This window comes from Schistocerca piceifrons, chromosome 1, assembly GCF_021461385.2.
Source record: "Schistocerca piceifrons isolate TAMUIC-IGC-003096 chromosome 1, iqSchPice1.1, whole genome shotgun sequence".
Classification (NCBI taxonomy): domain Eukaryota; kingdom Metazoa; phylum Arthropoda; class Insecta; order Orthoptera; family Acrididae; genus Schistocerca; species Schistocerca piceifrons.
The window spans coordinates 25,683,504-25,755,592 of record NC_060138.1 but is presented as its reverse complement, the minus strand read 5'-3'; the positions used below and the strand labels follow the sequence as shown (position 1 = coordinate 25,755,592).

At 41.4% G+C, this 72,089-nt stretch overlaps 1 protein-coding gene across 1 annotated transcript; it reads right to left on the bottom strand.

Annotated features, from left to right (window-relative positions):
• Positions 1–16,152: 16,152 nt before the first annotated feature.
• LOC124790459 (solute carrier family 35 member G1-like) lies at positions 16,153–63,321 on the bottom strand. The gene is made up of 4 exons (XM_047257786.1): positions 63,218–63,321; positions 45,438–45,668; positions 22,599–22,814; positions 16,153–19,367 (listed from the first exon to the last, which is right to left on the bottom strand). The coding sequence occupies exons 1-4, from the start codon at positions 63,230–63,232 to the stop codon at positions 18,888–18,890; spliced, it is 942 nt and encodes a 313-aa protein (XP_047113742.1). The 5' UTR covers positions 63,233–63,321; the 3' UTR covers positions 16,153–18,887.
• Positions 63,322–72,089: the final 8,768 nt, after the last annotated feature.

Genomic DNA, 72,089 nt, shown 5'->3' with positions numbered 1-72,089 from the left:
TCTAAATGTTCCAGCTCCTTTGTAAGGCTGTCTCGATCAGAAACAACGTGAGCCCGGTGCACCAACGTTCTAAGGACGTCGGTAGTTTGTGCAGGATGATGACAACTCGACGCTTGCAGGTAAAGGTCCGTATCTGTTGGCTTACGGTAGACAGAATGCCCTAATGACCCATCCACTCTCTTGGTAACCAAGACGTCCAAAAACAGCAAGCAACCATCCTTGTCTACTTCCATCGTAAACTGTATGTTCTTGTGGACGGGATTCAGATGTTGCAAGAACTGTGACAGTTCTTCCCCCATGGGGCAACACTACAAAGGTGTCATCTACATATTGCCAGAAAACTTTCGGTTTAAGTTCTGCCTAGTCTTGTGCCCTTTCCTCAAACTGTTCCATAAAAAAGTTTGCTACCAAACGCGAGAGAGGACTACCCCTGGCAACACCGTCAGTCTGCTCAAAATATTCGTTATTAAATAAAAAGTAGGTTGAGGAAAGGACGTGATGGAAAAGCGCTGTTATGTCGGCCGTGAACTTATTGCTGATGAGTGATATAGAATCCATAAGAGGAACCTTAGTGAAAAGTGAGAGGACATCAAAGCTGACTAGTAAGTCAGTTTCACTGAGTTGAAGTGACTTCAGTCTATTGATAAAGTCAGCCGAGTTGCGAACATGATGCACGCACTTCCCCACAAACGGTCTCAGTAGAGAGGCGAGATGTATCGCCAAATCATACGTGGGGGCGTCAATATTACTGACGATCGGCCGTGACGGAACCTCTTTTTTATGGATCTTCAGAAGACCATATAACCTGGGTGGCACAGAACTATGAGGTCTTAGTCTTTTGGCCACTTCTTGCGGAATAGAAGAAGAATTCAGCAGGTCTGATGATTTCCTCTCCACTTTCGCTGTGGGGTCTTTGTCAATCTTCCGATACATTGGTTCACTCAGCAAGTTGTAAATCTTCCGATTATGAACCTCACGCGGCAACAACACTGTAGTGTTTCCCTTATCCGCTGGTAAGACCACCGTTTGAGGATCTTATCGTACCTTTCGTAGTGCGGCCCTTTCCATAGCAGAAATGTTGCTCTTCTGACGTGGAGCTATCGTGAGTACACGGCAAGTTTCACGTCTTATTTCTTCTGCAGCATCACTAGGAAGAGGCCTAACAGCTTCCCCAACAGCACCAATAAAATCAGAGACAGGGTTCTCGGCGTAGGGGCGAAGCTCAAGCCTTTCCCAAGCACAGACAGTGTTACCTTGTCTAAAACTTTATCCGTTAAATTGACCACGGAACGTCGAAAAGTATCTTCTTGCGGCAACCTTGCTGACAGCCGGGCCAACTTCGAAACCTGTCTTGATGTAGACTCTTTATGGACCCAGTCCGCTTTTGCCCAGGTCACGCCATCGACCCATTCCCAGGAAAATAATGGCAGGCTGGATGCAATCTCCATATGCAGATGACGTCCAGTACACGTCGAGTAAACCGGACATTTTATTCATAATGACACATCTGGCGACATCTGACGTCTGTTTTTAGCGACGCGGGCGCGCATTCTGACAGAGGGCGGTCATGTAGTTTCACCTTTACGCATTCGCCTGCGCGCCACAGATAGAACAGTAGCTCCAGGGGGCGCGGATTTCGATAGAGGACGCTCCTGTGACGGAGGCCAATGCGCATGCGTTTTCGCGCTAACTTTTTGCTATAAAGCTGACTCCGGGAACTTGCAGCCTCCACCTACCACCTCCCTGATGATATTACCCATGCCGCCTCCTTTCTCCAGCAGACCTTGTCTGAGGCCGTGGAGGCCCACGTCCCTTCCGTCGCCATCCACCCCCACCGTCCTACTTTACCCCCACAGGCCGTCCTCCTCCTCCATGAATCCCGCTGTCTCTACCGTGCATTCCTTCACACGCATGACCCGGACACACTACGACGCCACCGGCAACTACGACGACACATCAGAAACTTGCTCGCAGCTAAGAAACGCTGGGACTGGCGACAGACATGCCCCTGTTCTTAATGCTACACTTCCTATCAATTCGTCCAAGTACTGGTCAGCCTTCCACCGCCTTACCGGATCTAACCCCCCCCCCTACTACCCTCTCCTTCACGATAATCAACCCTTCCCTGACAACCTTAGTAAGGCCAATCACTTTACCTCCTACCTCTCCAATGTTTTTACCATCCCAGACGATCCACAGTTCAATTACTCCCACTTCCCGGATGTCCTTTGTCCCTCCCCTCGCTCCTGGTTCCCAGTACTTGGACAACATTGCACACACCGAACTCAATGCCCCCATCACTACTCAAGATATCATCGCTACACTGCGCATGAAACACAACACCAGTCCCGGTCATGATCGTGTCACCTATTGCCACCTCCGTGAAGCTCCTGCCTCCTTCCTCTCCACTCTGACCAGGCTCTACAATGTAGTCCTGTCCACCGGCTACTACCCTGACCTGTGGAAAAACTCCCGTATCCTGATGTTCCTTAAACCCGACAAACTGCCATCCGCTGTCTCCTCCTACCATCCCACCAGCCTTACCTCAGTCTTCAGCAAGGTCCTGGAATCCATCCTTACCCGACGCATCCAGCAGCATCTCCACCATCACTACCTCCTTCCCGTTACCCAGTGTGGCTTTCGGACATCCTTCTCTACCAATGACCTTCTCCTTCACTCATCTCCTCTCTGAACAGCTCAATTCCCGTCACTCTGCTATCTTCCTCTCCCTTGGCCTTGAATGCACCTATGACCGTTTTGCCCTTCCTATTAACTACGTCCATCTAATTGGGTCCTTTCTTTCCCAACGTCCTTCCTATGTCACCATCCATAACACGGATTCCTACACCTTTTTGCCCTCCGCCGGTGTGCCCCAAGGTTCCGTCCTCTCCCCTCTTCTGTACCTCTTGTATTTGTATACGGCGGACACCCCCCATCCACCTTCTCCAGTACACCGATGACACTGCCTTCCTTGCCCTCGCCCCAAGCCTGCAGTGCTCCCAACACTTTCTCCAATCCCATCTTGACCGGTTCACCACTTAGTGCACCCAGTGATTGCTCAAGGTAAATCCTTCCTAAGCCCAGGCGATCATTGTAGGCAAAACCATCCCTTCCTTCTGCCTCCTCGACTTCTATGTCACCATCTATGGCCGTCCTATCGCCCTCACCCAGGCCCTTAAGTACCTTGGCGTCACTCTTGACCGTTGCCTCTCCTGGACCCACCATCTCAGGACGATCCAAGCCAAGGCACTCTCCCTACTCCGTCTCCTCAAGCTCCTTTCTGGCCGTGCATGGGGGTCTGGACCCCTCCACCATCCTCCACACCTATAAATCCCTCATCCACCCTATCCTCTGCTACACCCACCCTGCCTGGATCTCCACCCCTCCTGCCTTTTACAAATCCCTTCAAATCCTAGAATGCCATGCTCTTTGCCTCGCCTATCGTATCCGTCTCCCTTCCCCACGCAGATCCTGTATGACCTCATTCCGTTCCCCGACCTCCTCCTTTTCCTCGAACGGATACAGATCCGCTATACCTCCCATAAACTAGATCCCCTTCACCCGCTTGTCTCTCACATCCTCTTCCACCCCCGTCCGCTGCCGCACCTGTATTCCCACGTCCCAGCTGCACTCCATCTCTCCACTCTCCTTACCCTCTCCCAAGGTGGCTTCCATCAGCTCCCCCTCCCTGATGATGCCCTCCTCCCCTCCATCTACCCATCCTATCAACTTTGATCCTCCCCTCCCACTTCCTGTGTTTTTTCCTCAGGGCACCCTCACTCTCTTCTCTCTCCCTTCCCTCCCTCCTCCCTTCTTCCCCCCTCCTCCCCCTGGGCTTCCCCTTCCCCCCATACCTTCATGTACTACAGTCTGGAACCGCACGACCGCTACAGTCGCAGGTTTGAATCCTGCCTCAGGCATGGATGTGTGTGATGTCCTTAGGTTAGTTAGGTTTAAGCAGTTCTAAGTTCTAGGGGACTTATGACCACAGCAGTTGAGTCCCATAGTGCTCAGAGCCATTTGAACCATTTGAGCCATACCTTCATAACTCCCCCATCCCCTCTGCCCTTGGCATCTCTGCTCTCCCCTCTCCCTCCCCAACCACCTTTTTCCCATCTTGGCAGGTCCCCGGACTGGCACATGTTAAGTGAACATTCGCGCACCAGAGATCATCGCCATCAGTTTTTCGTGTGTGTGCCATCGTGTTTGTGATTCAGTGTTTTTCACCGCCCACGCTCCTTTGTTCACGTGTGTCGTCTAAATCATCAGTGTTTGTCCACAGTTTTCTTGTTTTTCATCGAGTGTGAATGGCTTCATGTTTTTTCATTACTGTGTCTACTGTTTTTTAATCACCATTACGTTACTTTTGTGTCTTCATTGGTTTTTTTCTCTTATTGTACTGCTTGTTGCTGAAGAGCGGAGTAAAGTTGCCGCTGCCAGCCCACCTTGTATGAGGTGCAAACTGACAACAAAGAAAAAAAAAAAACTTGCAGAGTCCAGTGACGGACACTCACCTGGAGATGGCTGGACGATTGCCAGCCGAAATATCGTGGCAAGAAGTCAGCATGATCCGGCTGCAATCCCAAAATGTCATCGATCATTCAATACACTGGGGGAACTTCAAGAATCACATCAGATACCTCTTCGGTGAGGCGATGGCATTACAAATCCAGAGGTTGGACAAGCTACGCAATAAGCGAGCGAGACTGTTAAGTTCTCTGTGTTTTTTACTGAAGTGTCGGGACAGAGGCCTTATCACGAAGTTTGCCAGAATGATACATTTTATCCAGACCGCCGCTGCAAAATTTATTCTGTGTGGGTGTTTGAAGTTTTTGGAATCGATGACGGTAGCGGTGTCCGCGGCTCGTGGTTTCGCGGTAGCATTCTCGCTTCCCGCCCATGGAGTCCCGGGTTCGATTCCCGGTGGGGTTAGGGATTTTCTCTGCCTCAAGATGACTGGGTGTTGTGTGTCTTTCAACATCATTTCATTCTCATTCACTCGCAAGTCGCCGTAGTGGCGTTAAAGAACGGCGGCCGAACTGCCCCGCGAGGGGTCTCCCGGCCACCAATGGAATACGCTCATTATTATTATTACCATAGCAGTCTGGTCCCTTCAATAACACAAACTAACCAACCAATCCACTTTCTAATTTTATCTCCTGTATTTCGAAGAATGCAATGTTTTCTACATTTTGTTCACAAAAACATCCTTCCAGACCTCACCAGAAATGGCATTTCTCTCATGCCTCGCTCGAGTTGTAAAACAGACTCTGCTGGTCGCCCTGCACTGAGCAAGACTGTACTTGTGTTCTGACGTCTCTGCGAAGAATGGGAGGATGAGCAGCTGCCGGATAGCGCTTTCCAGAAACTCTTCCAGGACGGTGGTCCCCGCCCTTGACCTGATGCTTAATTATTCCGGTATGATTAGATTTTTGAACTCAGATTTTATATTAGTTATGGGACAGTTTTTGGAAACAACACTACCCAACACGTGGATTTTGCTAGCGTATAAGTCATCCTATTACCCATGAAATCACGATAAGCACACAAACAAAGGAGTAACACTCACATGTGTTTTAAATACAGATTTCCAAATAGGAAGAAAAAGAAATAAATATAGAATGGAAAATTTCGTTTTATTGCAGGAAGGTCAAGAATATCCAGAACATACAAATTACACAAGAATGTAAACCATGCCAGGATAGAAGTGATCGCACATTGATTTTGTATCAGAATGAAAAAGCATTTAACAAAAACGTTAGTTGTGATAATTCAAAAAGATTGTTAAAAATATTTGTTAGATGTCACAACAATGTTAAATAACAGCGCTGTATGTAAATTCAGGGAAAAGCTGTGTGGTTATCAAAACTACTGTTTTTGAAACAGAATTACGAGAGAGAATGTCCGGCTGAGAAACTCTTAATTGTGAGAAACATTGTAATTGTTATTTTGAAAATGGCTACTCGTATAGTGATGCTGTAGAAAAAACGTGATCTACAGTCTCCTCATGTTTGAGCGCCTGTAGTCGGCAACGTAAAAGAAACATACTTCACACATCAAAACGCAATGTCTGTCAGAGTCCCGGCACTTAATAAACGTTTCTCACAGCTGTTCGAACATTGAAGTTCTTATATTGTTTTCATAGATACGGGTACTAGTTTGTGACGAGAAGCACATTAGTACAATTACATCTACAGGCAAAAGTATGCGCGCAGTGTGAAAAACAGTTCTCCGTGCAAACCCTGTGCTCCACTCTCTGAACATTGTAGCTTTAAAATTACTTTGTAAGATGATAATCCATGACAAGCAATACTTCGACATATTTTCATTTTAAATTCAAATTTGGTGCTATGCAAGAAAACAAGCCCTCTCACAAGGGAACCTCCCCATCACACCCCCCTCAGATTTAGTTATAAGTTGGCACAGTGGATAGGCCTTGAAAAACTGAAGACAGATCAATTGAGAAAACAGGAAGAAGTTGTGTGGAACTATCAAAAAAATAAGCAAAATATACAAACTGAGTAGTCCATGGGTAAGATAAGCAACAAACTTAACTTGAGTCGCGCCGTGGTCTTGTGGTTAGCGTGAGCAACTGCAGAACGAGTGGTCCTTGGTTCAAATCTCTTCTCAAGTGGAAATTTTAATTTCTTTATTTTCGAAAGGTTATGATCTATCTGTTCATTCATTGACATCTCTGTTCACTGTAATAAGTTTAGTGTCTGTGTTTTGCGACCGCACCGCAAAACTGTGCGATTAGAAGATGGAAGGACGTGCCTCTCCAATGGGAACCGAAAACATTTGATCGCAAGGTCATAGGTCAATCGATTCATCCACAGGAAAACACGTCAGATATATTCTATATGACACTGGTGATGGCATGTGCATCACATGACAGGAATATGTTGTCGACCCACCTAACTTGTACACTTGGCCAATGGGTAAAAAGATTCTTCTACCTGGCCCGATTTAGGTTTTCTTGTGGATGTGATAATCACTCCCAAAAAAGTGATGAAAACATAAGAGTTTGTCACATAAACTGCAACAAATGAATGCAACAGTTTCACAGTCGCACAATTTTCCCTGTGCTCTGTCAAAACATATGTTTTTAACGTTTTCAAATTTTTCCGTGTGTAGACCGTCAAATCCTGCATATGTCGAAGCAAATATGATGCATGGACTACTCAGTTTCTATGTTTTGCTTATTTTTTTCATAGTTCCACACAACTTCTTCCTGTTTTCTCGATTGATCTGTGTTCAGTTTTTCAAGGCCTATCCATTCTGCCAACTTATAACTAAATCTGAGGGGGGTGCGATGGGGAGGTTCCCTTGTCAGCAAACATTCCCCTCCACTGATCCAGTGCCAAAATCCTCACATTATTTTCTAGAATAGTAGTTTATAATGAGAATCACATCAACACATGCGTCCATTAAGTTTACAGTTCGGACTGTACTCTGAAAATTGTCTTCCAAGCAAATCATTTTCCTCGACAGCCAGCAATGGTTTCTTAAATGATATTGTGATGCCTTCTGCTGGAATTTCCTTTCTGTAATGTCAGACTGTACAATTTCTCGTTTATGCCATTTTCAGGTACTAAAATGGAAGTATTATACATTGGGTTGATTAGTATCACTTATGAATTTAACCTAAGAACAAGGTCATTTCGTAAGATGTACTAGCAACATTGTTTGTTGTTGTGGTCTTCAGTCCTGATACTGGTCTGATGCAGCTCTCCATGCTACTCTATCCTGTGCAAGCTTCTTCATCTCCAAGTACCTACTGCAGCCTACAACCTTCTGAATCTGCTTAGTGTATTCGTCTCTTGGTCTCCCTCTACAACTTTTATGCTCCACGCTGCCCTCCAGTACTAAATTGGTGATCCCTTGATGCCTCAGAACATGGCATACCAACCGGTCCCTTCTTCCTGTCAAGTTGTGCCACAAACTCCTCTTCTCCCCAGTTCTATTCAATACCTTCTCATTAGTTATGTGATCTACCCAACGAATCTTCAACATTCTTCTGTAGCGTCACATTTCGAAAGCTACTATTCTCTTCTTGTCTAAACTATTTATCACCCATGTTTCACTTCCATACATAGCTACACTCCATACAAATACTTTCAGAAACAACTTCCTGACACTTAATTCTGTACCCGATGTTAACAAATTTCTCTTCTTCAGTAACGCTTTCCTTGCCATTGCCAGTCTACATTTTATATCCTCTCTACTTCGACCATCATCAGTTATTTTACTCCCCAAATAGCAAAACTCCTTTACTGCTTTAAGTGGCTCATTTCCTAATCTAATTCCCTCAGCATCACCCGACTTAATTCGACTACATTCCATTATTCTCGTTTTGCTTTTGTTGATGTTCATCTTATATCATCCTTTTAAGACACTGTCCATTCCGTTCAACTGCTCTTCCAAGTCCTTTGCTAGTCTCTGACAGAATTACAATGTCATCGGAGAACCTTAAAGTTTTTATTTCTTCTCCATGGAGTTTAATACCTACTCTGAATTTTTCTTTTGTTTCCTTTACTGCTTGCTCAATACACAGATTGAATAACATCGGGGAGAGGCTACAACCCTGTCTCACTCCCTTCCCAACCACTGCTTCCTTTTCATGTCCCTCGACTCTTATAACTGCCATCTGGTTTCTGTATAAATTGTAAATAGCCTTTCGCTCCCTGTATTTTACTCCTGCCTTCTTCAGAATTTGAAAGAGAGTATTCCAGTCAACATTGTCAAAAGCTTTCTCTAAGTCTAAAAATCATAGAAACGTAGGTTTGCCTTTTCTTAATCTAGCTTCTAAAATAAGTCGTAGGGTCAGTATTGCCTCACGTGTCCCCATATTTCTACGAATCCAAACTGATCTTCCCCAAGGTCGGCTTCTACCAGTTTTTCCATTCATCTGTAAAGAACTCGCATTAGTATTTTGCAGCCGTGACTATTTATGACAAATTAGAGACCATTTAAAATTTTTGAACCCGATTAGGGTCATTAAAAGAGTTAAAAAACAAACTGATAGTTCAGTAATTTTCACATCTGTCAACGCCTGCTTTCTTTGGGATTGGAATTATTATATCCTTCTTGAAGTCTGAGGGTATTTTGCCTGTCTCATACATCTTGCTCGTCAGATGGTAGAGTTTCGTCAGGACTGGCTCTCCCAAGGCCGTCAGTAGTTCTAATGGAATGTTGTCTATTCCTGGGGCCTTGTTTCGACTCAGATCTTTCAGTGCTCTGTCAAACTCTTCAAGCAGTGTCATATCTCCCATTTCATCTTCATCTACATCCTCTTCCATTTCCATAATATTGTCCTCAAGTACATCGCCCTTGTATAGACCCTCTATATACTCTTTCCACCTTTCTGCTTTCCCTTCTTTGCTTAGAACTGGGTTTCCATCTGAGCTCTTGATATTCATACAAGGCGTTCTCTTTTCTCCAAAGGTCTCATTAATTTTCCTGTAGGCAGTATCTATCTTACCTCCAGTGAGATAAGCCTCTATATCCTTACATTTGTCTTCTAGCCATGCCTGCTTAGCCATTTTGCACTTCCTGTCGATCTCATCTTTGAGACGTTCGTATTCCTTTTTTCCTGCTTCATTTACTGCATTTTTATATTTTCTCCTTTCATCAATTAAATTCAATATTTCTTCTGTCACCCAAGGATTTCTATTAGCCCTTGTCTTATTACCTACTTGATCCTCTGCTGCCTTCACTACTTCATCCCTCAAATCTACCCATTCTTCTTCTACTGTATTTCTTTCCCCCGTTCTTGTCAATTGTTCCCTTATGCTCTCCCTGAAACTCTGTGCAACCTCTGGTTCTTTCAGTTTATCCAGGTCCCATCTCCTTAAATTCCCACCTTTTTGCAGTTTCTTCAGTTTTAATCTACAGTTCATAACCAATAGATTGTGGTCAGAGTCCACACCTGCCCCTGGAAATGTCTTACAATTTAAAACCTGGTTCCTGAATCTCTGTCTTACCATTATATAATCTATCTGATACCTTTTAATATCTCCAGGGTTCTTCCATGTATACAACCTTCTTTGATGATTCTTGAACCAAGTGTTAGCTATGATTAAGTTATGCTCTGCGCAAAATTCTACCAGGCGGCTTCCTCTTTCATTTCTTACCCCCAATCCATATTCACCTACTATGTTTCCTTCTCTCCCTTTTCCTACTACCGAGTTCCAGTCACCCATGAATATTAAATTTTCGTCTCCCTTCACTATCTGAATAATTTCTTTTATTTCATCATACATTTCTTCATCATCTGCAGAGCTAGTTGCCATATAGACTTGTACTGCTGTCATAGGCGTGGGCTTTGTGTCTATCTTGGCCACAACAATTCATTCGCTGTGCTGTTTGTAGTAGCTTACCCACATTCCTATTGTTTTATTCATTATTAAACCTACTCCTGCATTACCCCTATTTGATTTTGTATTTATAACCCTGTAGTCACCTGACCAAACGTCTTGTTCCTCCTGCCACTGAACTTCACTAATTCCCACTATATCCAACTTTAACCTATCCATTTGCCTTTTTAAATTTTCTAACTTACCTGCCTGATTAAGGGATCTGACATTCCACACTCCGATCCGTAGAACGCCAGTTTTCTTTCTCCTGATAACGACATCCTCTTGAGTAGTCCCCGCCCGGAGATCCGAATGGGGGACTATTTTACCTCCAGAATATTTTACCCAAGAGGACGCTATCATCATTTATCCATACAGTAAATCTGCATGCCCTCAGGAAAAATTACGGCCGCAGTTTCCCCTTGCTATCAGCCTTTTGCAGTACCAGCACAGTAAGGCCATTTTGGTTAGTGTTACAAGGCCAGATCAGTCAATCATCCAGACTGCTGCCCCTGCAACTACTGAAAAGGCTGCTGCCCCTCTTCAGGAACCACACGTTTGTCTGTCCTCTCAACAGATACCCCTCCATTGTGGTTGCTCCTACGGTATGGCTATCTGTATCGCTGAGGCACCAAGCCTCCCCACCAACGGCAAGGTCTATGGTTCAGCATAAATGTCATAAAATTTCCAGCATGTGCCACAAAATGAGTGGTTTCATTCGTATCAAAGAGAATATCAGTAGTAGGGTAATGGTGGCACTGGTATAATTTATGTCAAATTGATATCAAATCAATTATGCAAATTACTTGTTCAATTAATTACCCCCACCCCCTGATAATGCCATGGGGTTTCCACAACTGCCACCTGGGTTTCTTCACCCAACCCTCTGGGGAATCATGTCTATCACCAATCCCTTCAGCCTCCCCCCATCCATCCCCCCTCCCCCCCCCCCTTCCCCATGCTCGGCAAAAACATGGGGGTACACTCGATGAAGCTGTGTTAAGCTGCCATACTGGGAGGCTCAATATAGTGTTTATTTACAAAATTTATTTATTTAAACAATTAGGAATACCATCACCAGATGACATCCCACCCATCGCCCCCTCCATCCCCATCCTTCCCAAAAAAAGTCGCTCGGTCTGTGTTGGACTGGGAAGGTCTCACAACCGTAAGCTAATATATTGTCTATCACATTGCGTTAAACAGTTTAAGGCACTCGAATACTGTGTAAACAATTTCTAGGAGACAAGACAATGTGGAATATTCATTGCTTAATCAGTTTGCAGGAATAGATTTCACATTAATTTATTTATTTCTAAAGATCGCAGTAGAACTTCAAACTGACAATATTACACAACTGGTGTTAAACAAATCACAATACTACTCGAACCTATTAGAATGCAGACTCCAACTCGACACAGAGCGCCTCTTCACCTACTAATCAAAATAAATAAATAAATATCTCTGTAACACTAAATAGGATGCTCACCACTTTTTGAATTTGAGCTGCTCATTTCAAGCAACTGCCAGAGAGAGAAAAGTTTCTGAGTCATACAGCTGCAGCCAATCACTATTCTAAAACGCTGAGTGGGCTTAATTTATATTTTCCACTGGAGTCAAGGATGTTAAGGCTTCTATTTCTTATTTTCCTCACTTTTCGAAGCACACTGGTGTCTAAGCACACACGGGAAAATCAGAACAATTATATAACTATGAGTTCATGACATATTTCTAAACCCACAACAGATCGTGAACAAAAGAAAGAAAAAGAAAAAACCATAGACACACAGCCAATCAGATGTCTAAAAGAAGCTCCCAGAATTCGAAGTACTGTCCCACAGACGAGAAAAATGGCTGGAACCACACGGCCACTCCGGCCAGCTCGAGCAATCCATCAGCATCACAGGCTGTGATTGATAACTCTTTGCTTGCTATAAGAAGAAAGTGCTGCATTACAGAATTTCTTGAAAGGAACAAATCTCCCAGTTCAAGATGATGTAGGCTGTTTTGTGTGAGGTATCAGAATAAGTAAAATAATACCATTGTATTTTGCACATGATATGGTTGCTGCCTTGTGTAGCTTTTGTAATTGTCCAGAATCGTTTTAGGGTGTTTTTTGTGGTCTTTCTGTGTTTGGCTAATATAGAACTGGTAAAAACAATTCACTATTCATCCAGAGCGAGACTGTGGCTCCACCCTCCAGACCAGTGTGGGAAACTGTGTGAATGTGATCATTAAAGTGCACCTTAGGAAACACAAGCAATCTGACTACAGGGGTACTTATTCCAATCATTGTCACAAGTGAACCATATTGGATCCTGCCTAGTTGCCAAAGATGGGGTGTCGCAAGCAAAGGATGATGTACAAATAAGAAATCTCTTCAGCATATACAATTCCTAAGTCGCTGGACTTGAAGTGCCTAATCTTGATGCTGGTGTAGAAGTGGGCTGCAACCAGTCAGTGTCGCACTAGTGTTCTCTTCACATAGAGGACACTGCTGTCACATTGTCATCCTGGAGAGGGGTTGGTCAGTGTGAAATTGGCTCACGTCTTCTCTACAGCCTTCTATGCTCTCTTGTTTTGGACCTTAACAAACCACTTCCAACAGACATTGCTTGTCCAACAGGTCTGTAGCCAGACTGACACAGCATCCAGTGGTTTCTGCACAGTGGTCACTGGTTGTCTCATCCAGACAGCACGTGTCTTGCAGTTAAACCTTATTGTTATCTAACACTTCCTCATCTGCGTCTGTCCTCGTATAGTTAGTGGCTGTTCATACACTTGTCTGTTCTGTTGAATGCTATAAAGGTCTGTTTAGTTTAATGAATGCTCTGACCCACTCTAGTCCAGCTACATTCTCTCTTTTCCAGTTATTTGGTACAGATTTTCCATACTCCACAGCAAATCCATATGCAAGAATTTTTGCAGTTTTTTGGTCATAATGAGTATTGTGTGTGGAAGTAATACAGTCAGGTATTGTTTCTCCACTTTTCTGAAAAATTTTAAGTTTCATTTGACAGCCTAAAATCGTTGTTGCCTGTTTCTAGAATAAATATCTTTTCTGTTTATCATTTATGTGTTGATCTGGGAATGCTCATGCTTGATTCTAATTTCCATAAAGAAAATTTTCATGGATATGTTGACTAACTGCATCTTTCAGCAGCTCAATGATCGTCTATCTTACCCTTTGGTATCATGAACCCTGTAATTCAGAGTATGTTTAATTCCTAATGCTTAATAATGCTTCTATTGGTATGTTCCAGTGAGTATAGGAGTAGGTACAATGCATGTTTTTAGTGGCATTAGCTGAACCATTGAGTAGTTAACACCCGAACATATGGTTCATTTAACACCATGTGCATCAACAAAATATATTTTGCAACAGTATTTCTTAAAGCAAAAGAATATTCGAAACTAGGATATGCTATGGAAGTGATAAAACACATTTATAAGGGCAATCCTCGTAAACATAAATGATAGGTCGCGACTAAAAATAAAACGAAAAAAAAGTTTAAAAATTTTATTTTGAATCTTACTACCTCTTCAAGGGTTAATAAAACAGCGGCTACTTATTTATCCACAGAAACATCACTTGAGGTGATGAAGGTTTGTGAATGTAAGAGAAATAAATTTTGTAATAAGTGAAATTCTTCTGTTTGTTCATTTTTAATAAATTGATTCAGTTAATTGTTACAGCCAGTTAACCTCATTTTATCATAAAACACACACACTTTAAACATTGGTATGTTATGATATTAATGAATTTTAATTTAATAATTTTCATTTTGGGTCATGAAGCCTACTGCAGTGGCACATAATTTTTCAAGCTGAAAAGAATACGTACATTGGGTACTTACTTCCTACTATCAAATGTTCACTTCAGGAATCCTCAAAAAAAAAAAAAAAAAAAAGGGCGTTGGCAGTTCCATATTGCACTGCAGACCTTTGGCAAGAGCCTTAATGATAGGCCTACAAAAAAGATTTGGCCCCATCATGATAGATAAGAACCTAATAACCGTAATCATAGCAGCAGCTTTGATACCAGTACCAGAATTTTCCTGGTTGGGAGGACATGAGAAGGAAGAAGATATTTCTTTCATAAAGAAAGAACTGCTTACCACCTGTAGGATGGAGGATATTGAAACATTTTCTCCAAAAAATGTAGAAACGATTGATGGAAATGGTGAAGTAGTTTTGTTTTTCGATGCTGTTTCTTCAGCAACACACCCTGGAGAGTTGGATGAGGCATCTTCATATCTCCCCAGTAGTTCAACTACAGTGAAACTTCTCATGCAGTACAGATAATTAAAACAATCATTTGTAAAACAAAATGCAGGGATACCCTCCACTGTTCCTACAAAGTGCCTCTTTAGTGTATGCAAAGAGATTGTTTCAACCGAGATAAAAACCGTGATAAAAACTTTGAAATTGTAAATTCAGTGGCATTCTAACACTGCAAATGGACACTGAATGTGTTTGTAACATTTGTATTGATACTTGTATCATCCTCATTTTTTTTTTTCAAACAAAGATCAAATACATCATTCTATTAACTGCTGTGTTCATTGTCTTTTTCCTGTATGATGATTCTCCCTATCTTCCTCTATTTGTGACAGTTGTCACAATGCCCATTCTTTCTCATTCAGACTATTAATCATGAAGGTACAGGGAGAGAGGCTTCTCTTTTCCTTTGGTCACAACAGAGTCAGTAAGTGAATGATGCATGCTGAACAATGTAGCAGTCATTAGATGTAAGAGAAAGGATTGTCTGAGGCAATAATGAAGTGGGCATGAATGGGTTGGAGTAGCAGATGTTGGATTCTTTTGTCCTGTAAGTTAATCAGTCCATATTTTTTGTATTTTATGTTTGCCCCATGCAGACTTTATATTATTAGTTTTTCTTTTCTTTTTTATTCTTTTTTTAAGTTAGTTCATTAATATATCCAACTTAAAAGTAATTGTAATTTGTAATTTTACCTATACAAGTTACTTTTTGAAAATATAGTTTGTAACTGTAATTGAGTACATATTTTTTCAAGTAATTGCAATTCAATCCAATTACTTTTTCTTTAAGAACTTTTGCCAACAGGTACTTCCTGAGCTTATAGAAGTTGGCCATAATTTAAAATATTATACCTAAAAATAGCGATATGTTGGTGGTCTCACACAACTTGGTAGCAGCAGGGAAACTCTTGTAAGTCTGTATTCTCCAGAAAAACTAATTTCATAACTTCTTTTTGATTAGTAAAAAAAAGGATAAGAATTCATAGCTGTATGGCAGACTATGATGCATTTGAGGATACAGCCATAATAAAACTGCAACATGACAATGCTAGATGATTTTCCATAATTTTTATCATAATTTAACAGGACTCACTATGTTGTTATGTTTTAATGTTGTGGACTACAGATAAGCTGCTCTTTTATTTTCACAAACTTCACATGTATGAAAATGTTCTCCTTTTCATGTAAGTTCAGATGTCTGTGTTACAAGGCATTTGCTCCCTTCTGTAGGATGCAGTTAACACTAGATATTCTTTTATTTTCTTCACTGGAAATTATGGATTTGAAATATCTAACAACCACTACACATTTTCCCATCCAGAATTCCTATTTTGGCCTCATAAAGCAATGTCATTTCTGTTGCCTACTTCTAGTGCATGAGATTTTTAGGGAATGAAGAACACACAGACAGACAGACGCACACACATACACACACACACACACAGAGTTTTCATTAACTTAAAAAAATGTAAAAACATAATTTTTTTCTTTATTATATAAACTTATACTTGCACATACAGAAGAGTTATTGAGCAAAACCACAAACATTAAGGTTTTACAATTTAAGAGACTTTGTGTTGTGCCTCAAAAAATATTTCCATTGAACATGAAAATCATTTACATATAAATTTCAGTATCCATCTTCCTGTAAACATCTTTCTTTTAATATTCATATACAGATCAATGTAAGTTTCTGGTCTTTCATTATGAGTAAGTCATATGAATAAAAATATTTTTATGTTGTAACTTCAAATCTCTTAAAGCCTACAAGTATGCTGAAAGAATTCTTATGGAGGAATCCTGTCTATTCTTGTTGCTGCTCTATCAGTACACATAAACATTTGAAAAATAAAAATCTTTTCTTAAATATAAAATCTTCTTATAAACTTACATGTATAATCTATTCTGTAATCTGTTCCATCAGTCAGAGAAACACTGTAAGTACAAAACACAAAGATTTACAAAATATGTATGCTTTCAAGCATTAAACTTATTTTGGTGGCAACATTTCTATGGCATCAGGCTATGGAATATTATATGGGTATAATCTATTCTGTTGTGATGTACCCGTTGAGGTTTTGTCTAACTGATTTTATTTATTTACAAATACATGAAAGAGGCCATAAAATATCAGGGCTTGGCCTTTATGTTCTTGGATAGTTGTCAATAAAGAGTACATTGTGGCAAAAGTGTATATATATTGTTAATGAATATCTGCATGAGGGTATACAACTACTAATTGATTAGAGGAGGCATTTAGCAGTAAAGAGGAACACAGAAAAGGCTGATTAAATGCTGAACTACAAAATTTGTTATTATGAAGTTTAAAAATGCACACAAAGCTCAAAGACACATAAACAATCCATGAATTCTACTGGTTCAGTCAGAATGCAATGCGAGAAGGATGACTGATGGAAGGAGCTGTGTGTGTGTGTGTGTGTGTGTGTGTGTGTGTGTGTGTGTGTGTGTGTGTGTGTGTGTAAAAAAAGTCTTTAGACGTTCATTTATTAATTTGTCTTTTGCATGTGCCATTCTGCCACTCAATGCCTTCTCTACTTGGTGAGTAGTGATTCACACTCATGTAGGTATTTATTGGCCATCCTGGGTTTCTCATCACTAGGTTGATGTTTGTGTCACATAAAAAAAAAAAAAAAAAAAACTATACAATCATTCCCAATTCGAAATTGAAAGCTAGATACTTTTACAAGCCTAAACGGAAGTATACTTTTATTTTGTAGTCATTTTTGGTATGTATGATTTTAAAACTCACTACTTATGTCCATTTTTGATATCAAGAAAGTAGTTTAGGGTCAATGTCTTGAAAAAACTGCTACATACACAATTAAATGTGAAGTTAAGCAGTTAAAGAATTCACAGCACTGAAATCTGCTTGAGTAAAACATCAAAAATGTTTGAGACAGTATGTTCAAAGTACTTTAGAGTCATATGTGGTTCCAATATCTCTACCATACTTTAATCATATCAAAAACATTTCACAGTTCTTTGTTCAGATATCAGGTACATTAGAAGAAAGACATTTAATGGCAGTGATTCTTTACCTTCTCAGTCCTTACTGCCTCTTTGACTTTCAGTTTATACTCATGCAGATTACAAACAGCTATTAAGACTGTTTTCATTCAGAATCAAGCTTCATATCCTGCACTACATAAATGAAAGAAAGAGTGGTCTAAATGGGCAAGGCATACAACTCATCTGCTCTCAAATTTATAAAATGGACACCTAAAATACTATTACCTGTAAAATTAATGGCAACAGTTTAAGAGCTGAACAATAATAAGCAATTGTTTTAATAATATGAGACCATGTCATCATTATATTTCCTCTGTACATTGTTTATTGTGTATTGTAGTAATTGAAATAACCAAAACTTTCCTAGAATGAGAAAAATGGCGATTATAAATAACTTTCATTTTATTTATTTATTGTGATGAGGGAATTTCTTGATTTGACTTTCAACAAGCTTATCACAGATTCTGTAATCTGAATAAGTTGAACTCAATTTTTATTGTTCCAATGGCTCAAGGGGAAAAAAAGAAGCTAGATCATTTTAATATTATGCAATTGCATTTTTCTCACCAGTACAAGCTACCAGAGCATTTCAATATGTTACAGAGCATTTTATTGATTACTAAAATGTCTGACACATTCTTAACACCATTAACAGTGGAATTGCATTTATATCACATCAGCATACACCATGCTTGTGGATGGCTATGATCACTTTGTATGGTATATTACAAGCCCATTTTTGAGAAGAACATTGTTCATTAACAAACATAAAATTTTTAGTCTGAATTTGTGTGAGCCACAGAGAATAATAACTACAGAAGTAGAACATCAATTTATTTGTTCATTATTGTGGAATGTAAATTCTATGGTGTTTAGACATGTGCGCTTTAATGGCTTGGTAGTTATCGTGATCTCTGCTTGACCAAAATTAGCAGATCATTATTTATGCTAACAGTTTTGTCCATTACAATGAGCTGTTCAGTGATGATAGTTCATTACAACACAATGTGGGCTGATTCGTTTATTTATATGAAAATCATTTCAAGTTTTCTCTCTGTAATTGCTAAAACACGTTGTCATTTCAGGTGAGGCTGCCTTATTCTCATTAATACTTTGGATATATATATATGTATGAGCAAGTATTTCTGCATGATTCCATTGACAGTCTTGATGGCAGTACATAGTAATGTCAAAATACAAGCAGTGCCACTGCCTTCATTATGGCAGTATGCCAGCAATGTAGTATACATGTTCCTCCAGACCTATCCCAACAACACAAACTAGCACCATCAAAGCCCCCAGAATGCTCTCCCAGTCAGGATAATCACCAAAGGCAAAAACCTGGAGGATAAAAGCCAAGACAATGTCAAGAGAACGGGTAACAGATACTTTTCCTGCACCCTCCAAGTTCAGGGCTTTTGCCACAAGGACTTGCCCAGTGAGTCCCAGAACACTCACTGCCACTGCCAAGAGCCATTCATACCATGTCCTGTGGATTAATACACCAATGTCATGGCGGTGCCCCAATGTCAGCAACGTTCCTGCTGACATGAGAAGTGACCATATTGATAACTGCAGCACCACAACTGAGAAGTGAACATCTTTGCATTTACGCATTACAACAATATTCAGTGCTGTAAAGATAGTTGCAAAAATTGCACATGTGTAACCTATTACATCGTAGACATCTGGCCCACTCTGAAAGTTAAAAAAGAAAGAAATTTTATTAGTTTACACTCAGAGTATAATGTGTTACAAAAATTTACACATAAAATACATATTTATATAATGGAAGGAAACATTCCACGTGGGAAAAATTATATATAAAAACAAAGATGAGGTGACTTACCGATCAAAAGCGCTGGCAGGTCGATAGACACACAAACAAACACAAACATACACACAAAATTCAAGCTTTCGCAACAAACTGTTGCCTCATCAGGAAAGAGGGAAGGAGAGGGGAAGATGAAAGGAAGTGGGTTTTAAGGGAGAGGGTAAGGAGTCATTCCAATCCCGGGAGCGGAAAGACTTACCTTAGGGGGAAAAAAGGACAGGTATACACTCGCACACACGCACATATCCATCCACACATACAGACACAAGCAGACATATTTAAAGACAAAGAGTTTGGGCAGAGATGTCAGTCGAGGCAGAAGTGTAGAGGCAAAGAAGTTGTTGAAAGACAGGTGAGGTATGAGTGGCGGCAACTTGAAATTAGCGGAGATTGAGGCCTGGCGGATGACGAGAAGAGAGGATATACTGAAGGGCAAGTTCCCATCTCCGGAGTTCGGATAGGTTGGTGTTGGTGGGAAGTATGCAGATAACCCGGACGGTGTAACACTGTGCCAAGATGTGCTGGCTGTGCACCAAGGCATGTTTAGCCACAGGGTGATCCTCGTTACCAACAAACACTGTCTGGACACATCTTTCATGACAGATTTTGTTTTTCACTTCATATTTCATCTATTCACCATGCATTTTGTTGTACATTTTACTCTGTTTCTTTAAGTTTTCCAGCTTCCATGTAACTTCTTATTTGCAGCACTTCCAAGGTTCCCATGTTTACATTGCTGGCACATATCTTAAAGCATGAAGTCATGGCTGTCTCTTCCACATCCTATTTTTTGCAGAAACTTTTCTTTTCTGCTTCTTATTTCTTCAATACAGTTTTTATATATCCTCTATTATATTCTATTTCTGGTACTTTATGCTTCTGTATTTGTAGTTTCTTTACTAAGAGAAATATATCCTGTACTCTTTCTCCTGGTATCTTTCCTGTGATCTAATTTTTTGGGTGATTCTGTTGCGAGTAGATGCTTACTATATTTTCATTTAAATATATCAACTTACAAAAGGCGCAGTGACTGACGGTTAAGCTTGTGTACTCCACTGGAGTGGGAACAGATGATTCTAGATTTTACAGTACCATTACAGTCTTGTATAAGGACAGAAACTTTTCTCTGATCTATTTTTTACACTGTATTCAGAATTTAGCTTGTGGAGAGTTATTTCTGAGAATTTAAGAAATTTTGAAGTGCCCACCACACAACCAACTCCTCAATGCTGAAGGCAAGGGATTTATGCAGCACTATCTCCATCTCCCCTCCTGTACCCTTATATTTGTCAGTTGTTGATTACACACTGTAACTTATTAATAATAAAACATTTCTCACTGCTGATTTTAAATATGTTAACAAGAAAAATGTTCATCAAACATTTCTTATTTGTTCAAAACGGTATCAGTTTGACAAGATATATTCATTAATAAAAGACTGCTCTTAAATAATGCCCCAAGTCTGAGCAACCTCCGAATGTGAACTGCAAGTATAAAAGCTGTTCTTCAAAAACAGAATCATTACACCCTTCAGGCTATAAGCTGTCTACCTGGATACAGTATGAAATTAATTTAAAATGGACAGAGAGAAACTGGAATGATTGTAGATGACACAGCCTACTTGGCATGTCTGATAATAAGGAGTCAACTGATAACAATATCAAGAAGCTGTTACGTAGCTAAATGTTCTACATATATGTTCATAATGAAAAAAAATTATGTATTTCTGTCATGTGTAACAATTATGTATGGACTGTCTGTGGGGAATAAGAATGTGACTGCTTTTTTTAAACAGTCTGTCTTTTTCCTTTATTTGTTCCAGTATTGTACAATTTTGGTCTTATACCATTTTCAAGTATTTATACAAAAATTCAGTAATGGCACATTATGATGTACTAGTATCTGCACAGGTACGTCTACATGGCATCCATAGTCATTGTGCCTGTAAGTGCAAATGTTGTAGTTGCTATAAAACCAGTAGTACTAGCACTGTTAACATGAATGCATGCCACAAATTTATTTCCACACAACATTGCACTCTACTTAAAAGTTTTGACCGTGCAGTGGTTAATGTGAGTATACCACTGCTGCGAATGCTGTTAAGTGCCTACACATGTTACATGCAGATAGTAGTATGGCATTAAGTTCTGTTGCTGAATTTTTATATGTGTACTTGAAAATGATCTGAGATTAAAATTGTACAGCAGTTCTAAAAATAAAAGAAAATGGTAGCTGCAGGTGGTATCAACTCATTTCAACAATCTGTCACAGCTGTGGACCCAAGTTCAGAAAAGTTCATTGAGCAATTGATGGTTTTGCAATAGTTCCCAAAAGTATTACTGGCCACTATCCGCCATTCTCTCCAGATATGGCCCATTTCCAAAGTTGAAAACCCCACTGAAAGGATGAAGATTTGCAATGATAGATGAGATAAAAGAAAATTGGCAGATGGCACTTCTCATGATCCAGCAAGAGGCATAGCAAGATAGCTTCTAGAACTGGGAATGGTGTTGGGAGTGGTGTATCAATTGTAAAGGAGAGTATTTCAAAGGAGACCATGCACAATAAGTAAAAAGTAGTGTAGAAAAATTTCGTAGACAAAGTTACAGAATTTTTTGAACAGATCTTGTAAGTACTTTTTCATGAGCTTTTGGAAATTGAAAAGAGTACTGCTTTATAAAAAGAAAAGTAAAATTATCAAAAATTGGACCAAAAACTTCCAAGGCAAAAACTTAAATTAACAAGGAAATGAGTTCATTATGAATCAAATTTCACAAAACAATAGAACTTAAACATTAAACCATTAAAGATGTAACTATGGAAGAAAACTGTTTGTGGTCATCATTATTTTGGCTCTAAAGGTTTTTCATTCATGTTGAAAAATATGCCTTTTGTGACTTGACAAGTCCTGATTCTAGACACATCATATCAACACTGAGAAGTTCTGTTACATGAATGGTAAGTCATGAACCAAGAATTAATAATATCAATTTCTTTATACATAAGGTAACAGGCATACAATTTTTGTAACTGCAGCATTCACAAATTTGAGGTACGGAAATTGATATACAGAATAGACGAATATGTTGCCTTACCTTGAAAATGAATGGTGGCTTTGCTATCAGCACAACACCAGTAACAAGCAGGAAAACTATGAAAGTACGGAAGAATCCACATGGCTCCCTCAGAAAAATGAATGACAGTACCATGACTAAAACAGGTGAGCTGAAGATAATTGTTGTTGCATCCCCTAAAGGTAGTCTCCGGAAGGAGAAGAACAGCAGAACAAGAGTCATTCCACCAACAAATCCCTGTAACAGAAAGGCAGAAGGTCACAACATTGATCCATTACTTTAATTTCAGAACAAATGCTGAAGATTTTTGTTCTGTATTGGCTTTATGAAAAAGAAATTTTTTTTGACGAAATGTTATGTGTTTGGTTATGAACTCTCTTTTGGCTTCTCAGCCCATTGTTACCTGATGAAAGCCTAAGAAGCTAAAAGCTGATTTGTGAACAAATAAATAATATTTTGGAGAACACCAGGAAAGCGCTTACAACTTAATAATGTCATCAATTCCAGCACCAGTGCAAATTTCAGTTAGTACTGGCTTTGCTTTCTCTCTAATACAAAACATTATGTAATATAATGAATGTTCCTACTGTTACCTTAATTCTAATTACAATCCAAAAAGTTATAGAAAGAATGTTACTCTCTTGAAGGACAAAGGAGTGAAGAGAAAATTTATTTTTGAACTAGTAGTCATTAATCTGTAATAAGATAGCTGGTGGGGAGTAAAATTCTAATGATAGAAACCATCTTAAATATCCACACATGAAATGTTGCAGCAGATACTACAAATAAATTATAAAGTCTTTTTTGGTTATATGATGACTATTTCTGTTAAGGAAATGACAAAAATTATTGTATACTATGACTAAAGGAAAGAAAAGGCAATAATGAAAATTCTTCTGATTGTTTCCAAAAAACAAGGTACTGTGAACTAAATTCTAATTAGAGTGATCATTGGATTGTGATTTAAAAATGTGTTCACAATAACTGGTGTGTAGGTGTAGAGCAAACATAAATACTGAGGATATGAACTAACAGAGGGGAAAATATATTGCAAATGGGAACTTTGAGAAATAGATTATCAATAAAACTAATGAATTTATTTCATGTAACTTCAAACCACAACTGTGTTGACATAGTACTTTGAAATACTTATTTACATTTTAAACAATGAAAAGTCCAGGATGGAGTAACAGTTGTTGTTATTGTTGTGGAAAGAATAGATTTCTACTCACCACCTAGAGGAGCTGCTGCCTCTCAGACAGCACAACAAAAATACTACTAATATATTTTTTCTCTTGTGGACAAAGTCCTTCTTTTAAGATAGAAAGTACACTCATATCCACATAAGCACAACTCACATACACACAATGCCACTGTCAGTGGCTACATTTGTGTGAGTTTTGCTTGTGTGAATGTGTGTTTGTTTGCTATTTCAGAAGGGTGAATGTGTCTGAAAGCTTAACATATTTTAGCATCCTTTTTCTTTGGGCCTGCCTCTGACTCCTCTATGAGGTGAGTAGCAATCTACACTTTCCATATTATTATTTACATTTTTAAATCTTTTTGTAAGCCAAATTGCTTATTATTTTACATTATTTTCCAGCAGAAAATTATTTACATTATACTTTTTCCCATAAAGTTCATATATTTGTAAGTCTGTGAGGAAATTTGGTCGGACATAAGCTTGTAATCCTAACTCCCTTCTTCACAGTGTGAAATTAGTCCCCTCACTCGAAAGTTTCTTATGCTATTATTTCATCATGCAAGGTACAATTACGATACATTGGTCCAAACACTATGCAATCTACATATACATCTAGAATCTGAAACTGTGAGAAGTGCATATGAGAGGATACTTAACATTGTACCACTTGTTAGATCTTCAACTTGTTCCATTAGTGTATAGAGTGTAGGAAGTGTTATTGCTTAAATACCTGTGTGTTCACTGCAGTTAGGTCAATCTTTCCTTTTTGATTCCTATGGTATCAATATGAAGGGTGTTGTGGTATATTTCTACATTCTTCATCTACTTTTGGTTCTTGAATATTTTTAAGCAGCCTTTCATGGCCTGTTTTCAAGTGCCTGCCAGTTTAGGTTTCCTGGTTTTTCAGCATGATGTTGACGCCCTCCCATGGGTCAAATTACTTTGTGACCATACTCACTGGGTTTCTTTGTTCAACATATACTGAGAGACTCATTCTTACAGGTCTCACACATTTCAGCAATATTCAGGGATAAGCCACCCAAATGTATTTAAGCTATCTCCCTTGTAGTGTAATTACTTTTTTTTTTTTGTATACTCACAAACGGAAATCTGCCATGTACTTTATCTGCAAATGAGCCTATGTGATGATTGCCTTTTATAATCCAATATGCTGCTACACCAAAGTATTTGTATGAGTTGACTGGTTCCAGTTATGGTTCACTGATAATGTACTCAGAGAATCTAATAGTTTTTCATTGTGTGAAGTTCACAGTTTTATATTTCTGCACATTTAAAGCGAACTGCTAATCTTGGCAGTAATTAAAACTTAGCAAAACCTGGCTGAATATTTGTAGATATTTCAGATAGTACTTCATAATAGAAAAATGGATCATCCAATTAAAACCTGGGATTGCTCTTGCTTTTTTCCACCTACTGGGCAGTTTCTCACTTGAAGGATCCATGGTTAAAATGGAGGCTAACTCAGCCACAGCTTCAGCACAGAACCTGATAGGGATTCCATCAGTCCCTGGAGCTTTGTTCAGTTTTACTGATTCAGCTGCTCTTCAATTGCCTCTGACATTACTATCTATGTTCTTCATCTTTGCAGCAGTACAACAGTGAAACAGAAACAGTAATCCCAAAAATTTCTTAGTGAAGTAAAATTTGAAAATAGAGTTCTATAGTTCTGATTTGCTACTTTTGATTTCAGTTCACATGTCATCCATGAGTGCCTGGGTACCAACTTTGGGGACACTGACAGTCTTTACATATGACAAGAATTTCTGAGATTTTGTGAGATGTCTTTCAACAAGATTTGACTATGGCATTTATTGTTAGAAAACTGTCAGTACTCAGGCCTCGAAGATGGTCATCATAGACTGAAATTAATTACTTGTTGCACAGGGTGGGTGAAATAAAACTGACCCAGAAAATATTTATAAGACTGACATGGAATTGACACTTATTGAAAAGGACCTGCATTTGTAGCTCTTAAGATTTTCTGTTGCGCTTGAGTTGGAGCATCTGGACAAACTTTCAGATATTAAGTTCTGCCCGTGATTTCTGAGTGAAGTGGAATCAGATACTTTTGGATCCTTTATTTTTCATTTCTTCAGATGAGGCCTCATTCAGCATGTCAGGCTATGTGAACTCACAAAACATGCATCAGAAAATCCTCGTCAGTACTTTGAAGAGCCAATGTATACTCCCAAGGTTAGTGTTTGGTCTGAAATGACTGATGTCCATATCATAAATGCTGACTACTATGTCCAGAAACTGTTTGGTCCATATGTGGATCAACTCACAGAGTATGGATGACTGTATGGATATTTCTGGCAAAATGGAGCAACAAGACACACCACCTTGACAACTTTGTCTTGAATGCATGAGGTATTTGGTAAGGAGTGGACAGTCACCAAAGGCAGTCCAATCTCCTGTCTGCCTTGATCAGCTGATCTCTCTGTAATCAAGTAATCATCACCACTGGAAGAACATCAGCAGAACACTGAAGACACAATTGCTGATATCCTTCAGGCACAACTGGTATGCATGTCTAACAGTTTCAGGAATCAAACACAGCACTGCATCAGTGTTATTTGTGGCCATTTCAAGAATCTTCTGCAATGTTCATTAATAAGGGTCAATGCCATGTCAATCTTATTTAAAATATTTTCTGGGCCAGCTTTATTTTATGCACCCTGTATATGATTGTGGCCTGTAACTGGAATAAAGATGCAAATAATTTTCTGGACCACTGTGTGTTCTGCTGTGACTATGCCACTATTTATTCATTTTTGAAGGTTTCATTTATTGCTCTTTTGACACCCAAACATATTTCATTTAGCATCTCTCTATCTATACTCTTATGGTTTGTTTGATATCTATTGTGTAGTAATTGCTGTTTCTTTAGAAGTTTCTTTACAGAAACTGTATAGCAGAGAGTGTCCCTCCCACATTAAACTGTTTGATTTGGGCATATCTATACAATGCTCAGTCAGCTATTCTTCTAAATGTCAGCCACAGTTTATCTGCATGCTCTTGCTCAGAGCTAAATGTTTGACAATCCTCAGTGATATATGACTAATGTTTTCTGAATATGTGAATCTTTTTCCTTGTTTTAGTTAGCCTTTGTATCTTGGTATTCAGTATCGTTACAGCTGTCTCATAGTCACTGATACAAGTTTCAATGTCAACATCCTCAGAACAGATCTATTTCTTCCCATTAGATCAAATATGTTTCCACCATTAGTGGGTTTTTGAACTATCTGTTATAGCTAGTTTTCAGAGAAGCCACTCTATTTCACAGGATGTTTTACATGACCATCAATTACAAAACTGCATATGTCCTAGTTGGTTGGTGGATGATTAAAGCTTGTTCCAATGACAATAGTACTACTGGGGAATATATGTACTAGCAAACTGATTTTTTTTCTAAATCTTTCAGGTGGATCCAAGGGAGAGACTGGTAATTGATCCTGTCATAAATTTATGCTTGCTATTGATAATGAATCTTGCCCAATAACTCTCACATGCAGCTGCAGTTTCTATCTCAGTGGTTTGGAGGTATTTGTCTACTTAAGTTAATACTGCATCTGTATTTCTCATTAGCTTTATCTTTCAATATACAAAGTTATATCCTGAACATTAATTCACCTAGGCTTTATTGGCATTCCCTGTCTTTAATCTGTTCCAACTTCTAATTGATTATCAACTGTGAAATCTAAGGCTCATTTGATTATTCACTTCAATTTTTAACTGCATTTATATAACTGTATGGGATGATAATTATGAACTATATGAAATGCAATTATCATAACTTCTAAATGGTTTGTGTTAGGACATTCAAACTGCATGGTTGACCATGGGGCAGGATGGGAATTAGTGTGTACTATATGGTTTGGCTTAGCAACAAAGCCCACTTTCTTTTGGATGGGTTTGTCAGTAAGCAAAATTGGCACATTTAGGGGACTGAGAACCCACATTTTGCGATCAAGTCTCTTCACTCCCAACAGATGACTGTGTGGTGTGCAGCACCCAGTCATGAAATAATTGGTGCTATATTCCTTGATGGCATGGCAGCTATCAAATGGTACGTGAAGGTTTCAGAAGATGATTTCATGCCATTATCCAAAGTGATCCTGATTTTGACAACATGTGGTTCATGCATGATGGAGCTGAACCCATCAAAGCAGGAGAGTGTTTGATGTCCTGGAGCAGCACTCTGGGGACTGCATTCTGTCTCTGAAGTGCCCAGAGGCCACTGGCACGGGCCTTGATTGGCCACCATATTCTCTGGATCTGAATGCATGCGACTCCTTTTTGTGGGCTATTTTAAATACAAGGTGTAGAGCAATAGCCCCAAAACCATTGCTGAGCTGAAAACAGCCAGTCAGGAAGTCATCAACAGCATCAATGTTCCGACACTTCAGAGGGTCATGCAGAATTTAGCTATTTGTCAGCACCACATCATCGTCAATGATGGCAGGCATATAAAACATGTCTTAACCTAAATATGAATATCTGTAGTGACATTTAAATGTTGAACAAATTGTCTGCACACCATAGTTTGAAACTAATGTAAGTTTTTTTCATATAGTTCAATAATTGTCACCCTGTATCTGGCAAGATAAGACTATGTGCCCAACCAGTTTCAAACCCAGATCCCTCCATTTCACAGTAGTACACTACCAATTACACCACACTTTCTTATGATACTGAGAGATCAACAACTTTGGGACAGAATATATCTGGGGCTGTTGGCTTCAACTAAAGCAAATACATTGCTTAGTGTACATGAAGTAACTCACTTCAACAACCTTGATTCTGTGAATAAGTCTAACTTTCCATTACATCCATCATTTCCAGAGGTATCAGTCACACACCATCATAAGAGAGTGTTTGCCAAGTCTGGAAGGAATTGAAGAAGCATGTAAGTAACTGAAGCTTTAAGGCATGCTCCAATGATGTAATTGGCAGCATTTCGCTCATGCCAGCCTCCAACTTACACTTCCTGTAAGGACCATGAAGATAAGGTAAGAGAAATTAGGGCTCTTACAGAGGCATATAAACAGTCTATTTGCAGGTGGAACAGGAAAGGGAACAACTGGTAGTGGTTCAATTTACCATTTACCATGCATCGTCCAGTGGCTTGTGGAATATAGATGTAGAACATACTGTACTGTCAATAAACAAATGCTAAAGGAACAGAATGGTCCTTGTCAAGTATTTGTTTCTGGATATTTGTGTGCAGGATTTTTTCTAGCTTTTAGTTCCTGCAACATGGTGTCTCTTTGTTCCTATGTCTTGGTTATGGCCCACCCCACTTGTACTGTGGTTCACTCCACATAGTTTTGTCTTCTTGTATCATTCCACTGCACACTCTAGAACTTTGCAAATCTTTTTCTGCTTATTTATCTATTAGTTTTGATGTTCTTCTCAAAACACCCTATTTATGTGGTTTATGACTCATATTACAGCAGCTGTTTTTGATGTTTTTATTCCATTTTTTGGCAGACATATTCCATTCTTTTCTTGCATAGTCATTGCTCTTGTTTTCAACATGTTCTTTCCCCTTACACATGTCACTTACCTCCACATGCCATTTATGATGAGATGTTCATGGAGGAGGCATATTATTAGCACTGGTGCAAAAGTAATCAAAGATAAATAGCATACTACTGAAAACTTGAACTGTAGTGCAAATTTAAAAATAATTTCTCTATTCTGAGACAGGATACACAATCAGTGTGAAAGGAACTTAACAGAAACAAGATAACCTAACACAACAGACCAACAGTTTAACATGCTGTCAGTAATGAAGTCACCATAACCAGAGCACAAGCTACAATGTGGCAAAGACTCATGAAGGAACGCAGATATTTAATTTTGACAGGATTTACACAAAAATTTTCATGATTTTGTTCAAGGAAACCCTGTGAAATATAAATTTGGATAGCCAAACTGATAATTTAAAGCTGATCATCTTGAATGTCAGACCACTATATCTACACAATCTAGTCTACTAACAATAATGAAAGATAGAAGAAAGTGGAGGTTTAGCAAATATAATATACAAAAATTCATAACAGTAATGATGAGAGCAATATCAAGTAAATAAGAAGTCATATGATGAAATAGAATTCTCTCCATAAATACAGCTTCCTTATATCTTATTCATACCGTACAAACACAAATTATTTACTGCAAAGTGTGTTGTATTTCATCTAACAAAAGTCATCAATACAGTTGGAGACTGAAGTGTTTGCAATAATATGAAATGATGTTATCACATCAGCATTCATCCAGTTTACCCAGATAAGTGTCTTGCACTATGTTTATTTGTGTGTGGACATGCTAATACACTTTGGATGTTTTCATTTGTTGTTGTTTTATGGGATAATTGCATGGAGTGATGCAGTTAAAGTACATAATCTGCTTACTTTCTCTTTAAGAACACAAATGATAAATACACTGAAGAGATGATATTTGCACATCTTGCAACAGCCACTTACAAGTCTGGAGAAAAGAGGACAGCTGCAGTTTAACATCTCATCAAGTTGGAAGTGGTTTGACAAATGTTGAGCTGAATAAGTATTCCTACAGCAGACAGACAATGCACAAACAATTAAATAACAAAGTCACTGAATATAGCTAGATTGCTTAGCAGGGAAAAGTGAATATATGGTTTCCCTAATCTCATCATATTTGACACTATGGCAATACTGATTACTTTCAATCATGTAACTAAGTGTTAAACTGAAAAGGCACCACATTTAGGAAACTATAATTCTTGTAACATCACTATCTCTTTCTTTGTTGGAGCATTACAAGAAGTCATTATTGATTTACAGTTGCAATCCAGATATTTACTTGTCGTTGTAATTCAATTTAATTATTACCTCCTTCTGGATTGTTGCAATGTTTGGTTATTGGCGACATGGAAACCAAACATTGCTTGTTGTACCACCATACAGTGAGATCTTCAGAGGGGTTGGTCCAGATGCAGTACACACCGGTACCTCTAATACCCAGTAGCATGTCCTCTTGCTTTGATGCATATCTGCATTCATTGTGGCATACTATCCACAAGTTCATCAAGGTACTGTTGGTCCAGATTGTTCCACTCCTCAACAGCAATTTAGCATAGATCCCTCAGAGTGGTTGGTGGGTCACAATTGCCCATAAACAGCCCTTTTCAATCTATCCCAGGCATGTTCGATAGATTTCATGTCTGGAGAACACGCTGGCCACTGTTGTCGAGTGATGTCATTGTCCTGAATTGTCATTCAAAAGATGTGCATGATGGGGGTGCGAATTGTCATCCATGAAGACGAATGCCTTGATAATATGCTGCTGATATGGTTGCACTGTCTGTCGGAGGATGGCATTCACATATCATACAACCTTTACAGCATCTTCCATGGCCACCAGTGGTGTGCGTCAGCCCCACATAATCCCACCCCAAAACAGCAGGGCACCTTCACCTTGCTGCACTCGCTAGACAGTCTGACCATGTTGCCTACAAACACGTCTCCGATGATTGTCTGGTTGAAGGCATATGCAACACTCATCAGTGAAGAGAACGTGATGCCACTCCTGAGCAGTCCATTCAGCATGTTGTTGGATCTATCTGTACCATGCTGCATGGTGTTGTAGTTGCAAAGATGGACCTTGCTATGGACATTGGGAGTGAAGCTGCGCATCATGCAGCCTATTGTGCACAGTTTGAGTCATAACATGACATCCTGTTGCTGCACGAAAAGCATTATGCAACAAGGTGGCATAATCCGTAGGTAGCGGTCATCCACTGCAGTAGTAGCTCTTGGTAGGCCTGAGCGAGGCATCTCATCGACAGTTCCTGTGTCTCTGTATCTCCTCCATGTCCGAACAACATCGCTTTGGTTCACTCTGAGATGTCTGGACACTTCCCCTGTTGAGTGCCATTCCTGCCACAAATTAACAATGCAGACATGATCAAACTGCAGTATTGACCATCTAGGCATGGTTGAACTACAGACAACACGAGCCATGTACCTCCTTCCTGGTGGTATGACTGGAACTAATCGGCTGTCAAACCCTCTCCATCTAATAGGCACTGCTCATGCATGGTTGTTTACATCTTTGTGTGGGTTTAGTGACATCCCTGAACAGTCAAAGGGAGTGTGTTTGTGATACAATATCCACAGTCAACGTCTACTTCAGGAGGTCTGGGAACCGGGGTATGCAAATTTTGTTTCATGTGTGTATATCACAGTTATAAAGTGACAAATGTATGATGACGGACATAAAAAATCGTAAATCATTGTATGACAAAAAGTGCCAAATTGTTTTCGTTGATTAAATAAATATTAGTGTGTATGTAAAGGGACAGAGTGAAAAGGAGGAGGGGGCTTGCAACAACAAAAATTGTGAGATTACACAACAAATTGGTTTAAGGTTACAAGTAGCAATCAAAAAGTGTTCATTCAAGGCCATAGTCCATAATCATTATGCCATTCAGGCAAAATCACCATGAACATTGAGGCCATCATTCCACCAGGTTGAAGATATCCATTTGGTAAAACAATGAGTCCTGCTGCATGAGCACATCCATAACTACCTGCTGTATATCCTGATCCAATAGGAATCATCAACTCTTCAAGGCCTTTTTAAAGGGACTGAAGGCATGATAATCATATGGGGAGAGATCAAGAGTGTAGGGCGGGTACTCATTTAAACTTGAGTTCACATAATTTCTGCATTATGACATTTGTGATGTGGAGATGTGTATCATCATAAAGCAGCAGCCCACTGACAGGCATGTTGCCCATACATATTCTTCATTCTCTGATGGATGTCTGGGATGGCCGGCTGGTGTGGCGAGTGGTTCTAGGCACTTCAGTCTGGAACTGCGTGACTGCTACGGTCGCAGGTTCGAATCCTGCCTTGGGCATAGATGTGTGTGATGTCCTTAGGCTAGTTAGGTTTAAGTAGTTCTAAGTTCTAGGGGACTGATGGCCCCAGATGTTACCTCCCATAGTGCTCAGAGCCATTTGAGCCATTTGTCTTGGATATCTACCATTGTTTGTTCTTCAACAGCCAAGTAAAGAATAACAGTATGTTGGTCCTGTTTGGACATGTTTGGTAATAACATTGCATTAGTTCACATTTATTGCATGCATTTTGGGAAAACATGAATGCCACCCTAATCCTTTACCTCCACATTCATGCTTAAATACGTGACTAGAGTCATGCTACATTGCATATATGCTGTAGCAACGCCCTTAAACTTTTTGATCACCCCTTATATTATTAGGATTAGGACAATTTTGTGAGTCTGATGGACAGTAGAAATTAATGGGCTGAAAAGAAAAAGAAGTTGGTATGGCATTATTGGCTAGGAGAGGGACTGCTCAGCTTGATAATCAAAAAGGGTTTTCTTCCTCTGCACACAATTAGACCCTTCCCTTATGGTATATGAGGGATATCTTTGTGTGTGTCTGTAGAATGCAGGTGACTGTAGTGTGTGGTGCCATGTTTGTGTCTTATGACAGTAAGAGAAAGGAAAGTGTGAAGCACAGTGCTGGCACATAGACTACTCCTCTCACATAGCACCAAGGGAACCACTAAGCTTAACATTCCCATCCAAATGATCGATCAATATCAACAGCATTGTCTGCTCCAAGCGACGCTAAGGAAGTATGTTCAATACCCGTGGCATTGGCACAAAAGTCTGGTGATATGAAAACCAATGCCACTATCACTCCTCCTCGTACTACTCAAATACTGCTAATGAACAGTTCTTCCACAACTAGGATTCAAACCTTCCACCTCCATGTCGAACAACAGTACACAGATATACATTATTCACCTTGCCTATGGAGAAAGACTGATGGGAAGTACTGAGTAGTCAGAAAAAGAACTAAAGCGCTAATTTTGTTCAGCAGCATTGTTGTGCGTGGAACTTAAATTTTTTCCACTGCAGCAGTTAAACTATGAAGGCTATTATAATAATATCATTCTGCAAAGAATGTTTGATGGTCCTGGAAATCCTCAGTATGGTGACACATCAAATAGTTGCCTGAGATGTGCAGAAGGGCTTCCACATAGTTTGGACAGCAGGCAGGATATACTAATTGCTCGAAGCTGTGAGACTTGTTCCAAGACATACTTGGACAGGCCTGCAGATAAGGGCATTGACCAAAATGTCCAGGGTTCTATGGTTACATCATGGTCTTCCATGAGACTTTTTCTGAGAGGTAGTTTTACAATTGCCTACAATTGACAGCAGAGTGAAAGATTAACCCTAGAATTGCAGTTCACACACAGTGTACTTTGAATTCCATCATAGAGGAAATCCTTCATGGATGTGGAACGAGTGCAGAAGAAGTCACTGCAGGGTACTTTTATGAAGCCTGCTAACAGAAAAGTTTAACTAGTGCTAATCTGCTCATACTCATGATTATCAGAATTACTGTTAATGCATATTAGCAGAAAAGCTCCTTTCTTTCCACTTCTCAGGTGCTGTTTCTATCTAATATCATGCTTTAAAAGAGCAGTAATATAACTTTACTCAGATCACTGTTAGCTGTCTACGTACTGGCAAGGCAAGGCATTTTTAACCTAAACGGTAGCTGATATAGAATTTGCAGTCTTGAAATCTCAATAAATTGTAGAAGGTATGCTTAATGAGGAGTAACTTTATTTTGTTTTTAAATATCAGAGGATTTTCCATTTACATGTCCACCAATGATGCATTTCAACAGTATCGTGAAAAGGATATTACTTTATTATTACTAGATCTGTGTTGTTTACCGGTCATGACTGGACAGACTGCATCAAGATTAATTACATACATACATTTAAAAAAAATATTCACAAAATTAAGACATTTATACTTAATAGAAACAATATTTGTTTGTCCATTCACTTTGGTCACTATTAGAGAATTCATCAATGGAGTACAATGGGCGTTCTTTCAGGTCCTGTGCTACTCTCCTTCTGAATGTTCCTAGCAGCAGGGATTGCGCTTCTTGAGGCAGTGAGTTGAACATCTTTAGGGCAACCACTGGAAAGCTGTCTTGCGATCCCGTCAGTCGACACCTGGGTATTTCGATGCTCCTCTTTTTACGGGTATTGTGATTGTGTATATCTTGCCTCATGCTGAAGACTCCTTGGTTTTCTTTCATGCTGATGAGACATAAAAACACATACTGGCTGAAGACTGTCACAATTCCTAACTGCTTGAATATAGGCCTGCAATGCTCCTGTCTTTTGCTTGATGTGATAGACTGCATACACACACACACACACACACACACACACACACACACACACACACACACACAGGGGTGGGGGGTGGGGGGGGGGGAAGAGATAGGAGACCGCAAGTTAGGGGTGGGGATTGGTGTAGTGTTTCTTGTAGGAGCATGCAGGGACATGGTGGATACAGGGTAGGGCTGCCAGGTGCAGTCAGGAGGTTTGAGGGAGAGAGAGGCAAAAAAGGAAAGAAGTGCAGGAAAGGGCTAGTGGGTTTATTGTTGGAATAGAATGCTGAGTAGTGTTGGAGTGGGAGCAGGGAAAGGGATAGGTGGGTGAAAGACAGACTAGTGAACTTTGATGCCAAGGGGTTTGGGAATGCAGGATACATCATACTCCAGGAAGAGTTTCCACCAGTGCAATTCAGAAAAGCTGGTGATGGTAGAAAGGATCCTCCAGATGGTGCAGGGTGTGATGCAGTCATTGGAGTGAAAAATTTTTGTTGGGCAGCATGTTCAGCAACTGGGTGGTCCAGCTGTCTGTTAGCCACAGTTTTTTGGTGACTATTCATGCAGACAAACAGCTAGTTGGTTGTTATGCCCACGTAGAAAACAGCACAGTGGTTGCAGCTTAGTTTGTAGATCACATGATTGCTTCAACAGTAGCTCCACCATTGATGGGAAATGTGATGCTTGTCACCAGACTGGAATAGGTGGTGCTGGGAGGATGTATGGGACTTGTGTTGTAACATATTACAGATATTTGATCTGAATATAAAACTCTCTTCCCTAACCTAGATAGGGATGTATAGTTTATGTGGAACAAGATTTTCAACTACATGGAACTTACTTTTAGATCTAGTATTGTGGTTCAGAGTTTCAGTGTTCATTCTAAATTTACTCTTGTTATTAACTACAAATGCAATTGTGTAATGTATATCTTGGCATATAAGTGTAAGGGTCCCTAGATCCCTGCACAGGCTTCTGCACCCTGTTTGGTTATAACCTTTATGTAATATTCTTACTGCACAATTCTGTACAAGAAATACTTTTTTCATCCTTAGCTGCAAACAGCCCAGAAGATTACATCAAGTATGCTAACTGTCCTGTCTGCAGGTCACCACAATGAGACAGATTTATATGTGAAAAGCAGGCAAAATTCAGCATTTGTTTAACTCACACATGTGCATGTGTCAAGACAGTCTCAGGACCAGTTTGAGAACATTTTTTTCCTACAAGTGACTTACATTTGAGACATTTCACTTGCATTAGTTTTCACTATTAATTATGGTACACACTTTATACAAATCTTGTGCTTGTGTGCCTTAGTGCCCATCTCAGGTCGGTGCCCCAATAGGTCACTATTAACTGTGATATGTTCTGTAAAGAAATCTTGTAGTTGTGGCAGATCTGACACTACTCCCAGCATGGTGCTTGGTACCTTTGTCACTTGGACCTTAACTGGCCCTACTTAGTTTACTGACTATCTGAATATGAGCTACACTGAGCATGCGTCCACTGGTCTCCACAGTAAGTTTTCTACGGAATTCTGTAATATTAGTCTTTTGTATAAAAAGGAAAATTCACTCAAGAAAAATACAAAAGTATAAGACAGAACTGCTGACCAATACTTATCTTCAGCAGATGAAAATCATTGCTGCCAATAGGCACATATAGAAATACACACATCAAAAAAAGTTTTGCATTACCTCAGTTCTGAGAGTTCCAGAACTTGTGCAGAAAATTGGAATAGAGATCAACATAAACATCATTTCATCCCTTCTTATTGCTCATGGAATCACATATTGCATGTTGTACCACCATACAGAGAGATCTTCAGAGGTGGTCCTCCAGATTGCTGTACACACCGGTACCTCTAATACCCAGTAGCATGACCTCATGCATTGATGCATGCCTGTATTTGTCATGGCATACTATCCGCAAGTTCATCAAGGCACTGTTGGTCCAGATTGTCCCACTCCTCAACAACAATTTGGCGTAGATCCCTCAGAGTGGTTGGTGGGTCATTTTGTCCATAAACAGACCTTTTCAATCTGTTCATTAGGGTTCATGTCTGACCACTCCAGTCGAGTGATGTCATTATCCTGAAAGAAGTCATTCACAAGATGTGCACGAAGGAGGTGTGAATTTTCATCCATGAAGATGAATGCCTCACCAATACGTTGCCAATGTGGTTGCACTATTGGTCGGAGGGTGGCCTTCATGTATTATTAAGGTGTTACGGCGCCTTCCATGACCACCATGGCGTACATCAGTTCCATGTTATGCCATCCCAAAACAGCAGGGAACCTCCGTCTTGCTGCATTCGCTGGACAGTGTGTCTAAGGTGTTCAGCCTGACTGGGTTTCCTCCAAACATGTCTCTGACCATTGTCTGGTTGAAGGCCTATGCAACACTCTTTGGTGAAGAGAACATGAAGCCAATCCTGAGCGGTCCATTCAACATGTTGTTGGGCCAATCTGTATGATGCTGCAGGGTGACGGACTGCGCCAAGGATGTTGGGAGTGAAGTTGCACATCATGCAGCCTGTTGTGCATAGTTTGAGTCATAACACAACGTCCTGTGGCTGCAAAAAAGTATTATTCAACATGGTGGCATTGATGTCAGGCTTCTTCTGAGACAAAATCTGTAGGTAGCAGCCATCCACTGCAGCAGTAGCCCTTGGATGGCCTGAGCGAGGCATGTCATGGGCAGTTCCTGTCTCTCTGTATCTCCTCCATGTCTGAACAACATCGCTTTGGTTCACTCTGAGATGCTTGGACACTTTTCCCTTGATGAGAGCCCTTCCTAGCACGAAGTAACAATGCAGATATGATTGAACCATGGTACTGACTGCCTAGGCATGACTGAATTACAAACACAAGCCATGGAATGATTGTAGCTGATCGGCTGTCAGACCACCTCCATCTAATAGGCGTTGCTCATGCATGGTTGTTTTGGTCTTTGGCGGGTTTAGTGACATCTCTGAACAGTCAAAGACATTGCATCTGTGATAAAATATCCACAGTCAATGTCAATCTTCAGGAGTTCTGGGAACAGGGGTGATGCAAAACATTTTTTGATGTGTGTACGTGAGACTATACTAGCTTCTCATACTGATAGCTCCATCCTTGAGGATAAGAGAGGGGTAGTTTGGCGAAAGTTAAAAAGGAAAGGGAGATCACTAAGAGCCCAGGATGCGAGGACAAGGGTAGACCAAGTTGAAAGCTAGGGGCAGGGGATGGGGGTGGGGGTTGAAGGTCAGAGACAGTATGAAGTCAATGATGTGGATTGGTAACCACCAGTCCAGAGATAATCAAGACAATAGAGAAGCAAAATAAATTAAGAGATAAAAGAAAAACAAATTAAGTACTAGATAAGTACAGGAACAGAGCAATGGAAAACAAAAAGGGGAGAGAGAAGGATTAGGATGAGAATGTAAAAGTAAAAAAGAAAATAAAGGAAATGGTGTAACGTACTGGAGGAGGGAATGTGTTAAAGTCCAGGAGTGTTTTGGGATGCAAGGATATTTTGGAGGGCAAGTTTTGATCTACAGAGTTCAGGGAAACTGTTGATAGTATCAAGTGGAGGGATTCAAATAACCCATGTGTAACCCATGTGGTGTAGCAGAGCAATCTTGCTGTAGGGCACATCCAGTTACTCGGTACTGGAAGTTGGCATGGTGACGGTTCTTCTATGCACATTGATGCACTTAGCTAGTTTAGTGTTGATCATTCCTACATAAAACGCTGTATGGTAGTTACAAGTTAAATGGTGAACAAGAAGTAATAGTTTTACAAGCTGCTCTGCCTCTGTATTTGGGATTTGCCAGTGGTGGATCTGGAGTGGATGGTAGTGGGATAGTGCCTCGGGAAGGCTTTCAATGGGAGCAATTGCAAGGGTAGGAAATTTGGGTTAAGAATAATGGTTTGAGAATGTCATATGGCTTAACTGGCAATGATAGTAGTTTAAGAAAAAGTTCTGACAAACACAGTCACAATGGTTTATAAGACTTGACATCATCAGTCGAGGGAGTCATAGTGATCTCTACTATTTATTATACATTTTAATGGTGTTGTTCACAGTATGCTATAGTAATTTTATTATATTATATTGCAATCAAGACCATTAAAATTTATAACAATCACATCACTAGATTAAAAGGAAAGTTACATGTAACCCAGCTAATATGCACTTGTGTCAGGGAGGTACATGCTATATTGGAATAAAACTGTTCAAGATGTTGCCTGATGGTTTAAAACATATACTAAATATAAATGCATTTGAAAAATCTACCATACCACTGCTTCTATGCAGTAAATGAATACATGAAGCTTAATTTACGTAATTTGTAATGTTTAGGCTTACATACAATCTTTATTATTTATTTATGAACACTAGATTTAAGTCGTATTAAATTCTCGTCTTGCACACTGCACTGCACATGATCAACAAAATAAATAAATAACTAAATAAGTCTCACTTCCTTGAGATGAGATAAACTTGGCAAAAACATCACTCTACTTACAGTACAATAATGTAGGATCATCATATGCATGCAGTATTACTTTTGAAACTGCTGTGCAGAATTATTACAAGACTTATTTGAATTTAGAGGTTTCCTGTGAAGGTAAACCATTCATTACACCATTGTACTACACTAATATTTTGAGCACAGGCCTTAAAAGGGATGAAATTTTCATGATTCTACCTATCTCTGATAATTTGGCTGTTTATATAGCCTCCTGTTGATATCCATACAATGTTGCACACAGTAAAAATATTATGTTGAAAATTCACCCAAATGTACTATACTTGTGAAATTTGCAACACCTAGAAACAATGACTGAATGACTTCAATTCAGAGGACGTCCTACAGCAGTCCATCAGCATTAGTGATTAAGAAACATTAGACAAAGTGCCAGTATGCCTTACTGAAGTCGATGACTGGAATATCAATGTGCAAGATAGTTCAAATGCAAAGACTGATTAGTCTCAAGGATTAATGGGATGAGTTTGTCACAGTGTGATATTTCCTGCTGCTTTGACAGTGGTACATGTTTGGAGCCAGAAACCACAAGGTGGCGCATGCAGTGATGAGCTAGTACAGGGTCCTGCAGGGAGACAAGAGCATGGGATAGCCACCATCACATCTGCATATTTGCAACAGACTTTTTGCACTTTTAAGTTGGAGCTGTATCTGGATCCATGTGCATCAACACATATACCTCTAGATTCATCAGACATATGGAAAATTCCTGACATGCTCAACATTTTAGCCTTCTATCCAGCATCATTAGTATTAACTGAATCACTGACAAGAACTGGATGTTACAACCAATTGGTGATGGTTATACATATGAACCTTGGCCAACCAGAATATGGGCATTGCTATAAATTATTTTCAGTAGTGTTGCCCTTGTTGTTGAAGGCTGAAAAACTTTGCATCAAATGATGGCTCAAGTCTCATGTGCAGGGAAGGGTGCTTTAAACTTGTGAGACCAAATGTTTGTTTATTATTTCTCACAGATCCACGTCATTTCGTTCCAAATGTGATAAAATGTCAAAGAGAAAATGTAAATTTGATGATAGTTCACTAAATAAGTTACTTATGATTTGACAATCAACAACTGTATCAAATAATAGTACAAATTATACAAGAATGTGAATTTCCTGATATCAGCTGCAATGGATATGAATGTACTGGCCAATGCAAGTGTCATTAGCCAAGACAGGGCACATGGCAATAAAAATGATCTCAATTGCTTGTTGTAGTGTCACCCCCTGTGTTGGAATTAAATAATGTTGCGAGCTTAAAGTGAGAAGTTGGCTACATAATACTTCAATATAAGAGAGTGGACAGTGATAATGAATGTTTGGATTGGGTCAGGATAGCCGAAGTGGTTCAGGCAATGGCTGGCAATAAGCAGAAAATCTGACCCAGAACTGTGAGAAATAATCAACAAACATTCGGTCTGATAAGTTTAAAGCACCCTTCCCTGCAAAGTTTTTGAAGTGACAGTCCAGCACAAATATGTCACTACTGAGTAATACATCTGTATCCATTGTAGCTGAAGTCATGAATTTCACATACAGTGACTAATATGGAATAAATGTTAAAATGCATTAAGCAATAAGAAATGAACATGAAGCAAAAGTATAATTTATGCAGTGATGACACACCACAGCCTAGTTTCCAAGCATTGCAACACGTAGTGAGCAAAGGTGCACACCTACAGTGGTGCATCCTGTACCCAGCAATGAGGAAGTGCCCAGGGTTAGTAGGCCTATGCTACTCACTTGTTGCTGTTATCTGACTTTGAATTAGTGTGTGATTTGTTGTCCTGTAGTATCTCTGTGCACTCATAAAATGACAATAACCATCTCATTAGCCAAAACAGGTGATCCTCCACGTGTTGGCATTGAAAAAGTCTGTGCCTAAACTGCTCCATGTTGCTGCCTGCTTTGCACTATAGCCATAAAAAGTTGAGTACGTTACATTCTTGAAATTACATTTAAGTAATATAATGCTATTCACTGGATCCATTTTCATTATGATTCACTGGGCCAAAAAATAGTGAAACAGTACTGTCAACATCCGCATTATCGTATGCACTGCGATAGTGAAACCACAGACATATATAATTACAATGTGAACAGTGCAGCCCAGTTTATGTGACTACTTTAGAAGAATATACCAACAACATCACAAAATGCAAGAAATGGTGTTCATGAGACAGTGAACTATAAGTTATACAGCACAGGTATATTATGCAGTGGAAGAGTGGGAGTCAACTATGAGTGATTGTGAGGGGGTGCAAACAGCCTATGTGTTTCCATTAGGCACTGTGAAGTGTAGCAAAACAGTTATTTTTAATCTTCAACTATTAATTTCCAAGCTAAAGCAATGGGGATGACCATTCTAATGATTCAAGACAAAAAGTGAGAGTGGTCTGAACCATTTGATTTAACTGTTTTACGTGTAATGACAAAAGTAATACAATAATCAGCTTAACATTAATGTACAAGATTCCATAATGCCAGTAGAAGCTTGGGAAGCTGACTCTGTATGTCGTGAACAGGGCAATGGAGAGGAGAGTGTGATGCAAGAGATGCACACTTGGAGGAAAGACAGACACACAGCCTCAGTGGTGGGCAGCTGATAAAGAAGGATGTACCAGAAGCATGTCAAGGGACCACACAGATTATGCAATATTTCTTCATATGTGCAACCTGCAAATGCTGATGGATGCTCTTAGCCTTCAGATTCAATTCATGTACTCAGATTTATTTAAAGTGTTTTTTTTAATCTCTGAATAATGTGATTAGAAACAGAACTGGGCGTTGAAGTCTCTGTGTCCCTCCTGATGAAGTAAGTCTGCTTACACCATATGCTTTTTCCTGCATTGTTTCATTTCTCTGTAACTGTGTCTTCACTGTATAGTCACAGTATACTGTGCTCAGTGCATGTCTAAAATTCTTCTTATGCTGTTAAGGTGTGGAGTGAAATACACAATGGCAGATGTACTGTTCTGATTACTTTAAAGTCAAGAGAAAGTAAACTTAGAGAGAGTAACTGGTGTCAGCAAGATTAAGATTACATTCTCTATACAGGGTGATATTTTCCACCGTGTACAAACTCTAGGGATTGATTGATGAGAGGGTACAGAACAAAAAAGGTCTAATGAACTTATGTCCAGAAATGCATGATTTCCATGCAAGAGACCATTTATTCAGTCATACTTTATTACAGAGACTGCAGTCTAATACGCACTGCACCATGCAGGCACAGTTATGGTATGCACAGTTTCCTCCTCGAGGGTGGTGCTGTTCCTCATACGTCATGCCCTAGCACCCTCTCCTGCCATTTTGTGTCCATTTCACTTCCTTGCTGACTCACCTTATAGTGTATGTGATACAGCATCGTAAACAATTCTTCCATATTCGAATCGAGACTTTGTTGACATGCTGTTTGAAGTGTTGGCAGAAGAGCCAACACCGTGTTGCTAGAGGAGGCCGAAATGCACGCTTTAAGCTCACGCAGGCTGGCGTGAGGTCTGGAACATTACAAGGAATTGAGAACTCAGAAAAACGGACGCAGTTGCTGTAATACTTAACTTTAATCCATAATTGTAGAACATCGCTCTTGATGATACATTTATATAATCTCAATATAACTGGTAATGGCGCCTTGCTAGGTCGTAGCAAATGACGTAGCTGAAGGCTATGCTAACTATCGTCTCGGCAAATGAGAGCGTATTTGTCAGTGAACCTTTCCTAGCAAAGTCGGCTGTACAACTGGGGCGAGTGCTAGAACGTCTCTCTAGACCTGCCGTGTGGCGGCGCTCGGTCTGCAATCACTGACAGTGGCGACACGCGCGTCCGACGTATACTTACGGACCGCGGCCGATTTAAAGGCTACCACCTAGCAAGTGTGGTGTCTGGCGGTGACACCACAGTGTTCACTCACGGAAAGGCAAATGACGATGGGTGGCAGGCAGCAAGTTTGCGTCAGTAGACGTATCCCCTCCAACAACAAGCACACGATTCAATGTCTGCAACAGTGTTTCGCCATTTGTCTGAGACAGGGTTGTTTCAGGCCGCAGGAAATCATGACGGATGTGCCCGAAGTATTTGGACACCAGACTTGGAGGAAAGTGTGATGAACACTGTGGAAGGCGACCGCCGTGTCACCACTAGGCAGGTGGCCCGCCAGTACGGGCTAAGCCAGACAAACCTGTTCAACATTCTCCATGACAATCATTACTACCCATACCACTTTCAGTGTGTGCAGAGCTGACTAGCAACAGACTTTCCACATCAGGAGCGGTTTTGTCACTGGCTTCTTCACGAGGCAACCACGATTCCAGGATTTGTGTCATCCATCTTATTCACAGATGAGGCTGCCTTCATGCGGAGTGGTATCTTCAACTTTCATAACAGTCGTCTGTGGGATAGTCTGCAGAGTCCCCATAGTGAGGTAACAGCAAATCACCAGCATCGGTGCAGCCGGAATGTGTGGGCTGGGATAACTGGCGACCGTATTTTAGGACCAGTATTCTTCCACGTTGCCCAATAGACCGGAGCTATCGGCGTTTCTTGCAGATGACTTTACCTCCCCTGCTGGAAGATGTGCCATTGATCATCAGAAGAGTTATGTGGGTGCCAAATGATGGTGCTCCATCTCACTTTGCCGTTAACGTGTCAATCGTGTCTTCCCTGGTCGACGGATCGGACGAGGGGGTCCAGTTGCTTGGCTTGCTCTTTGACTGGGTCTCGACGAGTCCGATTTGTAGTTATGGGGCCAGCTCAAAAGTATCGTGTATGTAGACCTTATTCAAATTTGGAGGCACTGGTACTGCGTATTCATGCTGCCTTTGACACTGTTCAGATGCTATAGAATACCAAAAGGAAAAGACATGTTGTGGTGTCACCGCCAGACAGCACACTTGCTAGGAGGTAGCCTTTAAATCGGCCGCGGTCCGGTAGTATACGTCGGACCCGCGTGTCGCTACTGTCAGTAATTGCAGACCGAGCGCCGCCACACGGTAGGTCTAGTCTAGAGACTCCCTAGCACTCGCCCCAGTTGTACAGCAGACTTTGCTAGCTATGGTTCACTGTCTACATACGCTCTCATTTGACGAGACGACAGTTTAGCATAGCCTTCAGCTACGTCATTTGCTACTAAATAGCAAGGCGCCATATTCAGTTACTATTCTGAACAGATAGTATTGTGACTCGTGTACCGTCAAGAGTGACGTTCATCATTAATGGATTAAAGTTAAGTATGAAACTAATTACGTCCGCTTTCTGAATTCTCGTCATGTTCCAGACCTCACGTCAGTATAGTTCTTCCCTCTTCACGCCACCCTGTGTGACCTAAAACGCGTGCATTTCGGCCTCCTCTAGTAACACGGTGTTGGCTCTTCAGCCAACACGACACATGTCACTGTTGTTTTCAAATGACCTGTATCTGTACAATGTTTTGCCACAGCTGATATGTCTGGCTGTAGTAAGCCTGTGTCTCTTCGGTGTTCCACATACCTCTCATTAACGGTGCGTGTTGTCTGACCTATGTATGACATATCACAGTTCCCGAAAGGAATCTGATAAATACCCGCCTTTCGAAGCAGTAAACCATCCTTCACAAAGCCGAGTAAGGCTGCAGTCTTCTTAGGAGACTGGAAAATCACATTAACACGTATTTCGAGAATACATCTTCGAAGAAAGAGCACCGACATCAAGAAAAAATGCTTTTGATGTGAAGGTATTGCTTTCTTCTTCGAGATCACGTGTTTGCATTCTAGAATTTGTTGCTGGAAATATCCATTCGCTTAAAAATGCTTTTGAGGTGTGTGGACTCTTCTTGCAAATTATCATTACCAGGTATACAGTGCTAAGGATTAGGCCAGCGCTCACCTGCAGCTGCAGCAGCAGGCGGTAGCCGGGCGGCCCCAGCAGCTGGCCCTGCCCCCGGCCGCAGATCACCAGCGGCAGCATCGCCAGCACCTGCAGCAGCGACCGGATCACCAGCAGCTCCATGGGGTCGATGGTGCGCAGCGCCTTCACCGCCGCCGAGCTCAGCGTGAAGCACGCGCCGGACATGAAGGCCAGCAAGATGCCGCACCAGTTCGTCTTCTGTGGCCGGTCCTGGTCCACAAAAACACAACAACACGTAACCAAAACCATTCAGATCTGTGCAAAACAGGTGCTTATTCATTCATTTGTCTCACTGCCTGTTCTACTTCATTGCAATGCATGTCGGTTGTCTATAACCATAAGTCTTTTGTGTGGGCGACTCTGGTGGTTGGAAGTGCAGTGCGAAATTAACACAGCACATAACGTTACATACAGTATGATTCAGTTGCCCCTGTCTATGAGTTCTGTGCAACCTGTGACACCTTAAAATACCACGAGCAAGATTTTCGTACTCTGTCGTTCGCTATGTCCACAATATTAGTGCTACAAAACAAAACAGAAAACAAAAAATGAACAGGACCTCTTTGCGGGAAATTTAGTGTACTACAATCTGTACTAGGATAGGTTTTCGCTAGGGGCAATGGTTTTCGAGTTATCCAAGGAAAACACATTTGAAGATCACTTTTGTACGTTTCTCTTGAATAATTCCTAAGCTTCGGCCCCTGCAATAAAGGTATTCCAGTACAAAATTCAGCTACATTACATTACTTGCAGAAAGATGCTGTTCATTTTTCCTGTAGGACTAAAAGTTTTCGTGTAGCGAGGGAGAGAATATCAAAATCTTCCTCGAAGAATTTGAAGGTGTTGCGGGTTGCATAAAACCCATACCTAGGACAGCTGAAGCACTCTTGTATTATACACTCATCAAAAAATGTTTTGTATCACTTCGGTTGCGAGAGTTCCGGAACCTGTACAGAAAATTGGAAAAGAGATCTACATAAACATCATTTCCGCTCTTTTTAATTGCTCATGAAAACCACACATTGCATGTTGTACCACCACCCAGCGAGACCTTCAGAGGTGGTGGTCCAGATTGCTGTACACACCGGTACCTCTAATACCCAGTAGTACGTCCTCTTTCATTGATGTATGCCTGTTTTCATCGTCGCATACTATGCACAAGTTCATCAAGGCACTGTTGGTACAGATTGTCCCACTCCTCAAACGGCGATTCGGCGTAGATCCCTCAGATAATTGGTGGGTCACGTCGTCAATCTATCCCAGGCATGTTCGATAAGGTTCATGCCTGGAGAACGTGGTGGCCACTCTAGTCGAGCGATGTCGTTATGCTGAACGAAGCCATTGACAAGATGTGCACGAAAGGGGTGCGAATTGTCGTCCAAGAAGACGAATGCCTCGCCAATATGCTGCCGATATGGTTGCACTATCGGTCGGAGGATGGCATTCACGTACCGTACAGCCGTTACGGTGCCTTCCATGACCGCCAGGGGCGTACGTCGACCCCAACGTAACGCCACCCCAAAACATCAGGAAACCTCCATCTTGCTGCACTCACTGGACAGCGTGTCTAAGGCGTTCAGCCTGACTGGGTTGCCTCCTAACACGTTTACGACGGTTGTCTGCTTGAAGGCATATGCGACACTCACCGGTGAACAGAACGTGAGGCCAATCCTGATCGGTCCATTTGGGTGCTCTGCACGGTGTCGTGGTTGCAAAGATGGACCTCGCCATCAACGTCGGGAGTGAAGTTGCGCATCATGCGGCGTATTGCGCACAGTTCGAGTCATAACACGACGTCCTGTGGCTGCACGAAAAGCATTATTTAACATGATGGCGTTGCTGTCAGCGTTCCTCCGAGCCATAATCCGTAGGTAGCGGTCATGCACTGCAGTAGTAGCCCTCGGGCGGCCTGAGCGAGGCATGCCATCGACAGTTCCTGTCTCTCTGTATCTCCTCCATGTCAGAACAACACCGCTTTGGTTTCCTTCGAGATGCCTTGACACTTCCCTTGTTGAGAGCCCTTCCCGGCACAAAGTGTCAATGCGGACGCGATCGAACCGCGGTATTGACCGTTGAGGCATGGTTGAACTACAAACACGAGCCGTGTACCTCCTTCCTGGTGGAATGACTGGAACTGATCGGCTTTCGGATCCGTTCCGTCTAATAGGCGTTGCTGATGCATGGTTGTTTACGTCTTTGGCGGGTTTAGTGACATCCCTGAACAATCAATGGGACTGTGTCTGTGATGCATTATCCACACTCAACGTCTATTTTCAAGAGTTCTGCGAACCAGGGTGATGCAAAACTTTTTTTGACGTGTGTACTTGACTGTTTTGCATTACTGTATAACATAATTCCAGTTCCTTTCACGGTGTGCATGGCTTTGTCACAAGTTGTAATCAAAGTAGTTACATGTTTGTGTACATCGCCATGTAATATCTCTGACACTGCATTACTGATTTTGTAGTAGTTTGTATCATTAACTATCATTTGAGTGCATTGTATGAGACAGAAGAATGTGTAAGCACAATGTTATACGAAATATTATGTACTGGATATCTTTGTTTATCTACACGGTCTGGCTAAGAGTCGTGCTGAATGAAATAATTGGAACCATGTGTAAAGAGCAAGCAAAATCTTTGTTAGGTAGAGTTAGTGTTGTGGGTGAGTAGACGCTAATGAACGTAGATGAATTACAGCTATTTAATATACGAAGTGCACTGTTGTACGTACTGAGTTATTATTTACGATGAAAATGCATCGATATGGTTGTGTGAATCGGAAAAGTAGAGCTCTTAGTGCGCCAAGCGTTGTTTAAAATTGTATTGAGCGTAACTATTCGTACGTACGACAACGGAGCGCACGATATCCAAATACGAGTAAATAAGACAACTTGTTGAAAATGCAAAGCGAGACCCCCTTTGTTTCCATCAAAATGCAAAATATTCAAAATGTTATTCCGCATTTACAGGATGTACTCTATTTAGCCGAAAGCCCAAAAGACTTTAACCAGTAGAAAGAACCCGAATAATCGTTGTGGCCATGGGTTCTAAGTGCCTGTATGGTCTTAATTAGGAAGATACTGTGAACTGCACATGAAATTGAAATCACTTGTTTTTGTCCAAGTGTCTTTACAAACTGTTTAAACCCATCGAGTGAAGTTCCTTTTGTTTTCTTTGAAATGATGAACACAGATAACATAACGTAATAATCATATCGTTCTCGCGTCATTTTTCTATACGTATTTTGAGGTACTAATTTATCAAGTCGTTGCCAGACGGTTATGTCATCTTATGGTGATTACCTGCATTTTTGTATTCAAAATACGCCAATATCAACTGTGTCAATGGCGTGTAACAACTTCATGAAAAGCTCGCTACAGCTGCACGCTCTTTTTCGTCCTGTATAGTAGTGATTCTCGGAGTTTAGATATACACCGGCGGCAAAAGATCGCGGCACCAAAAAAAAAAAAAAAAAAAAAAAAAAAAAAAAAAAAAAAAAAAAAAAAAAAAAAAATATGTTGAGTAATGGAATTTCCTGGTACATTTTTCTAGGTGACATATTTAAGTGTTTAACATTGAAAGATCACAGGTTAATGTAAACGCGAGATGAGCCATTGCAAATGTGAAATTCATTAATTACCAGTGTAATTACCAGAACGTTGAATGTAAGCATGCACACATGGATGCACTGTGCTGTACAGGAGCCGGGTGTCAGTTTATGGAATGGAGTTCCATGCCTATTGCTCTTGTTTGGTCAATACAGGGACGGTTAATGCCGTCTGCGGATGACGCCGCAGTTGATGACCGATGATGTCCAACATGTGCTCGACTGGAGACAGGTCTGGTGATCGAGCAGGCCAAGGCAAAATGTCGACGGTCTATAGAGCATGTTGGGTTACTACAGCGGTATGTGGGCATTACCCAGTTGAAAAACACTGCCTGGAATGCTGTTCATGAATGCCAGCACAACAGGTCGAATCACCAGACTGATATACAGTTTGTAGTCAGGGTGGGTGGGATGACCACGATAGTGCTCCTGCTGTCATATGAAATCGCACCCCAGACCATAAATCCTGGTGTAGGTTCACTGTCTAGCACACAACAGACTGGCTGCAGGTCCTCAACTCGCCTCCTCCTAACCAACACACGGCCATCACTGGCACCGAGGTAGGACAACTTTCATCAGAATTCAGAACAGACCTTGTAACACCGTAGCTCTAATGCTCTACTGATTTATTTTGCCTTTTGTTTCATTTAATGTTATCTCGTTGAGTTTCTGTAAATGTTGTTTGACTGAATCGATAACACAAAATTGTATACTCCTTTCTTTGTAAAAAACTTTGATGTCATGATTTCATTCTATGCAATGTAGTGTATCTATCATTTTAATTCTTTGTCTCATTTGAAAACTTACTGTACATAACTGTAATTTTGTTTAAATAGTTTTCTTTGTAGAAATGTCAATATGTGCAAATGTTCAGTTTTAATTAATATGTTTGGCTGTTGTTATGTAATTGTTGATCCTCACTTAGGGTCCTTAGTTATTTTGTATGTAAAAGGTGTTGTGGTTCCCCTCGGGAACGGAAGCATGCAGCGCGCGCAAATTGTGGTTGGCCTAGGTAGAAAAGGTGGAATTAAGAGTCAGTCGGGGACGAGCTACCAAACTATCAACTGCTCATGTAAAAGTTGTGTATTGTGCTGGTTCCGAGAGAGAGGCTTTTCCTGACGCTTTCTAATGCCTCGGATGGATGGATAAAGAGCTGGAACTATTCTGGAATTGGTATCTATCATCGCCACCAATAAATGACAGAGTCCAGCAATTCTACCTGCAAATCCACCTCCCAACATGCAATCGCCACCACATTGCTCAATCACTGTAATGGAACAGTATAGTAATATACAGTGAAGGATCAGCTCATCGGATGTTATGGTGTACCTAAATATTGGGTAAAATTTGACTGAACTTTTGTACCTACCGTGATTTATCCTCACTTACATATCCACTTAGCGTCCCTCCCACGCTAAAGTGTTTATCGGGTGTCCTTTATTGAAAGCATATTAAAATTAATATGGCAATAGAGAGTGCTAAGATTAATAATGTTTGTTGAAAGGATCTAGCAAATATCTCAATTTTGTGTTTCACTGCAGTAAAAGTTCAGAACTGCAACTGTTGAGAGTTATATGTTCATCCTTGCTAAGTGTTTCACTGATGTAAAAGTGTGTTTAGTTTGCTCTGCTACAGTGGTCAAGATTAAGGGCCCCCCTCCATTGAAAGTAGTTCAAAGGCACAAAGTTACTTAATTATAGAAAGTTTCAATTACTCTTGCTATTCGAGTCAAATTCTGTACAATATTGGGTTCCTCTTGTGTATTAAAAGTGCATATTAATGTTGTAACAAGATCCATAGTTTGTCTATTGTGGTCATGCTACATAACGATTAACTATGAAAACAGTAACTTATTTATTCAAAAGACAGTGAGAAGTAAGCTGTTAGTGAATTTCATTTAATTTTCATTCTAAATAAAAAGGTGTTTAGTAGTGAGAGACTTAATCTATGCACAATACCTAATTTTGCTGTACACCATATCTATATAAGAGTGGAGAAACTTCAGGATAAGGAAATCAGGCACAAGTACATAAAAGTGATCTCAGAAAGGTACCAGTTAGTTGAATGTAGTAAATTACAGTCATTGGAAAAGGAATGGACAAGGTACAGGGACACAGTATTAGAAGTGGCTAAAGAATGTCTTGGAACAGTAGTGTGTAAAAGTAGGATGAAGCAAACAGCTTGGTGGAATGACACAGTCAAGGCAGCCTGTAAAAGGAAAAAGAAGGCGGATCAAAAATGGCTACATACTAGAACTCAGGTAGACAGAGAAAGTTATGTTGAAGAAACAAACAAAGCCAAACAGATAATTGCGGCATCCAAGAAGAAATCTTGGGAAGACTTTGGAAACAGGTTGGAGACTATGGGTCAGGCTGCTGGAAAACCATTCTGGAGTGTAATTAGCAGTCTTCGAAAGGGAGGTAAGAAGGAAATGACAAGTATTTTGGACAGGTCAGGAAAACTGCTGGTGAATCCTTTGGATGCCTTGGGCAGATAGAGGGAATATTTTGAAGAGTTGCTCAATGCAGGTGAAAATACGATCAGTAATGTTTCAGATTTCGAGGTAGAATGGGATAGGAATGACGATGGAAATAGGATCACATTTGAGGAAGTGGAGAAAATGGTCAATAGATTGCAGTGCAATAAAGCAGCTGGGGTGGATGAAATTAAGTGGGAACTCATCAAATACAGTGGAATGTCAGGTCTTAAATGGCTACACAGGATAATTGAAATGGCCTGGGAGTCGGGACAAGTTCCATCAGACTGGACAAAAGCAGTACTCACACCAATCTTTAAACATGGAAACAGAAAAGATTGTAACAACTACAGAGGTATCTCTTTAATCAGCGTTGTGGGTAAAATCTTCTCAGGTATTGTTGAAAGGAAAGTGCGAGTATTGGTTGAGGACCAATTGGATGAAAATCAGTGTGGGTTTAGGCTTCTTAGAGGTTGTCAGGACCAGATCTTTAGCTTACGGCAAATAATGGAGAAGTGTTATGCGTGGAACAGGGAATTGTATCTATGCTTTATAGATCTAGAAAAGGCATATGATCGGGTTCCTAGGAGGAAGTTATTGTCTGTTCTACGAGATTATGGAATAGGAGGCAAACTTTTGCAAGCAATTAAAGGTCTTTACATGGATAGTCAGGCAGCAGTTAGAGTTGACGGTAAATTGAGTTCATGGTTCAGAGTAGTTTCAGGGGTAAGACAAGGCTGCAACCTGTCTCCACTGTTGTTCATATTATTTATGGATCATATGTTGAAAACAATAGACTGGCTGGGTGAGATTAAGATATGTGAACACAAAATAAGCAGTCTTGCATATGCGGATGACTTAGTCGTGATGGCAGATTCGATTGAAAGTTTGCAAAGTAATATTTCAGAGCTAGATCAGAAATGTAAGGACTACGGTATGAAGATTAGCATCTCCAAAACGAAAGTAATGTCAGTGGGAAAGAAATATAAACGGATTGAGTGCCAAATAGGAGGAACAAAGTTAGAACAGGTGGACGGTTTCAAGTACCTAGAATGCATATTCTCACAGGATGGCAACATAGTGAAAGAACTGGAAGCGAGGTGTAACAAAGCTAATGCAGTGAGCGCTCAGCTACGATCTACTCTCTTCTGCAGGAAGGAAGTCAGTACCAAGACTAAGTTAGCTGTGCACCGTTCAATCTTTCGAGCAACTTTGTTGTATGGGAGCGAAAGCTGGGTGGATTCAGGTTACCTTATCAACAAGGTTGAGGTTACGGATATGAAAGTAGCTAGGATGATTGCAGGTACTAGTAGATGGGAACAATGGCAGGAGGGTGTCCTCAATGAGGAAATCAAAGAAAAACTGGGAATGAACTCAGATGTAGCAGTCAGGGCGAACAGGCTTAGATGGTGGGGTCATGTTACACGCATGGGAGAAGAAAGGTTACCCAAGAGACTCATGGGTTCAGCAGTAGAGGGTAGGAGAAGTCGGGGCAGACCAAGGAGAAGGTACCTGGATTCGGTTAAGAATGATTTTGAAGTAATAGGTTTAGCATCAGAAGAGGCACCAATGTTAGCACTGAATAGGGGATCATGGAGGAATTTTATAAGGGGGCTATGCTCCAGACTGAACGCTGAAAGGCATAATCAGTCTTAAACGATGATGATGATGATGATGACCATATCTATATTTCATGTCAGACAGGAATATGTTTGAAAAGTAACATTAGACCTATGTCCAGTTTTTGATTCTAAAGTGCACTGTAATAGTAACATTATTGAAACCACTCAGTTTGACTAAGCCCTGAAGATAGTAGTGTGTATCGTTATCTGTTATATTTATGCAAATAGTTTATTCTGCTCTAGCTGTCAACTCCAAATTTAACGTTAACATATGCAGGTGTCAGAGTTCATTACACTCTCGTGTGGCAAAGTATAGGTTGTGTTTGTCCGTTAAAGTTACTCATACCTACTTTCTTAAACAGGAATGTTAATCATTCTCATGCCTAATTAGGCTGGCGACCGTTTTCTTTATTCTTTGAACAGTGTGGATAACTACATTATTTTTTGTTACTGTTTGAATATTTACGTAATTCTGACTTTCACTTCCGATAAGCCACTTCCGTTAGGTACAACACGGTCAACATAACAAAATTTCTCTCAGAGGGTAACACTGCTCTGTTGCTTTATACCATAATTACTTTAACAAGATAGTTTTATTTCGCAATCTGCCTTCAATTTTACGGTTATGGTATAGCAGTAGCGGACAAAAGTGTTATACGTGGCTTTTCCGTGACAGGACTATTTGTTCTGTTGGGGCACAGTACGTAATAAACCAAATTTGGTATTTGATTACACAAGCTACGTAAAAACAGTTGCAGTGTTATAACCTCTACCCTTCCCTCTAATGAGCTTTCGCTTGACACTACTGAAGTCGCAAAGGGGGGTGGTTTGGGGTCAGAGGAATGCACGCTACAGGGCGGCTGGCTCGGGGCTATCCTTGAAGTAACCGTTTTGTAGCAGTCCGTCGAGTCACTTGGTGCCAACTGCTGCTCAGACTGATGCTGGACTTCTCTCCCGGTAGTGCCGCGTGGCCGCGCATTCTCGTGACCACCGCTGACAGCAATCACGTACTGTGGCTACATGCCTGCCAAGTCTTTCTACAGTATCGCAGAAGGAACACCCAGCTTCTCCTAGCCCTATTACACGACTTCGTTCAAACTCAGCCAGGTGTTAATAATGGCGTTTTTATCGTCTTAATGGCACTCGTGACTAACATCAGTCCATTACATTCAATCTCAAAGGCAACTAACGCTGACAGCCGTTACATCGCGTATTTGAAGCAAACTTGATTTCCGTCCTCATAGTGGCGGTACTGGCGCCACTCTTATGCGACTGGCGCGAAATCTTAATAATCGTCTTTCAGATGCAGCAACACGCCTGCCAACTTTCGTTTATGTCGCACAGCTGTTTGGTGTTGCGATTTCCGTCCGGTGGTTTCCCTCAGGTGGTGGCGACCGCATTTACAAAATCGAGGATGTAGCCCACGAACTGTCAGTAACCGATAAAGAACTTGGAGACTACAGTCTCAGTTTATTTTAACGTTTACTGAGAAAAACCAAACAAAGGGGTGCATAGTTGTGGCAAGACGAGGCAAGTTTCGTGTGGTATTTTTATCATGACCGTTTTTAAGATAACCATCATGTACTACTGATTCCGTTCAACAGAACTCAAACTGATTGTTTGCAAAACCAAAAACATTGATCAGTGGAAGCAGTTCTGTTGAACTGAGGAGAACTCATAATAAGCACTCCGACTTCAGGCCACAAGCGGCCCATCGGGACCATCCGACCGCCGTGTCATCCTCGGCTACGGATGCGGATAGGGGGGGGGGGGGCGTGTGGTCAGGACACCGCTCTCCCGGTCGTTACGATGGTTTCCTTTGACCGGAGCCGCTACTATTCGGTCGAGTAGCTCCTCAGTTGGCATCACGAGGCTGAGTGCACCCCGAAAAATGGCGACAGCTCATGGCGGCCCGGATGGTCACCCATCCAAGTCGCAGGCATAATAGCACTCTCTAAAAGACGCTTTCCAGCACTGTGTGGCGAAGGTCAGACAACAATGGGACAAGTGTGAGAATCAAGGATGGGAGCAGATTCAAGGCGACAAGGATTAACGAGTAAGTTATATGCAAATGAAAGTCACAAGAATTAAAAAGTTTTTGTTGAATAAAATTAAATTTAAAAAGATGCAGATAGCAGCAAGCAGCACTCGAACACATAGGGTTCTATACAAACTTAATTATGTGTACAGATAGCTAATCATTTCGGGAATCGGCAGTTTCGACAACTTTCTCCTGCCTTCGATATCGATACTGACATGATATCAATTGCGAGAATTCTAATATTTCGAGAATGACACAATTTTTTGTGCGATATAATTACAAATTCACACTTTTGTGATTTGTCCCTTTGCCTGTGCTATAAAGCCTTGTTTCTTGCATAATTTAAAGATTCTAGACGCTTAAATTTTTGACACCGTCAAGGGACCTTAGATCATAGTATGGAACATATGGACAGACAGAAAGTTGGACAACAAGGAAAAAAGTATTTGTTTCGTATGACGTAGTTATAAATTTACGATTTTCGTATTTTTTTCTTTACCTGTGCAGTAAAATCTTGTTTATTGTCTAGTTCCATGATTCTGTGTCAACAGGAAGTAGCCTATACGTTTTGATAGGTGTGTTTGCGAGTATCAAAATATGGTATAAATTGTAATATATTCTTATGGCATTGACCTAGAAACTTAAGTTTTAAACACGGCCAAGGGCAAACAGAACTTAGTATATCACATAAATTTCAATTTGATACATTTTCCCATTTGTGCGCAAAATGGGCCTTAATAGACGGACTGACAACCTGACAGTCAATCGGATAACAAATAACAATGTTTTTCTACAGGGATATAATTGCACATTAACAATTTTCAGATTAGTGAAAATTTGTTTCTTTCCCAATTTCGTGATTGTAGGCTAACGGTAAGTGCCATAAAGCTTTTCGTGAGTGAGTTTGCGAGGTTCGAAATATGACTTATAAGCTTGATTTTTACACCTTCAAGGACTGTAGACCATAGTATTTGACATTATGTCAACTCCGCACATCTACCTGTTCCGGAGGAAATTCGTATTTAATAGAGACAGACAGACAGAAGGGCAACAAAGTGATCCCACGTAGGGTTCCGTTTTTATCGATTAATGTACAGTACCCTAAAAAATAGGCGTTATTTAAGGAACGAATCAGCTGTTTCATTCCTTAGCTTCATCTAGGAAAAAATACAAATTGCGTCAATATAAAGTCAAAACATGACTAAATTTTTGTTAAATATGCGTTCTTTGTGTTATTATTTTTCTCTCATAGATTATGGTTTTTACAACAATGTAGTTGTGAAAGGAATTTGTCTTCTCCTTACTTATTTAAAGCTTTCAACTGACCATTTTGTATTAAAACGTTGTTGTATCGGAGCTATTTTTAAGCAAAGCGGACTCGATAAAGGGAAGTGATTCTGAAAGCAGTGCAATAACAAAAAAAAATCTCTGTCGTATTTTTCTGAATACCGGTTCTATTTTTGAACCTGTGACTGCAGGAGGTTCCATATATTCTCCACGTGGAGGAATGTATAAGCGTCGAGCTGACAGCGTGTTTTTATTTACGTCGTCGCTACTTCTGACCACTTCGACTTAAGCCGGACTTCGCACTCCGCGCAGGCGCTCAACATTTGCATATCGCAACCAGCTGCAGTCCAGTTGGTGTTCGAGTTAAAGAAAGAAAAATAAGAAGACTCTTTTCAAGTACGTCTTCTAAAGCGAAAAGTCGCTAATGAAGCTACAGAAAAAAGTAATACAATAATCCGGTTTCTGTACCGAATTGTTCGCTCTTACAGTTTCTTCCCATCAGGTACGCAAAACTGCCTCCGTAATATAAGCTTCTTTTACTTTACTCTATAGTGAATCTCAGCAATACAGAGCATATGCGGAAGGTCAATCTTGACCCAAAAAAATAAAAAAAGGAACTCGTATCAATTATTGGTAAGATATTCGTTCCCTCAGATCTGTCAGGAAACCGTTTTTGTTCTTCCTGTGTATTTTCTTAGCGTTCTCTTTTTCTTTCAACGATACTTTCCTGTAACGCTGTTTTCTTAAGAATGTGTCCCACCTTGCTCTACTTTTTCCTAGCATTATAGGAAATCTAAGGGAACAGAGTCCAGCGGAAATATTCTGAACAGTGTTATTTGTAACGACGAACATTGCAGATGTAAGCCCAACTTTGAACAATACGGGGTGGGACGGATACACGGGGAATTCTGAAAGTTGTAGTGGCAACCCTGAAGAATTGGCAGGAAGTAGCATCTTCCTGTGCAAAATTCCTTGCCATTTAAAAATCACTGCGTCATTGGTCAGTTTACCGTGAAGGTATTTTACAAGAATAGTGACAGTTCGACTGCTGTTCGGAGGCAGATTGGCAAGTCGCTACCTAAACGACGAACGTTGGACTGGGAGTAGGGGCGAAGATGATGTGTGTGTGTTCCCTTGCCCCCACCCCCCACAAAGTATCAGTCATATCTGTAGATATAATACACTGAAGAGCCAAAGGAACTGGTACAGGCATGTATATTCAAATACAGACATATGTAAACAGACGGAGTACGGCGCTGCTGTGCACAACGCCTATATAAGACAACAAGTGTCTGGCGGAGTTGTTGGATCGGTTACTGCTGCTACAGTGGCAGGTTGTCAAGAGTTCAGTGGGTGTGAACGTGGAGTTACAGTCGCCGCACGAGCGATGGGACACTGCATGTCTGAGGTAGCCATGAAATGGGGATTTTCCCATACGACCATTTCACGTGTGTACCGTTAATATCAGGAATGGGGTAAAACATCAAATCTCCAACATCGCTGCGCTCTAATGCTGTACGGATTTATTTTGCCTTTTGCATTGGTTTAATGTTATAACATTGAGTATCTGTAAATGTGTTTGAATCGATAACGTAAAATTGTATACTCCTTTCCTTGATAAAACTTTGATGTCATGATTTGACTCTATGCAATGTAGTATATCTGTCATTTAAATTCTTTGTCCCATTTGGAGGGAACAAAACGTACTATATATAATTGTAATTTCTGTGTGAATAATTTTTTGTAGAAATGTCAATATGTGCAAATGTTCTGATTTATTTAATGTGTTTAGTTGCTGTTATGTAAACTGCTGATCCTCACTTAGGGTTCTGAATTATTCTGTATGGAAAAGTTGTTGTGGTTCCCCTCGGGAGCGGAACTTAGTAACGCGCGCAAGTTGTGGTTGGCCTAGGTAGAAAAGGTGGAACAAAGAGTCAGTCGGGGACGAGCTACCAAACTGTGAACTGCTGTTTAAAAGTTGCATATTGTGCTGGTTCCGAGAGAGGTTTTTTCTGCCGCTTTCCAATGCCTCGGATGGATGGATAAATAGCTGGAACGATTCTGGAATTGGTATCCATCATCGCCACCAACAAGGGACAGCGTCCAGCAATTCCGCCTGCAAATCCACCTACCAACATACAGTTGCCACCACACTGCGCAATCACTGTAACGGAATGCTATAGTAATGTACAGTGAAGGATCAGCTTATTGAATGTGTTAGTGTGCTCAAACATAAGGTAACCTATAATTGAATTCATGTACCCACCTTGATTTTTCACTATCACAACACCTTTCAGGTTCCTCTCCATTTAAACTATGATTACCGAGTGTCCTAGTTTGTGGAAAAAATGAAAGCCTCAGAACATTACATAATGTTGTTTGATCTTTGATGAGAAGGGAATATTCAGATTTACCGTGGATTTAGTGAAATTGTGGGAGGCAGTAAATGTAGTCTTGTAAAGTTTTAAAGTCATCTATTTAATCATTTTCTTGAAAGCAGAAGACTGTGGTAATAAAGACAATTTGCTGTTTCCTTTAAAGATTAAAAGTTCATAAAACTGAGGCTTATAAAGTTTTGCTTAGTAAATGATCACATTGCTGCCTGTAGTAAATTTTAAAAGGTGAGTCAGTTTCTTGCAATTTTGTCAACACTGTGTTTCACTGTGGTAAAAGTGGAAAACTGCAATAGTAGAAAATTATATGTTCATGATTGCTAAGTGTTTATCTCTCTTGTGTATTGGAAGTGCATATTAATAGTATAACAGGATCCACAGTTTGTCTATTGTGCTAATGCTAGGTAACAAGTAATGGGAAGACCACTATTTATGAAAACCATAATTTCTTTATTCAAAAGATAGTGAGAAGCAACCTGTTAGTAGATTCCAATTAACTTTCATTTTAAATAGTAAAGTATTTAACTGAGAGAGACTTAATCTACGTCCAATTTATGATCCTGCAGTGAATGTTAATAGTAATGTTATAAAGACCATTCAATTTGAACAAGCCCTGAAAGTAATAGTGTGTTTCGGTATCTGTTATATTTTTGCAAATAGTTTGTGCTGCTCTAGCTGTTAGCTTCAATCTTACCGTAAACATATGTATGTGTCAGAGTTCATTGCACTCGCGTGTGACAAAGTATAGGTTGTGTTTATCCGTTAAAGTTACTAATAACTATTTTCTTGAACAAAAAATTTTGTTTGTTACTGTTCAAATACACTCCTGGAAATTGAAATAAGAACACCGTGAATTCATTGTCCCAGGAAGGGGAAACTTCATTGACACATTCCTGGGGTCAGATACATCACATGATCACACTGACAAAACCACAGGCCCATAGACACAGGCAACAGAGCATGCACAATGTCGGCGCTAGTACAGTGTATATCCACCTTTCGCAGCAATGCAGGCTGCTATTCTCCCATGGAGACGATCGTAGAGATTCTGGATGTAGTCCTGTGGAACGGCTTGCCATGCCATTTCCACCTGGCGCCTCAGTTGGACCAGCGTTCGTGCTGGACGTGCAGACCGCGTGAGACGACGCTTCATCCAGTCCCAAACATGCTCAATGGGGGACAGATCCGGAGACCTTGCTGGCCAGGGTAGTTGACTTACACCTTCTAGAGCACGTTGGGTGGCACGGGATACATGCGGACGTGCATTGTCCTGTTGGAACAGCAAGTTCCCTTGCCGGTCTAGGAATGGTAGAACGATGGGTTCGACGACGGTTTGGATGTACCGTGCACTATTCAGTGTCCCCTCGACGATACCAGTGGTATACGGCCAGTGTAGGAGATCGCTCCCCACACCATGATGCCGGGTGTTGGCCCTGTGTGCCTCGGTCGTATGCAGTCCTGATTGTGGCGCTCACCTGCACGGCGCCAAACACGCATACGACCATCATTGGCACCAAGCCAGAAGCGACTCTCATCGCTGAAGACGACACGTCTCCATTCGTCCCTCCATTCACGCCTGTGGCGACACCACTGGAGGCGGGCTGCACGATGTTGGGGCGTGAGCGGAAGACGGCCTAACGGTGTGCGGGACCGTAGCCCAGCTTCATGGAGACGGTTGCGAATGGACCTCGCCGATACCCCAGGAGCAACAGTGTCCCTAATTTGCTGGGAAGTGGCGGTGCGGTCCCCTACGGCACTGCGTAGGATCCTACGGTCTTGGCGTGCATCCGTGCGTCGCTGCGGTCCGGTCCCAGGTCGACGGGCACGTGCACCTTCCGCCGACCACTGGCGACAACATCGATGTACTGTGGAGACCTCACGCCCCACGTGTTGAGCAATTCGGCGGTACGTCCACCCGGCCTCCCGCATGCCCACTATACGCCCTCGCTCAAAGTCCGTCAACTGCACATACGGTTCACGTCCACGCTGTCGCGGCATGCTACCAGTGTTAAAGACTGCGATGGAGCTCCGTATGCCACGGCAAACTGGCTGACACTGACGGCGGCGGTGCACAAATGCTGCGCAGCTAGCGCCATTCGACGGCCAACACCGCGGTTCCTGGTGTGTCCGCTGTGCCGTGCGTGTGATCATTGCTTGTACAGCCTCTCGCAGTGTCCGGAGCAAGTATGGTGGGTCTGACACACCGGTGTCAATGTGTTCTTTTTTCCATTTCCAGGAGTGTATTTACGTAATTCTGACATTCATTTCCGATAAGCCACCCCCGTTTGGTACAACTCGGTCAACACAACACTATTCCTCTTAGAGGGTAACACTGCTCTGTTGCTTTATACCATAATTGTTTTAACTAGATAGTTATATTTCACGACCTGCCTCCTACTTTAAGGTTATGATATAGCAGTAGCAGACGGAAGTGTTGTACGTGGCTTTTCCGTGACAGGACTATTTGTTCTGTAGGGGCACAGTACGTAATAAGCCAAACTTGGCATTTGATCGTACAAGCTACGTAAATGCAATTGCAGTGTCACAAACTGCTCAGAGAACGCATCAGTAATGCTGGTAATGCTGTGATGACCATTGGCACGATATTGCTATGTAACATGTGGAACAAACTCGACTACTCCCTGGACGTGTGTCGTGTGACTGGAGGAGCACATGTAAAACATTTGTAGAATGCAAAATGCAGACTTGGTCAGTTTATGGTTCTATTCCTGTATCAGTCATATCTGTAGATATAATATACTGAAGAGCCAAAGAAACTGGTATAGGCGTGTATATTCAAATACAGACATATGTAAACAGACGGAATACGGCGTTGCTGTGCATAACGCCTATATAAGACAACAAGTGTCTGGCGGAGTTGTTAGATGGGTTACTGCTGCTACAGTGGCAGGTTGTCAAGAGTTCAGTGGGTGTGAACGTGGAGTTACAGTCGCCGCACGAGCGATGGGACACAGCATGTCTGAGGTAGCCATGAAATGGGGATTTTTCGATACGACTATTTCACGTGTGCACTGTTAATATCAGGAATCGGGTAAAACATCAAATCTCCTACATCTCTGCGGTCGGAAAAAGATTCTGCAAGATCGGGACAAATGACGACTGAAGAGAATCGTTACAACGTAACGGAAGTGCAACCTTCCCGTAAATTGCTGCAGATTTTATTGCTGTGTCAGCGTGCGAACCATTCGACGAAACATATTCGATATGGGCCTTCAGAGCCTAAGGCCTACCCGTGTACCCTTGATGACTGCACGATACAAAGCTTGACGCCTCACCTGGGCCTGTCAACACTGAGATTTGACTGTTGATGGCTGGGATAATGTTGCATGGTTGGACGAGTCTCGTTTCAAACTGTATTGAGCGGATGGACGTGTACGGGTATGGAGACAACGTGTTGAATCCAAGGGCGCTGCATTTCAACAGGGGACTGTTCAAGCTAGTGGGCTCTGTAATGGTGTGTGGCGTGTGCTGTTGGAGTGATATTGGACCCTTGATACGTCTAGATACGACTCTGACGGGTGACATGCTCATAAGAATCCTGTCCGATCGCCTGCATCCATTCATGTCCATCGTGCATTCCGACGGATTGTAGAATGTATATTCATATGACCTGTTTCGGTTCTTCTAGAACTATCTTCAGATCTGATATTTCGGTTACAGGAGTAACCCGCCCAAATACACACGTGACGCAGCATGTGAAAGTTGCTGTATTTGGACGGGTTACTCCTGTAACCGAAATATCAGATCTGAAGATGGTTCTAGAAGAACCGAAACCGGTCATATAAATAAACATTTATCAATCAAGACGGACTATAAGTAACATTGTAAAATCAAAGATTGCGGCAATCCTATTAGACATTATGTTTGTTTTTGCATTCCGACGGACTTGGAAAATTCCAGTAGGACAGTGCGAACGTCCAGAACTGCTGCAGAATGGCTCCAGGAACATTCTTCTGTATTGAAACATTTCCGCAGTTCGCCAGACTCTCTAGACGTGAACATTATAGAGCATATCAGGGATTCCTTGCAACTTGCTGTTCAGGAAAGATCTCCATCTCCTCGTACTCTTACGGATTTATGGACAGTCCTGCAAGATTCATGGTGTCAGTTTCCTCCGGCAATACTTCAGACATTAGGTGAGTCTATGCCACATCGTGTTCTGGCACTTCTGTATGCTCGCGTTGGCCCTACATATCAGGCAGGTGTAGCAATTTCTTTGCCTCTTCAGGGTACTTCGGAAAATATCGAGTTATGAGAGCGAATGGCTCGTAGAAGAGCGACTGGCGAATGTAGAGGGAGGGTGTGCTTACCTTAGCAGGCAGCATGGGCTGCCACTTGTTGCTGTTGACGCGCGACGTCGGCGTCCTCGTCGGGGTGGGCGGCGCGGGCGGTCCCAGGGGCGGCACCGCGGCCGCCAGGCCGGTGGGCGGCGCCAGCGTCGCGAGCGGCAGGCAGTGGGCGGCGGCGTACGAGGGCGGCGGGTCGCGCAGCAGCAGGGGCTGCGCCTCGGCGTCGGCGCCGCTGGCGTGCAGGGAAGACACCTCCACCGCCGCGATCACCTGCTCGTGGCCGAGGCCGCCGCCCAGCAGCGACACCACCTGCCCGGGCAAGCAGGGCCGCTGTCACCCCACGTACGTATGCGCTCTTAAAATAACTAAGGTCACCTTGATGTGGGAGCAGCGCCTTGGACTACTACTGAGAGCTGGAAATATATCACCAGCAATCATGGCCAAAGGCCTTGGCATCCCCATTCTGCCAATAACCTTGTCAGATAGGGCCGAATTGTGAACACAGCTATGGGGCACAGTTTAGTCCTTGTGTAGAAAACTGAGCTTAATAAACGAAAGGATGAGCAGTGAACAATGCTTTGAAGATACAGAAGGCAATGGAACCCATTGCGTTAAACACACGTAATGGGTCTTCACAAGACATATGACCTGTAAATGAAAACAGTCTTGACGATTTCCCCATTGACGTAAGATTCTGGATTATTCTCCTATTTGGATCTCTGGGACTGCAGAGAGGAAGGTGATAAGCAGAAAAACAATAATCTGTAAAACAGTAGCAATCTAACCCTATAAGTGTGGAATGTCAGAAGTGTGAAAGTGGTAGGAGAGCTAGAGAAATCTGAGAAGAAAATGCTAAATCTTAAACAAGATACAGTGGGGGTTACTCAAGTGAAATGGGAAGACTCAGACAAATGTACAATATTATCAATTTATGCAGAAAATAGTGTAATGGGTGTAAGACTTGCTATGCTTGTCAATGGCCAGTAACTGAAAAAGAGTTGTTATGATCTCTCCATTGACATAACATGCTGGATTATTCTCCCACTTGGATCTCTGCGACTGCAGAGAGGAGGGTGATCAGGAGAAAAAAATGTAATATGCAAAACAGTAACATTCTAACACTGTTGTTGTGGTATTCAGTCCTGAGACTGGTTTGATGCAGCTCTCCATGCTACTCTATCCTGTGCAAGCCTCTTCATCTCCAAGTACCTAATGCAACCTACATCCTTCTGAATCTGCTTAGTGTACTCATCCCTTGGCCTCCCCCTACGATTTTTACCCTCCACGCTGCCCTCCAATACTAAATTGGTGATCCCTCGATGTCTCAGAACATGTCCTATCCCTTCTTATAGTCAAGTTGTGCCACAAATTTCTCTTCTCTCCAATTCTATTCAACACCCCCTCATTAGTTATGTGATCTACCCATCTAATCTTCAGCATTCTTCTGTAACACCACATTTCGAAAGCTTATACTCTCTTGTTGTCTAAACTATTTATCGTCCACGTTTCACTTCCATACATGGCTACACTACATACAAATACTTTCAGAAACCTCACCAATTGAAAACGTCTAGTTAATGGTGTCCGAGCAACTTGCTCGTCACTATACGCCAGTCACTATTCTTGATGAACTGTGGTATCATGATGAAGCTGCATGGGCAGCTGTACCTGTACACGCCATCCAAGCTCTGTTCGACTCAATGCCCAGGCGTATCAAGGCCGTTATTACGGCCAGAGGTGGTTGTTCTGGGTACTGATTTCTCAGGATCTATGCACTCAAATTGCGTGAAAATGTAATCACATGTGAGTTCTAGTATAATATATTTGTCCAATGAATACCCGTTTATCATCTGCATTTCTTCTTGGTGTAGGAATTTTAATGGCCAGTAGTGTATCTCGATAGCAGGAGTAACGGACGGGAAAAGCACCTTGAGTTCTGCAATGAATTTAAGCTAGTAATAGTAAATACACTGTTCAACGACCACAAGAAGAGGAGGGCACTTGGAAACGGTTTCGACACAAGGGAAACTAAGAGTTGTATTACATCGTGGTGAAGGTAGAGAATCCAAAATCAGATGCTGGATTCTAAGACGTACACTAAAGGAGACATAGAAGCAAATCAAAAATTTGTAAGGGTAAAGAGAAGGCTCAAGTATAAGAGAATCGTCAGGATCGATCATTGGGGTGTTGTTAAACGATGGGAATTGTGATATTAATTTGTGTTGTCTAATGCTATAGACAGTGTGATAGTGAATTTGAAAGTAGGCAGTACAACCAAAGAGGATGGACGCACATTTCGTGGCGATATCGTCTATTTGGCGCCACAGCGTTGCAGAGATGCTCAACAAACTCCTGTGGCAGATGTCGTAAGGATGCACTGCGTATCACGAAGTTTATTATGAATTCTGAAGAGCATATGTTGCAAGTCAAGTCGGGCAATATGTTATGAACTTCCACACTCGTAATGACCACAAAAAGATGATCAGAGAAATTCGATTCGATATTCTTCCCAGTTATCAATACGGACCGGAACGTGGTAGGGAAGAAACGGTAGTAGTACAGAAAGTATACGCTCCATATCACATCGTAGCGAGTAGTTGTAGCTGCAGCTACATTAGTAATGCGAACTGTTAGCTAGTGACGCTATTTTGCAAGCATGAAATGAAGTGATATTATTGTACCGCGTCACTTGCTAGGAGGCCACGTCCAGGGTCGCTCGGCTTCCTGGTGCAACGTTCTTCTATTTGACGCCAGTCTGGTGACTTGCGCGGCTTTGCGATGAGAAATGAATGAAATGAGTAGGATAACGCGTACATACCGCTCTAGAATGATGAAAATTTCGAATCCGGCCGAGATTCAAACCCGTGACGCCGCAATCTAGATTACATCTGACAACGGATAGTGTCCAAGTCTATCTTAATGCGATGGATGACATAAAAATGAACTCTGTTTCTCGTTCCGTGAACCCGACTGATGAAGCTTTTCCCGTTACGACGCTGCTGCAGACCTAGCGCCTGCTCTCGGACCAATGTGTTCAACTATTCTGATAGGAAATTTTACATTTGCTCCTGGTCAGTTGTCCCAATGTGATTTTTGTAGGGCGGTTTACATTAGTTTGCTTTCCTTATGCATTTCATCTGGTCTCTTTATTTTAAATTGTTTCTTAAGAAATGTTCAAATGTGTGTGAAATCTTATGGGACTTAACTGCTAAGGTCACCAGTCCCTCAGCTTACACACTACTTAACCTAAATTATCCTAAGGACAAACACACACACCCATGCCCGAGGGAGGACTCGAAACTCCGCCGGGATCAGCTGCACAGTCCGCGACTGCAGCGCCCTTGACCGCTCGGCTAATCCCGCGCGGCCAATTGTTTCTTAATTCGTGCATTTACGGCCTTTGCAAGGATGTATAATAGATTAAATAATGCTGATGGTTAACTGGAGATAGGACTGAATTTTTCTGGTGAAGCGAATTGTTCAGAATATTTTCTAATATTTCGAACGAAGTTTAAATCTGATAAAGGAACAACAAAGCCCATAGCTCTATTCCTTAAGGGTCCTCCTGGTAGGTGCAACTACGTAGCAATGCATCGCCCACCCACCATGTTATGAGAAGAAATGTTGTGCTGAATGAAATCGACATGCTGCATCTTCCACAAGTAAATGCCACTTGGCAGCGATATACGCTAAGAACAGTGAGTCCAACAATCTGACCCAGAGGAAATTCACATGAATCTTCTTGTTGGAAACAATTGCTGCAGACTGTGACAAAATCATAGCAGGAGATGTAAACAATAGACTAATTCGATTCATATTTCTTTGACTTACGAATAGGTTAACCACATTTCGATAAAAATCAGAATACTGCATTTTCGCTGTTGTGGCTAGAGATTTACTTAGATGCCTTCTCCATGAAAGGAAGCTTATTGCATAGAAATGAATCCTTTCAGCAACAAAATGCAATTTATAGGCACGTAACGACACTCTATATGATGGCTGGAGGTTGGGAAACATGCATCTATAGCAGCATGTGTGAGTGCATGTCCAGCATCTGACCCAGCGAGGGGGGCAAGGTGCTTGGCACACCCTACTGGCATTCGGGGGTAGAACAGTTCAAACCTGCGTCTGTCCATTCTAATCTAGGTTTTCCGTGACTTCCCTAAATCGCTTCAGGCAGATGCCGGGATGGTTCCTTTGAAAGGGCACGGCCAATTTGCTTCCCCATTATTATCTAATCGGAGCTCGTGTTCCGTCCCTAACGGTCTCATTGGCGATGGGACATTAAACACTAATTTCACGGCTTGTGAACGAAAATCGCTTCCAAACCCGACAGCAATTGCTGCAGGCAGGGATTGAAGGTCCGTGCTCGCCTGTCAGCGAGACAACACAGCGACGTGAACTTCATGCGATCAACATTTGGAGTCGGCCACCACTGCTCACACAGGCACGTAAAAGTGCGTCTCTTGAATGGGCCAGAAACCGTTAATGTGGACAGTAGCTGACTGGGAGAACGTAATGTGGTCTGCCTGACAGAATCACATTTTTGCCTGTATTCTGATGACGCATGTCATCGAGGGTACCAAAGGCCAAATGAAGCATTTCATCCTGGATGTGAATCAGATTCAAGCAGGAGGTGGATCTGTGATGTTTTGAGGGTGTTTTTCTTATCGTGAACTGGGCCCGCTCACTGAGGTGAATACTAACATGAACCAGCATGTTTATTTAAACATCCTGAATGATCAGATATTGCCTTTAAGTCAACATCAGCATGGTGAGTATGCTGTTAACATCGCTGTTTTTCAAGATGACAACAGCAGAGTTCCTGGGGGATCGGAGGATATGTGACTTGTTTTCTGAACACTCCCCCACACTATTACATCTATATTGGCCTGAAAAACAACATCATTTGACATGGGGACATGCTGGAACAGGGCGTAAAACGCCGACACCAGTATCCCCGCAATTTGGTTGAATTTCACTGTCGGATACTCAGCGCGTGGCTTGACCTAAATGCGACCTAGCAGCACAGCCTGGTTGACTCACTTCCCAGCAGAATGCAGGTGATTATGAAGTCCAGGGCCGTAATTGCAGGTTGTCAAATGATGTTTCTTTTCCGGCGAGATTATCTAGGATTGTCGTATGTGTCACAATTACACTGAAGCGCCAAAGAAACCGGTACAGACAGGCGTAATCAGTAACAGAGATATGTAAACAGGCAGAATACGGCGCATCAGTCGGCAATGCCAGTATTAGACAACAAGTGTCTGGCGAACTTGTTAGATCGGTTCCTGCTGTTACAATGACAGGTTATCAAGATTTAAGTGAGTTTGAAGGTGGTGTCATCGACGGGGCACGAGCGATGGGACACAGCGTCTGCGCGGTAGCGATGAAGCGAGGATTTTCACGTACGACAAATTCACGAGGGTGCCGTGAATATCAGAAATCCGGCAAAAGATCAAATCTCCGACAACCCTGCGGCCGGGAATAGATCCAGCAGCAACGGGACTAACGACAGCTGAAGAGAATCGTTCAACGTGACAGAAATGCAACACTTCCGCAAATTGTTGCAGATTTCAGTGCTGGACCATCAAGAAGTGTTAGCGTGTGAACCGTTCAACGAAACATCATCAATATGGGCTTTCGGAGCCGAAAGCCGACTCGTGTACGCTTGATGATTGCACGACACAAAGCTTTACACCTCACCTGGGACCGTCAACACCGCCATTACACTGTTGGTGGCTGGAAACATGTTGCCTGGTCGGACGAGACTCGTTTCACATTGTATCGAGCGGATGGACGTCTACGGGTATGGAGACAATCACATGAATCCAGGGACCCTACATGTCAGCAGGGCACTGTTCAAGCTGGTGGAGACTCTGTAATGTTATGGGGCGTGTGCACGTTGAGTGATATGGGATCTCTGATACGTCTAGATACGACTCTGATCACCTGCATCCATTCATGTCCATCGTGCATTCCGACGGAATTGGGCAATTCCACGAGGACAATGCAACACCACACACGTCCAGAATTGCTACAGAGTGGCTCCAGGAATACTCTTCTGAGTTTAAACACTTCCGCTGGCCGCCAAACTTCCCAGACATGAACATTATTGAGCATTTTTGGGACGCCTTGCAACGTGCTGTTCAGAAGAGATCTGCGCCCTCTCGTACTATTACGGATTTATGGAGAGCCCTGCAGGATTCATGGTGTCAGTTCCCTCCAGCACTACTTCAGACATTAGTCGTTATGCGTGCTCGCGGGGGCTCTACAAGATATTAGGCAGATGCACCAGTTTCTTTTTTTTTTGTCTTTTGTAAAATACAGCATGAAGAGCTCTTGGGAATACCTAGTGCAAGAGTAATTCAATAAACGAAACGCTCTGAATTTTCACAGTAATTATATTGAAAGCTTTGTACATAGTTCTACTTGCATTGTACTGACATATCTACTTTTATTTTAATATAGGGTTAGTAACTCATTTTAATGTCAAACTTAGAGAGATTATTTCAAAATACCTACTATACTGGTTCAGTTTGTTTCGCTATGACAGCTAGCTCTAAATGTGGAAAAATGTACGTTAATGCGGATGAGTAGGAAGAAGAAACCTGTAATGTTGGGATACAGCATTACTACTATCCCGATTGGCACAGTCACGTCGTTTAAATATCTGGGCGTAACGTTGCAAAGCGATATGAAATGGAGCGAGAATCTGGGAACTGTGGTAGGAAAGGCGAATGGTCGACTTCGGTTTATTGGGAGAATTTTAGGAAAGAGTGGTTCACGTACCGGAGACGGCATATAGGACGCTGGCGCGACCTATTCTTGAATACTGCTCGAGTGTTTGGGATGTTTACCAGGTAGGATTGAAGGAAGACGTCGAAGCAATTGAGAGGCAGGCAGCTAGATGTTACCGGTAGGTTCGAACAACACGTTAAGTGTTACGGAAATGTTTCGGGAACGCAAATGGAAATCCCTGGAGAGAAGGCGACATTCTTTTCGAGAAACGCTACTGAGAAAATTTAGAGAACCGGCATTTGAAGTTGACTGCCAAACGAGTCTACTACCGGCAACATACATTGAGCGTAAAAACCACAAAGATAAGGTAGCGAGAAATTAAGAGTAATATGGAGGCATACAGACAGTCGTTTTTCCCTCGTCCCAACTTGCGAGTGGAACAGGAAAAGAAATGAGTAGTAGCGGTACGGGGCATCCGTCGCAAAACACCGTACGGTAACTTGAGGATTGTCTATGTAGACATTGATTTCGTTGCATAGTTAGAAGAGCGGAGCATTCTGTTACAGTTTTTCACACGCACTTTTATTGTAAGTGGCGTATGAAGTACGGTGTCGCTGACTATCACGTTTGCTACGCATTGAGATGTTAGCGCAAAAACGTTATACAAACTTTACGGCCTTCTCAGTGTGAAGAGGGAAGACTGATGTGCCCTTGCAAGACGTACGTTTTTGTTTTTTTTTTTCGTGACCACTCACTTTGTCACGATGTATTGTAAGTGCTTCCTCGTCTAATTAATAAGCCGTAATGTCAGATTGTTTCCTTCTGCACGTGTAGATCAGGTTCTTTACATAAGTGCAATGCAGTCGCCTCGCCATACAGGAAATGCTGCAAGCTGACAGACACCTCAGCTGGACAACTGCAATGGCTCTCTCAAGTGTCGCACTTGCTCTTCCCTTTGCTTGCCTCTCTTTCTTCGTCCAAGGAGAAAAACATGAAGCAAATTTTCCGCTGTAGGCATCTATGTTGTGAACTGGTTTTCGAATAAGAATGCTAAGAACGATAACTGCTGATGCAATTATTATCTGACGAGGAAATCCATATAAGAATAAAAGACCCGCGGACGCATGGCCTTTATAAGCCTTCTCCTGGAAAGCGCCTTGTCCAGGCATAGGCATGACCTACACTATTTGCAAAGAAAAGTGGAGTTTATACCAACTGTGGCGACAAGTCGCATTTCTAGGGTCAGGGGGGCCACAGCGTCATTCCAGCGACATGCAGACCGATCGCATAGGGGCGCAGGTGCATCAAATGGAGGCCGCCCTCTACGCTGCTGAGTCTACAGGAAACATCCAATGTGCAGCTTGCGCAGGGTACGGTGGACGACTTCGCAGTGAACAGTTTTCGTGCAAAGCGCTGGCCGAGTTCATTCGTTTGTTCGGAAGGGGAGGCCCATAAGTGTTTTCCATGTTTAGGCCGATCAGCGATGACAGAATCGACGCGCGCACCCTGTAATATTTCTCAAACAATTTTACAGAAACTATTCGGTAAAAAAAATCACTTTTGCTTTACTTATAGCTTTATATATCAGGTTCATGATGATGTGCCCATAATTTCGCTAATGTTCATAGTTATTGTGATATTTACGCGAAAGTAAGACACTGCGCGAAATTCGGGAAAATGTGCAATGAAAAATACAGGTCGCTATGATTTTGGATGTAGTGCATATTACATAATATGTTGCTGCAAATTACATTTAGTTACCATATTCAATTTTCCTTTACACTCAGGCAGAGGTATCTATCCGCTACCAATCGTGAAAAAATTGATATGATGTTGTTGTCGTTGTGGTCTTCAGTCCTGAGACTGGTTTGATGCAGCTCTCCATGCTCCTCTATCCTGTGCAAGCTGCTTCATCTCCCAGTACGTACTGCAGCCTACATCTTTCCTGAATCTGCTTAGTGTATTCATCTCTTGGTCTTCCTCTACGATTTTTACCCTCCACGCTGCCCTCCAATACCAAACTGCTGATCCTTTGATGCCTCAGAATAAGCCCTACCAACCGATCCCTTCTTCTAGTCACGTTGTGCCACAAATTTCTCTTCTCTCCAATTCCATTCAATACCTCCTCATTAGTTATGTGATTTACCCATCC

Coding starts and splice junctions, on each gene's coding strand:
- LOC124790459 (XM_047257786.1), bottom strand. Junction 22,815..45,437: donor GCCTGCTGCTGCAGCTGCAG/GTGAGCGCTGGC, acceptor TTTCTGTTACAG/GGATTTGTTGGTGGAATGAC. Junction 19,368..22,598: donor AGCCACCATTCATTTTCAAG/GTAAGGCAACAT, acceptor TTTAACTTTCAG/AGTGGGCCAGATGTCTACGA.